This window comes from Lycium ferocissimum, chromosome 12 (assembly GCF_029784015.1).
Source record: "Lycium ferocissimum isolate CSIRO_LF1 chromosome 12, AGI_CSIRO_Lferr_CH_V1, whole genome shotgun sequence".
In the NCBI taxonomy this organism is placed as follows: domain Eukaryota; kingdom Viridiplantae; phylum Streptophyta; class Magnoliopsida; order Solanales; family Solanaceae; genus Lycium; species Lycium ferocissimum.
The window spans coordinates 64,043,808-64,110,616 of NC_081353.1; the positions used below are offsets into that span (position 1 = coordinate 64,043,808).

Genomic DNA, 66,809 nt, shown 5'->3' on the forward strand with positions numbered 1-66,809 from the left:
TGGGTACGATATCTGGACTTTAAATCCTATATTACTTGTACGACCGCGTATACTTGCGTGTGCGTTTGGGAGCAACATGACGTAAGTATATTATCTTTTGGGCTTGTGTCCCATACAGTTTATGATATTTATGAATTAGCATGATGGCCCACTCAGGTATGATTATGTGATATATGTATGTTTTGTGGTGCTTGATAGGTTAGCTCCGGGTGCCCGTCATGGCCCTCCGGTTGGGTCGTGACACACCTATAGAACCGAGTCTGGTTTTCAACTTAAACTCCCCCTTTTGGCTGTCGGGATCCCTAAGTCATAGACGCAGCTTAGTTTAAAGGTACGAGGTGTTACAACATTGCAGGAGTGCAAGGAGTTTAAATTCTAACAACTGTGTAAAGCATGTGTTTCATAAAACCTCTTATCTAATGGCAGTGACAGTTTCTAAAGACTTCAACAACACCCTTTTTATTTGTATAAGGATAAAAAACACAATCTATATTAGCTTGACTTAGTTTTCTATATGGGGTATCATTTAATATATATGAGTTGCATAGTCCTAGTTGTTCTGTTAGAGTGAAGAGGTAAGTGTTAGTTTTGTTGTGGCCTGTGCTCTCAAAGTAAAGGTGGCAGGTGCGCCGGTCTAGTTTTGTTGTGGCCTGTGCTCTCAAAGTAAAGGTGGCAGGTGCGCCGGTCCCGACCAGTTTTGTCCCAGTCTAGTCTCGAATAGTCTCGGTCCGAGGGTAAGGGGAGGGGATAGGATTTCGAGGGTTGAGAGCAGTGGGATGAGGAGGGCTCCGCGTAAAATCCTAATTGGTCCCGGACCGATCCCCACACGATTCCATTTCAGCGAATTTATTGTATTTTTTAAAATAATTCCAACCATTTGGACAGTTGCTAGTTGGACCCCAACGGTAAAAAAACGACTAACGACTATATTCAACCCCCCCAACCCCCCAAAAAAAAGCTCTTATTTTAACTAAATTAATAATTACATTTTGACCCTATTTTTAAATTATAAATATCCCTTCATCCGTGTTCATTTTTCAGACAAATCTCCCTACAATTCTCTAATTCTCTCTCGATATATATTTGCTAATCACCCAAGTTCTAGTAATTTTTATTTTTGTGCATTGGGCAATATTTGGAGCAACTTTCAAGCTTCAAGTGATCAAGTCTCAATTTCAACAGTTACTTACAGTTACGTCTGGGTGTACGCAGACGTTTGGTACACCGAATTTATTTAATTCTCACATTTATTATGCGTCTTTTATTTTAACTTTCTTCATGATTTATTTTATTATATTTTGAAAACTATATTTCCTAAAAAAAAAATATGGGTTGACTATCCCTTTTAGTGATAAAGGCGGTACTAGTAGTAGCAAAACAAAACTTGGCAGTTCTAGCAAAAGTAAAATTAGAGTTACAAAAAATACGGAAGATTTTACTCAATGTTGATGAAACTAAATTTAATTCCCCCCCCCACCCCCCACACCCCACCCCTCCTCGGCTTTCATGATATTAATTTTGAGGTTCAATTAGATAACGAAACCTTTAAAAAAAAGCTTATGTGATCTTGAGGATTTTGATGATGGAGATGAAGAAGGAGAGGAATTAGATGAAACACTTACTAGTCCCCTTCTTGAAGCTCGGTCGGACTTAATCTCTCGGTGCAGGTTAGTATTCCCCCTAAACCTCCTACTCGGGGTAAGACTAAGGTGGAACGTTTGAGAACTAGTATTCTATGAAACTTCATGACTAAAGATAAAACTATTGTCATTTGTAACAAATGTAAAAACTGGTTAAAACACGGATGCAGTAGAGGGGCAGGCGGGACAAGTGCTTTAAATAGACACTTGAAAAAAAGTGTTGGAGTGCCACATTTACAAGCTCGAATAGAGGTCGGTCTTGACTCGGACCATAGCGGCGATGTTACTAGTTTCTTTCTTCTTTTGGATTTGCTGGGGGTTGTAATATGGTCCAATAAATGTTCAATCCTTCTAACCCCGCTATCACAACATGCCCGAATAACAAAGATAGAGATCGTGAAGAACTAGCTAAATGGTTGTGGTCTGTGGCTTACCTTTTTTCCTTCTAACCCCGATTTTGTGCATTATATTCAAAACTTTTTAGCAACCACGTTCTTCCCCTTCTTCTTCTTAAGTTGGATGGTACACATTTTATCAAGGAATAATGATGGTGTCGTACTCTCTTTTGTGTTTCCAAAAATGATATTATGTCTGTATGTGACACTTAATTAAATTTTGAATCCGTCTTTCATAATTATTTATAACTAAAGAGAGTAATGGATCACATTCTAAAACTTAGAGGATTAAGGGATAAATTCCTAACCCTTTGCGCGCCATTTGATTCGTGGACTAAATTTAACCCTTCGCGGGATAAATTTACCTGGGAGATGGAATAAAATAATCCCAAGTTTGATTGAATAAGATGGGATATCCAAGATTAAGTCTGTGATTAAATTTATATTGTGTATGGTTGTCAGTATAAATTTAATCTCAAACTTGACCAAATATTTTGATACTTTAACACCCTATTTATGACAAAAAATATTATATGTATATTCATCATTAAAAGATTTTCCTTCGTTAAAGTGTGATTAAGCTTAGGATTTGACAATTAAAAATGAAAAATTAGATTTTATGTATCTTTTTTGCCTATAATTGCGAATATTATTTAAAATGTGAATGTTGTTATAGATGTATAACAGCTATTCGCTATAACAACTAAAAATTATCGGACCCATCGATGCAATTATAGAGAGGTTTGATTGTAGTGATCTCAAATTTAGTGGTTAATGAAACTGTTACAATTTTACATAAGGTAGAGTTTAAAATGGTCCATTATGTTTGAAGGTTGGTTTAACGTAGTCCTTTAAATGTACTTTAAGCAGTTTTGGTCCTTCAGGTGTACAAAAACAACCTCGATTTTGGTCAGTGGGCTGCAACTTTCTCAACATGGCTCTACAATTTTTCATGATCCTGCTCTTTACATGAGCATTGCAAGTGCCTTGTAATACATTGAAATAACACGTCCTGACGTTATCTTTGGTGTAAGTAAGTTATGTCAATTCATGCATCAATCCAGCGAGGCTCACTTTGATGTAATGAAAAGGTTGTTAACATATTTAAATTAAGGCATAATGAACCACAGTTTGCTTCTAAACTAGCATAATCTTTGTTCATTCTTGACTACTCAAATGCAGATTAACATGTTGTCCCGATGATAGGAGATCAACTGGATATTGCATTTTCTTAGGATCTAATTGTTTACCCCAGATTTTGGTAACAATTAAATTTGTAAGTGAGGTATAAGATATGTGGGTAAATTTTAATCTATTTGGTTGGTGTGAAATGCCTATGGAGTTATATATATATATATATATATATATATATATATATATATATATATGTGTGTGTGTGTGTGTGTGTGTGTGTGTGTGTGTGTGTGTGTGGGAATGTGTATTGTGATTGGTGATTTATGCCAAATATATATATTAAGTAATATATTATATTGAATGAATAAGTAAAGCTAAGGAAGAACACCACAAAATCCGGACCAAAGAGAGAGAGAGAGAGAGAGAGAGCTTCAATATATTTGACTATTACAATGTTGAGATCTGAAAAAAGCTAACCCCAAAAAGGGGAAGAATATCCTCTATTTATAGGTATGTCTTATGGGCCATGAATATAACACAAAATCCCTTATGAATAAAGAAACCCTAAAAAAGATAAGGTAGGACCGTACGGTACGACACCGTACGGTCGTCGGTGCAAATGGCGAACGGTTTCCGACGCGTGGCAACATCATGACACGGTTAATCGGACCTAACGGACACGTTGATCTTGGATCGGCGTGCCGGATCAATGGACACGCTTTTCTTGTCTCGGGTTAATTGTATCCCGGTACGATACCCGGTGTGAAAAAAAAGACCGAACATGCTCGTGCTCATTTGGACTTACCCTCGACTCGGATTCACCGGTCACACATTGACCCGAATTTTTTGCCGTATACGGATAGTCCCCACACTTTTTGAATCGTAGTTCTACCGGAGTAATGGGAAGTGGATAAGTCCCAAAATCGGTGGTTCCATAAGCTCGTTCTTATCTTCAAATTTTGGCGGGAACAGTTATGTCACGTCCTTCTGACTTCGGCCATGTGTCTCGTCCCGAGTGGTCGACCTCGGGAACCGCCTTAACCCACGTTGCTTCAAATCACGTCTCATTAATTATGGGACACGCGTCGCCTCCCGATTGGTCGTTCTCTGTAACCGCTACAGTGGAACGTCTATATAAAGCCCAAAAGCGACTTTTTTTTTCACACTTTCACTTTCACTTCTCATTCTCTTTTTACCTTTGCTTATCTTGATCGTAAAGCCTCTTTGTTATCTTCTTCATTTGCTCTTGAATCTTCAAAAGTTTTTTGCATCATCAAGTGAGCCTCTCAATCCTTCTAATATTTCTCTTTCATTGTTTTGTTCTTGTCTTGAATCTTTCGTTGCCTCTTCAAATCCTCAAATTTTCATACCCACTCTTTTATCTTTAAAATGTCGACTGACACCGATTCTACTTCCCGGGACATTGCCCTCGGTTTCTTCTCGGGAGCGAGCTTTGTTTCGAAAACCAAAAGGTAAGACCTTTGTGGAACCGGCCCACCTCGGACATAATACCGTCCGGACGATTACAACCATGAATTTGACGTTGAGAAGCCATTTCTTATCGCGGATAGGAGGTTTCGACGTAAGGCGATACCATCGTCATTACGGAGGGATCTCTCCCTCGGGTCTGGGCCGATTGTGGATGGGATAAGCATCCGGTGCAAGTGTTCGTCCGCGAGCCCGACGAGTCTATTACCGACTACAGAGAAGGTTTCCTGTACGTTTACATGTATCCGTCACCCTCAAATTCGATCCTCCAATTGACCCGGTTATTCTCGAGATGTGCAGACGTATAACGTGACCTTAGCCCAAATTGGGCCGATTATCTGGAGGATCGTGGCACCTCGCCTGCGGCCAATAACGCAAAAGGAATTCACGTTGGCGCACTTCATCCGGTTGTATTCTCAGAGAATCTTAAGGGGCGTGATAAAGGTCGCAAACGAGGCCGGAACCGATTCTTTCCAAACTCGACGAGGATAGAGATCGAGGATGGTTGGAACGTTATGTCCGGGTAAGGACCGCAGACATTATTCCGGCTGATCACATGCCCTTTCCGAAAAAGTGGAACAATAGACGTAAGTTTCTCAGTTGTCTTCCCTCTATAATTGTCTTTCCTCTATACTTTGTCCAAATTTGCCCCTTACACGCATATGTGAATTTTTTTTCCTTTTTTTTTTAGCCAAGGCATGGATACCTTCAGCTGTCCGGAACCTCCCCGAGTGGGTCGAGGCAATCATTAGCCAACACCCTCATGGTGAACGGACATGGGGGGACCTGTCCCGTGGCCGGTGGGTTGCCCAAAATCATGGTAATCTTCCCCTTGATTCGGTACTTATTGCATCCTCCCGTTTTGCTTTTTCTTTCTATAACTCCTTTGGTATTCAGGCTTGCCCAAGGGCTCGGTGGAGCCAAGACCAGAACCAACGGCGAGCTGCCGCGTCGGCTCCGAATTTGATACGGCGGGGGCATCCGGCTCGTTGCTTTGCGGCGGAAAGAGACATAGAGAAAGCCCTCGGCCAAAGGGCAGAAACAAAAGAAGAGGCCGAGGAGCGATGTTCGGACCCTGAGGGATGAATCAGAGTTCGATATTATTATTCAAAGGGTTGGTGCGGGCCCCTTTATCGCCTCTGTTTCGGAGGAAGAAACTACCATTTCGCCCTCACCTACAGCTGAGGAAGGAACTTCCATCCCGACCCCCCACACAGGTGGGTAAGAAGATGTTCTTTTTTCGATTCCTCCAAGGTCCATTGAATTTATCGACATTTCAGGTGATGCTTCGGCCGAAGAGGCACCCTTAGTGAAGAGGCCTAGAAGATCTGGACCATCTTCGGACATCGAGGCTGAACAAGGGCAGAGTCGGCCTCGGATAACGAGGCTACAATGGTTACCGGCCTTTGCCGGTGGCGACCAAGCCTACTACCGAGGCACCCGCGTCTACGAGGGCTGGAGCGTTCCGGCTTCTCCTACTCTACATCGAGGTCGATAACTTTTGGACGACATGTTCTCGGATATCCCTCACCGCAGCTTGGGGGAAGCAGCTGGGTTCGGACACCTTCCTATTCCTCGAGCCACGAGGGCGGCTAGCCGGTCCATCGAAATGGGTGCGAGGGATTCCCTTGTAGGTATTTTCCCGGCCCCCAGTGTAGAACCGAGAAGGACGAGGTCGGCCGTGATCACCGTCCTCGAGGATTGTAGCTTTTTATCCCGGCCTGTGGGAGTAGCAAGTTATCTAAGGCCTCTTATTTCGGATTCGGATAAGAGAAAAATGGTCGGGGTTCCTTGGCAGTGCCTTATAAACGAAGGCATGCATGCAGGCAACTGGGTAAACTTTACGCTCGTCTTTCCATAATATTGATGTGCGATTTTCAACTCTTGTTTATTCAATTTCTTAACTCGATTTACTTCTTTTTCTGCAGAGTGTTATGCTCGTTAATGAGGGCTTTGTCCGTGCCTAACACGAGGTTGACAACTTAAAGGGCTAGCTGGATGCCCAAGGCCGAGAAACGGAGAAGTTCCAACTCCTCCTGCAGGAGAAAGAAGATCAGCTGAGCCGGGCCGCTGCTCTTCCCAACCTTCAATCCGAGCTCGAAGCGGCAAAGGCCGAAAACCTTCGCTTGAAGGCCGAGTTGGCCGATATGGTTGAAAAGAACCGGCTCCTTAAGGCGGATAATGCCGGTCTTAACCAAGACAATGCCCATTTTATTACGAGGCTGGGTGAATTCGAGGCCACTATTTCCCAACTTCGGAGTGAACTTGACTCGGTCAAGGCCGATGCCGTGAGGATGGAAGAAAAGCATCACCAGCCTGAATCCAAAAGTGCTAATGACAAGGAGAAGTTGAGGGTGACCGAACAAAAAGCCGAGACTCGAGCTCAGATTAGTGACGAGCTTAAGAGCAAGTTCGAGGAGGCTACAGAGGCCAATGATGTGCTTCAGGCTGAGTTTGAGTCGGCTAATCAAATTCAAATAGCTCTTCTTGAAGAGAGATCCGAACTAGAGGCTAAATTGAAAAAAGCCGAGGCCGACTTAGAAGAGTCTCTTAAAGACATGGAGACTGCCGAGGCTCGTTCTACGATTCTGATCGAGTATGAGCGGTGGAAATCCTGGAGGGTTACCCTCGAACAGGTTGAAAAAGGGTTAGGGGACCTCCAGGCTTGGATACTCGAAGCCAAAGAAATCGAGGAGAGGGCCAAGAAGGCTCTCGATGCTGATTCTGAAGATTTCGAGCAAACGATTTTCGAGAACTCCGGTTCCAACCATACCCGGTAGATTAGGGCCTGTACGAGCCTTTATTTTGTTTTTGTTTTTGACTTGTGTGAAAAGTCCAAATGTAAAGACTTAGTTTATATATGAAATGCGTATTTCCCTTTTGGCTATTGTTTTCTTCCTTCTTTTATCCGAATGTACTTTATGACATTTGCCTTAATCGTTTGTCCCGTAAGGAATAATCAAAGGTTCGGAGCCACTTCTTTTGTCCGAATTGCTACTGTCTTAACTCATTGAGTATTGGTTTTTATTTCGTTCGGTAGGTTTTTGACCGAGGATTTTATCGAATGATTTGCCCGCGGGGCTTATTTATGCTTCGTGAATTCAGACGTCTCCGAATCACGTTGGGCATTTCGGGTCGAGGTTTTTAAATCGTTTTTAACCTTTTTCGACCGTTTACGTATAATAGATTAGGTTCGGATACTTGAATCCTTGCCTTTGTCAAGTTTTGAGATGGAAGTCCTCACTCGAGGGTGTTAAAAGATTTTGGGCTCGGTTTATCTCGACCTTGCTGCCTTTGCCAAATTTTGATAATAATTCCCGGCATAGGGTATTTAATACAAAGACGTGTCCGAGATGTATGTTTTCATAATGCTTTCTTATATAGCCAGTGTCTGTATGTACATAAAATGGGAATTTCATCCGTTTCCTTCTGTTTTTGCCGTAGCAAATACTAAGTGGACACGATTCATTTTTGATCGTTTGGTCCTTACATCGAAACCTAACACAGAAGGTCCGGGTTTACACAAAAATAAGACATAAAATTTCGAGGGCCTTTCAGGGGGAGCACTTAATAGTGTTTCTTCATTGCTTTGGTGAGTTGAACTCATTCTACCTTTCCGGGATAGGCCTCGATGTGGGTATGATAGTCCCCTAGTGTTTATCGGCGACATGATCGGGTAAGCACTATTAAGTCCCCACTCGATGGGCAGACCCTCCGTTTTCGGGTACTTTGCCTTGTTTTCATAAAGTAACACGTTGTACTTGTTGCCTCGTTAAAAACCTTGTCGGAAAACCCACTTCGGGACAAAACCGTACTAAGGAAAAGAGTGCAACACGTGTTTTCAGACCTAACTTCATTCGGTACTACTTCTGCAAAAAAAAAAAAGAATAGGTTAATAAAAGATGATCACAAGGGTAGGCATCCATACCTTAGCAATAGTATTTCTTCAAATGAGCCACATTCCAGTTATTGCGCAACCGTTGTCCATCCATGGATTCCAGTTGGTACGATCCTTTGCCCGTTACTCTGGTTATCTTGTACGGCCCTTCCCAGTTCGGACCCAACTTCCCGTCATTGGGATTCTTGGTGTTCAAAGTAACTTTTCGAAGTACCAAGTCCCCAACTCGAAAATGTCGAAGATTGGCCCTCCGGTTGTAGTACCTCTCCATTCTTTGTTTTTGAGCCGCTAAACGGACCAGCGCATTTTCGCGTAGTTCGTCTGCCAGGTCGAGTTTTACGGCCATAGCCTCCTCGTTTGACCCGCTGGTGACGTATTTGAATTGGAGGCTCGGTTCGCCAACTTCTACGGGAATCAGAGCTTCGGCCCCGTAGACCAACGAGAAAGGTGTTTCTCCCGTGCTCGATTTTGACGTAGTTCTGTAAGCCCATAATACCTCCGGCAGCACTTCCCTCCATTTATGTTTTGATGTTTCAAGTCTTTTCCTTAGATTTTGAATTATTGTTTTGTTCGTGGATTCCGCTTGTCCGTTTGCACTCGGGTGATACGGAGTCGATACTATCTTCTTGATCTTCAACCCTTCGAGGAAATTATTGACCTTCTTTGCCCAACGGGCGAAGGCCGTTATCACAAGTTATTTCGGCCGGGATGCCGAAACGACGGATAATATGGTCCCATATGAAGTCAATAACCTCCTTTTCTCTAATCTTTTGAAGGCACTGCGCTTGACCCATTTTGAGAAGTAGTCGGTCATAAATAGAATGAAACGAGCCTTACGGTGCCCGTAGGAAGGGATCGACGATGTCCATTCCCCACTTCATGAACGGCCACGGTGATATCACCGGGTGTAGCAACTCCCCGGGTTGATGAATCATCGGGGCATGCCTTTGACACCCGTCGCATTTCCGGACAAAATTCTTCGCATCATCCTCCATTCGGTTCCAGTAATAACCGGCTCTGATAATTTTTCGAACCAAGGCTTCCGCACCAGAGTGATTACCGCAGGTACCCTCGTGGACTTCTCTCATCACATAGTATGTTTCTCCGGGACCCAAACACTTGGCAAGAGGTCCGAAGAAAGACCATCGATACAATTGACCATCTATTAAGCAAAATCGAGCTGCTTTGGTCCTGAGTGATCGTGATTCTTTTGGGTCGCTTGGGAGCTTCCCATCTTGCAAGTAGTCGATGTATCTGTTGCGCCAATCCCAAGTTAGACCCATTGTGTTTATCTCGGCCTGCCCGTTTTCTACCGCCGAATTCATCAATTGCACTACGGTACCGGGGTTGATTTCCTCCGCTTTGACTGAAGAGCCCAAATTGGCCAATGCATCGGCTTCGTTATTCTGCTCCCTGGGTATATGTTGCATGGTCCATTCTTTAAACCGGTGTAGTATCACCTGAGTTTTCTCCAAGTATCTTTGCATACGCTCATCCTTGACCTCGAAGACGCCATTCACCTGGTTAACGACCAAGAGAGAGTTACACTTTGCTTCGACTATTTCGGCTCCCATACTCCGAGCCAATTCCAAACCTGCAATCATAGCCTCATACTCGGCTTCATTGTTAATCAATTTTATAGTTCTAATCGACTATCTAATGGCATCACCGGCGGGGGTCTTAAGAACGATGCCTAACCCGGAACCTTTTAGTTTTGAAGCCCCGTCTGTGTGTAGAGACCAGATACCCGAAGCCTTTTCTGAGGTTAGCAAAAGTTCTTTCTCGACCTCGGGAATCATGGCGGGGGTAAAGTCTGCCACAAAATCGGCTAAGATTTGAGACTTAATGGCTGTTCTAGGCTTATACTCGATATCATATCCGCTAATCTCTACGGCCCATTTAGTCAGTCTACCTGATAACTCCGGTTTATGCATGACATTTTTTAGCGGGTAAGTAGTTACTACACATATCCGATGGCATTGAAAGTAAGGTTTCAGCTTTCTTGATGCACTTACCAATGCCAAGGCCAACTTTTCGAGGTGTGGATAACGAGTCTCCGCATCCCCTAAAGTCCTACTCACATAATATATTGGGAATTGCGTACCTGCTTCTTCTCGGACCAAAACACCGCTTACCGCTACCTCGGACACGGCAAGGTATAGAAACAACTGTTCGTCCACCTTTAATGTGTGCAGCAGAGACGGGCTCGATAAGTACCTTTTTAATTCCTGCAAAGCCTTTTGACATTCCGGTGTCCAGACGAAGTCATTCTTCTTTCTCAGTAGTGAGAAGAAATGGTGACTTTTATCCGAAGATCTCGAAATGAAACGGCTCAGTGCTGCTATCCTTCCGGTGAGCCTCTGCACGGCCTTGACGTTGTTCACCACCTCAATATCCTCGATGGCTTTGATCTTGTCCGGGTTAATTTCAATTCCCCGGTTCGACACCATGAAGCCCAAAAATTTGCCTGATCGGACACCGAAGGCACATTTCTCCGGGTTAAGCTTCATGTTGTATTTGCGAAGTACATCAAAGGTATCCTGCAAATGTTTTAAATGGTCCTCTGTTTCCAGGGACTTGACTAGCATGTCATCAATATAAACTTCCATTGTTTTCCCTATTTGTTCTTCGAACATTCCATTAACTAGGTGTTGGTAAGTTACTCTGCCATTTTTTAACCCGAACGGCATGACATTATAACAGTAAGTCCCTTATCGGGTAATAAAGGATGTTTTCTCTTGATCCTCCGGGTGCATCCGGATTTGGTTGTACCCGGAGTAAGCATCGAGAAAACTTAACATCTCATGCCCGGCCGTTGAATCGATTATTCGATCGATGTGAGGCATCGGAAATGAATCCTTCGAACATGCTTTGTTCAGATCCTTATAGTCAACACACATTCTAAATTTATTACCTTTCTTTGGCACCACCACTACATTAGCTAGCCAATCCGGGTAGTCCCGGATAGAGCCTTTTTTTAAAAGCTTTGTTACCTCCTCTTTTACGAAGGCATGTTTTGGCTCGGCCATTGGTCTCCTTTTCTGCTTCACTGGGGGGAATTTCCTATCGAGGCTGAGCTTGTGATTCGTGACTTTTGGTGGCACGCCTGTCATGTCTATATGGGACCATGCAAAACAATCGACATTAGATTGAAGAAATTTAATTAACTTGTTCCTGAGCTCTGAGGTTAACCCCATGCCCAGGTATACCTTTCTATCCGGTAGGTGTTTGAACAAGATGACTTGCTCAGGTTCCTCCACGGTAGATTTGGTTGCATCCGAGTCATCCGGTAATACAAATGATCTAGGCACGTCGAAATCGTCCTTTTCACCAGTCGGGTCCGATCTATTCTACTCCGCTTTCGAACCCATATTCTTTAATTGCTATTTAGTGTCCTTGCCATTTCCCCCTCGGTTCGGGTTTTTAACTTCGGGAAGAACAGCGGTGTAGTGTTGATGGTATCGCCCTCATGCTATGAATCCACGGTCTGCTGAGCAAAGAATTATACTTCATATCTCCCTCGATGATGTAGAATACCGTCTGCTGTATGGTGCCGTCAATGTTGACCGGCAAAGAAATTTCACCCTTCGTGGTTTCGCTTGCCATATTGAACCCGCTGAGTACTCGGGCTACCGGTACAATCTGGTCGAGTAGCCTCAGCTGTTCTACCACTCTCCACCGGATGATGTTGGCCGAACTACCTGGGTCAATCAAAATACGTTTAACTTGTGATTTGAAAATAAGGATAGAAATTACCAATGCATCATTGTGCGGTTGAATGATGCCTTCTGCATCCTCGTTACTGAAGGAGATGGAACCCTCGGGTACATAGTCCCGGTTGCGCTTCTCTCGTACAATTGAAACCTTTGTTCGTTTCATCACCGGCCCTCGTGGAGCATCCGTTCCCCCAATTATCATATTGATTACATGTTGAGGTTCCACCGGCTCTGCACGTTTGTGACTCTCCCTTTCTTTGTAGTGGTTTTTGGCTCGTTCACTCAGGAATTCTCGAAGGTGGCCATTCTTCAATAAACAAGCTACCTCCTCCCTTAATTGACGACAGTCTTCAGTTCTGTGTCTATGGGTCTCATGATATTCACACACCACGCTCGGGTCCCGTTGACCCGGGTCTGACCTCAATGGCCTTGGCCATCTAGCCTCCGTGATACGGTCGATAGCTGAGACGAGGTCCGAGGTGTTGATGTTAAAGTTGTACTCCGATATCCTCGGTACATCTTTGTTGCTAACCGAACTCCCAACATCACTTCTAAATGATAGGCCTCGATTGTTTGACGGGCGTTCGGCCCGTTTATCACCCCTACCAGAGAAGTGACTGGGGCCAACCCTCGATTTTTTTGACCAGAAGCTCAATTTTTTCGAATGAGAGTATGGTCGATACCTTTCCCTCGATGGTCGCGTCTCTGGCTCGTAATTCTTCCTCGACCTCTCAAAGCTTTTGCTCATATCTGTTATGAACATCTGCCCAGGTTACAGCCTCATACTCCAACAAGTTTTCTTTCAGTTTGAATGAAGCAGTTGAGCTCCGAGGGTTAAGCCCTTTGGTGAAAGCTTGTGTAGCCTATTCTTCCGGAACTGGAGGGAGCTCTATCCGTTCCCTTGGGAAGCGGTTCATAAATTCTCGTAACAACTCATCGTCCCTCTGGGCTATTCGGAAGATGTCCGCCTTCCGGGCCTGCACCTTCTTAGCTCCGACATGGGCTTTGATGAATGCATCTGCGAGTATTTCGAAGGAAGTGATGGAATGCTCAGGCAGATGGTTATACCAAGTCAACGCTCCTTTCGATAGTGTTTCCCCAATTTTTTTCAACAATACGGACTCAATTTCATCCTCTTCGACATTATTGCCTTTTATGGCACAGGTGTACGAAGTCACGTGCTCTTGTGGGTCTGTTGTACCATCGTATTTTGGGATATCCGGCATCTTAAACCTTTTTGGGATTAACTTCGGAGCCGCACTAGGAGGGAAAGGCCTTTGAATGTACCTCTTTGAATCCGGCCCTTTCAGAATCGGCGGAGCTCCCGGAATCTGATCCACCCGAGAGTTATACGTTTCCACCCTCTTCTCCGTTGAATCTACCCGCTTTGCCAAGGTCTCGAGCATCTTCAGAACTTCGGTGGACGATCCTGCTCCGGATCCATTACTCTCGACTATTCGTGTTTCATCCCTCCTTGGTTCGGTGACCCCTTTTGACCTTACCGGAGCTGCCTTGTCGTTTTTGCTCTGCAGCTGAGCTATTGCAATCCCCTGTTCGGCTATGGCGGTCCCCTGTTCCTGCAACATTTCAAATATTAAACGTAAGTTAATCTCATCCGGAATATCCGGTGTCTTTCGGCCTTTAGCCCGGGACAAAGTAATTGTGTTATGAATATTCAAGGGATCGGTGGCCGGAAAGGCGGCATTCTCCTAATTCACGGTATTCTGCCGGTTGAGGCCTTCTCTCGAATCAACAGAGTTTGGGTCGATTGGATCTGCAGGTAGGTTTCGTAACCCACTGTTGTTCTCGTTTTCAGCCACAATTTCGTTGTTGTTCACATGACCGGACTGTCCGCTGCTTGCCATTTTATCCGTTTTTTGCGAAAATTAGCAGGTTCCTCGATCAACGGGTAAAAGAAAGTAGAAGCAAAGATTAAAAAACCACTATTATCCTAGCCCCACGGTGGGCGCCAAACTGTTTTCCCCGGATTCGGTAACAATTAAATTTGTAAGTGAGGTATAGGATATGTGGATGAATTTTAATCTATTTGGTTGGTATGAAATGTCTATGGATTATATATATTATATATATATATATATATATATATATGTGTGTGTGTGTGTGTGTGTGTGTGTGTGTGTGTGTGTGTGTGTGTGTGTGTGTGTATTATGTGTGATTGGTGATTTATGCCAAATATATATATTAAGTAATATATTATATTGAATGAATAAGTAAAGCTAAGGAAGAACCACAAAAACCAAAAGAGAGAGAGAGAGAGAGAGAGAGAGAGAGAGAGAGAGAGAGAGAGAGAGAGAGAGAGAGAGTTTCACTATATTTGACTATTACAATGTTGAGATCTGAAAAAAGCTAACCCCAAAAAGGGGAAGAATGTCCTCTATTTATAGGTATGCCTTATGGGCCATGAATACAACACAAAAGCCCTTATGAATAAAGAAACCCTAAAAAAGATAAGGTAGGACCGTACGGTCTGACACCCGTACGGTCGTCAGTGCAAATGGCAGAACGGTTTCCTGACGCGTGGCAACATCGCAACCGGTTAACCGGACCAACGGACACGTTGATCTTGGATCGGCGTACCCGGACCAACGGACACGCTTTTCTTGTCTCGGGTCAATTGCATCCGGTACGATACCCCGGTGTGAAGAAAAGACCGAACATGCTCGTGCTCATTTGGACTTACCCTCGGCTCCGGATTCACCGGTCACACATTGACCCGGTTTTTACCGTATACACTAATCTTGTTTCGTGGTGCTCCAACAAGCAACATGTTGTAGCAAGGTAGAGCATATAAATTGAATATCGTGGCCTTGCTGCTGTTGCGGCTGAAAATACATGGATTTAAAATCCTCTCAAGGAATCGCATGTTGTGTTACCTACAGCTCGCATATTGTGGTGTGACACTTTTCAGCCACCAACCAGATGGCTATTCCTATTTTCCATGCACGTACCAAACATATTAAGTTAGATTTTTATTCTGTAAGAGAAGGTTGCTGCAAAAAACTCAGTTGTGGGCCACATCAACCCTCTTGGTCAGCTAATAAACATTCTAACCAAGAGTTTATCCTACGAAGGTTCCATTTTCTGCTTGACAAGCTTGATGTGGTTTCACCACAACTGCACTTGCGGGAGGCTGTTAGGGATAAGCATGATTCGTGTATAAAGCCAAGTTAGTTATTAACATTTTGAATTTCAAACTACGGGTGTATATGAACCGGGTTGGTTCGGGTTTTTTAAAGACCAAATCAAACTAATTGCATCGGGTTTTTAAATCTATAAACCAAACCAAACCAACAAAAAGTCGGGTTTTTCAACATCGGGTTTTTTCGGGTTGCTTGGGTTTTTCTGGTTTTTTCCAGTAAAGTTTTCATACAAAACATATAACTTGTACTTCAAATATTTCTTTAGTCCTAGTAAGATACGACTATCTAATTAAGATATTTATTAAGAAAAAAATAACACAAAACGTGAGATGAGAGATGACATCGTACTAAAATATTCAACAAAAAAAAAAATAATGAAATTGCATAAAATAAAATTATCATAATTTAAAAGTACTACATGCTACAATAAATATGGCTAATTTATAAGGCATGTAGATAATGATCATAATCTAAAATTACTAAGTCAATTTAAAATAAGTACGGCTAATAAGTATTAATTACATGACTAGCTATTAAAGAAAAAAAAAAATTAAGTTATGTATTTTTACTTTCTAAACTAATATAAAACTAAAGAATAGATATCAACATTATTGTCATTCCAGTGTTAGATATGAATTACTTTTGTTAGCATTAGTATTGATTTGATTTTTGTTGAGTTTTATTTGAGTTATTAATATCATTTGACTATAAAACTTATTGGACCATTCAAAATTCTAATTCCAAGCTTGAAATAATATGTTAAAAGACAAAAACTATGAAAAAGTTAAAGAAACATTTATAAATTAAATTATAAATAAATATTGCTATGTATAAAATATGTTTGAAATTTTATAAATCTAATGTCGGGTTGGTTTAATTCGGTTTGACTTTTTTTTAGTTAAAACCAAACCAAACCAATAATATTCGGGTTTTTCTTTTTAAAACCAAATCAAGTCAAACCAAACCACTAGTCGGGTTTTTTTCTCGGTTTGGTTCTAATTATCATTTTTGGTGCAGTTTGTCGGTTTGTTTTGTACACCCCTATTTCAAACTATACGTAAAATAGAATAGGAGCCCTAGATAATCTTTTTTTCAAACTCTGTATACTTTATCCTACATGTTGTGTATCACTTGTATATATAGAAGACTAACCGTCCTACTTCATGAATATACAAAAAAGCTTTCCCTTCAATTCACAAACTCTTATATATTGTTTACACTAAACAAATATATTTAAAAGTTAAATTACATAGACTTAACAATGTTTGGGTGACAAAAATTTATTTCATTGATTTATTAGTTTGATAGTTGCATAGAGTTAAATATGAGGTGCGAAGGATGGTAGAAAGTAGGAGTGTTCATGGGTCGGTTTGGGTCGGCTTTTGGGTTAAAATTAAAATCAAACCAATCTAGTTGGTTTTTTAAATTATTAAAACCAAATCAAATCAAACCAAACCAAATATAATATATATTCATCGGTTTGGTTATAGTCTGTTTAGTTCAGTTTGAGTCGGTTTTTCCATTTTTAAGAAAACTAATGGTATTTCTCTCTTTCATGTTTTTTTCCCCTATAATTAGGAGAGAATTTTCTATCATTTTCCAACTTATAATTCGTTATTACCCTTTATTGTAGTAGCTATAGTTTTCTCGGATTATAGAGAAAATGTCTTAGGATTTATTTTAATTAAGTGAATAAAGTTTATAATAAATACAAAAAATAAATCTATGTAAATCTCATAGTTGTTTTTTTTTTTTGGAATAAATGAGTTTGAATTCATGAATTTCTTTTTAAAAATGAGCTTAAGGTATAAAGTTCATTAACCCATTAGAGATAAATAAAATTTTACTTAAAAAGTGTAGAAATTATATAAAGGTATTTATAAAAATTAATATATTGTATATATATATATATATAATTATTAAAAATTATGTATAAAATTGTCGATTTGAATCGATTTTTAATCAAATGGTGAACACGCCTAGCTAGAAAGAAAGATTAGGAGGGCTCACAAAAAGGGTAAAGCTTGTCTAATTTTGTGACTTGAACCCCACAAGGCCACAAGTTGACAAATAGAGAAGCAGAAGAGAGAAGCAAAGTAGCGCCTTTCTTGCTAAAACCCCATACCTGACTACCAAGTCTCAACCATTTCTTTGTTCACTCCTCTCCATAATTCCTCTACTGGGTACCTGAAATCAAGAATAAAGAATGACAGTTGCGAAAACTGGTTGTTCGTTTTCCTGTGTTTTGACCTCTCTTTCTTCACCCTTTCAATCCAACAACACGAGCACGGTACCCTACTCTTTTCTGCTTATTTGAAGTGTTTTTGTATGTTTTACTTGCAATAATCTTGCTGCTTTTCCCTGAATGCCTACGTTATTAGATTGCCATTCAATTTAAGGATGTTCAGAGAGCTTGTTGTTAAATGAGTACAAAATATTTACTTTCCCAATTGTTGTTAACTGCAGAGGGATTTCAAAAAGAATAATGGTCCACTCTGAAATGCTTAAAATTAACTTATATTTTCTGCTCCTTATATCCTTTTTCTTCTCATTTTTATTTTTTACTTTTTGGTTTTCTGATTTTTTGTGCGATATATGGTGTTTCTATTCGGTAGAATTTGTGCCCTCTTGTCTGAATGGAACATCAAAATTTGTTTTCAGGTGATTCAATCCCTTAAAACTTCTAGTTTGTCCTACAGGACATGAATACCAGAATTATGGGTTAGATACTTGTAAATTCTATTTGGAGTCATTTATATCTTTGAACTACCCAACGACTCTTCATTGTCCTTTCTGCGCCAAGCTTTAAAAGATGAGGCCTAAGCATAACATCAGGTTTCTTAGAGCAAAAAAGAATTATTAAAGAAATGATTGTGCTGAGATATTGCAATATGCTATACAATTAGATTGGTGAAAAGATTGAGGAAGAGTCAATGGGTTTGGGTAATATGAAAGAATGAACAAGCAAAGGAAGATGACCTTACACTAGCAGTCTGAGAGCGGGTGAGGTCTATGGAAGTGATGAAGACTCAGTAAATGCTGGTGACATCATTGCACATTGGTTTAATGGAGAACTCGAGCATGCAAGTGTTGTGGATATACTTATGCTTCCCTGATATGAAAGTAATGAATTAAGCTACCAAGAGAGGATGAATCAAGAGGAGGTGTCAAGGTGGGTACAACAACAACATACACAGTGAAATCCCATAAAGTGGGGTCTGGGGAGGGTAGAGTGTACGCAAACCTTACCCCTACCTTGGGAGGTAGAGAGGTTGTTTCCGGTAGACCCTCAGCACAAAGGACAAGCAATTCAAGGTGGTGGTAAAAAGAAATATATTTAGTTTTCTCTTACGAATTGAAAGGAACAGATTTGAAAGAATTACGCAGGTAACAAAATGCCCATCTCCGAGGAAGAAGAGTAATAGAGAGGTGAAGCTGGTGTAGATCAATATGAATTTTGGGGTTGACACTAAGAGTAAAGGAAGAGGTTGCTATGAATTACAGAAGATGAAGATGAAAATATTTTGTTGGAATATTTTTTATTAGAAAAGAAAGATGGTTAGGATGGTGTTGCGGAAGTGAAAAATCGTCTTGTTTGCTTTATTGAAACAAAGATGAAAATATATAATTCATCAATCATAAAACAAATCTGGTGGAGTCACAGGGCAACAGTGGGATCACTGTTATTTTATGGGATAAAAGAAGATGGAACTGTTTCAACAAGTTGATGGTTGTTCTTACAATTTCTGGCTGGAAGAAATTAACACAGGGCTTTAAATGCATTTTCACCGACTTTAATGTCACAAGGTTCAATGATGAAAACTAGGAAGATAAACAAAAAAAAATTCCAGGTCTATGAGAATTTTCAAAATGCATCGAATACTTGGCTCTCATAGACCTTCCATTACATGGGGGTCGTTTTACTTGGTTTAAAGGTAGCAATGAAGGTGTCACATCTAGAATATATGTAGATTTCTGATGTTTTAAGATTGGGATGAATCATTTAAGGACATTAAACAGAAGGTAATACCAAGAATTTTATCAGATCATTTCCCTATTATACTTGTTTGTGGAAACTTGAAAAAGAGAAAGGATATTTTAAATTTGAAAATATGTGGTTAGAGCATGATTATTTCCTGAAGTTAGTGGAACAATGGTGGGAGCAATATGAATTTCATGGGAGACCAGATCTGGTGCTAGCAAAAAAGCTGCAAAGACTGAAGGAAGACATAAAAATGGGACAAGAGGTATTTGGCAACCTTGGGAAAAGAAAGACGCAGTCTTAACTAGATTGGAAGAGATTGATCACAGATCTCGTCAAATACAGATTTGAACGTAGAAAAAAACCACTCTCATGAAAGAATTTGAAGAGATTGTCAATGCAGAGAGGTGTCTTAGAGGAAAAAGTCAAGGAGATTGTGGCTTAAGCAAGGAGATAGGAATACAAAATATTTTCATAAGCTGACCAACTCCCACAAAAGATTTAACAATATTGATCTTATGGAGATTGACAGCAGAATTACAGAAAATAATAAGGAAATCAGGGATCATATTGTGACTTCTACCAGAATTTATTCCCTGATACTGAAATGTACAGATCACAATGAATAGGTGATAAGTTGGCGAAATGAACGGATGAAAAGAACATTTGGCTACCGAGGCAGTTTACTGTGGCGGAAATTAGTGAAGTTATTAACAAGTTTGAAGGTGATAAAGCACTGGGGCTGGATGGATTTGATACGACATTCTTCCATAAATGTTGAAAGATTGTAAAGACGACATCTTGAAGACGGGAGTTCTTTTATCAGAAAGGAACTTATGAGAAGAGCTTCAGTGGAACACTCTAGATCTCCAAAAAAAAAAAAAAAAAGGAGCAATGAATATAAAAGACTACTGGTCTACCAGTCTTTTGGGGAGTATATATAAAATTATTGTCAAAGCTTTGACTGAAAGGTTAAAAAGGTTTATGGATAAATTGGTATCTGTCACTCAGAATGCTTCATTTAAGGAAGGCAAATTGCAGATGCATCATTGGAGGCCAATGAGGTTTCTGATTACTATTTGAAGATGGCGAAAGAAGCAAGCTGGATTCGGTGAAGGCATATGACCATATTAGTTGGCAATTCCTTTCACAATACCAAATGGCGGAGACAAATAGATTAAAACTTGCATTTCCATAGTCAAATTTTCAGTCTTGATCAATGGGAGTCCGAAAGAATTTTTTAAAATCTCAAAGGGACCTTAGGCGGCAAGAAGATCCGCTGCCTCCTTACTTGCTTGTTCTAGCCATGGAAGTGTTTAGTAAGATGTTGCATAGCCCTTCTTGCAAAGGTTTTGAGATTGAAGGTGCTCATGGAAATATTTTGGAAATTAATCATATTCTATATGCTTATGACACTGGTGTAATGTAAAGCTGATAGAATGCAACTTTTGCATTCGAAAATTTTACTTTTAGCATTTGAAGCAGTTTCTCGGGTTTAAGATGAACCTTATCAAAAGTAGTCTTTTCTCTGTAAATGTGGACAATCTTATCGATGACTTTGCTGAAATTTTGGGTTGTAACACCAAGAAGTTCCCCACTACATACCTTGGATTTGCCAAGGTGTTATGGACAAGTGTGAGAAAAAATTGGTTTTATGGAAAAGCAGTATATCTCTTCTCGTGGAAGATTGAACCAGTGAATTGTGTTTTGGATGGAATCCCCAATTATTTAATGTCTCTAGTACCAATCCTAACAAAAGTGGAGAATGCATCAGTAAGCTGAGAAGGAACTTTATTTGGGAAGCTAATGCAGATAGTAGAAATATCCATATGATAAGATGTCAAAGATCATAAGGAACAAAAAGAAGGGAGGCTTTGTGTGAGGGACTTAAATCTGCCTCCTCTATAAGTGGTTATGGAGATGAATGGTAACAATGATGCTATATGGAAGATAGTGATTAATCGCAAGTATGAAAGGGAGGGATTCTGGTAGCCTGAGCATGTGAACAACTCTTTTGGAGCGGCGATGTGAAAATAGATAGCTGGTTTTGGGGAGAGTTTAAAAATAACATTAAATTAAAGGTTGGGAAATAGAAGGAAAATTAAACTGTGGACTGATAGATGGTATGAAGAAGGATTGTTAAATGATCAATTTCCTTTCATTTATAGCCTGGTGAAGAATCAAGATTGTTAGATGGTTGACTGCCTTATGGAAAACGAGTGGGATTTTCAGGTTAGGAGAAACTTTAGTGACTGAGAACAGGATGAAGTTAGTGTGATTTTTTTTTTTTTTTTGAAGAAAATTCAGACAACAATTATTGATGAAAACAAGGAAGACACTCAGGTTTGGCTTGCGAACAATATGGGAAGATAATATGGTGAATTTTTTTTTTGAACGGTTACAAGATCATTATCTTGATTCAGAGACATTCTGGCCCTGGAATCTTTTTGGAAAATTAAGGCCGCAACCAAAGTTGCATGTTTTGGGCAGGTTGCTGCTTATGAAGCTTGCTCGACCTAATATAGTTTACAGAAAAGGGATTCAGTTTGTGTAATAGATACTTTAGTATGATCGCTCTGCAGAAAGAGGCAAGAATGATATAATAAGGGTTTTAATTCAGGTGCAGGCTTGCAACACCTAAACTCATACATTATTTTCCAAGATTGGTTTGACTAATAGCATGTTGTACTCTGGAAGAGTTTCTTTTTTCTATTTTTTTAATGACGCTGGTGCAGGTCAGCTTGCACGCACCTCTATTATTCGACCAGATTTTGCTAGCTCTCACCAGCACATGTCTCAGGTAACTCTACCCAATAGGGCTTACTCTGGAAGAGTTTGAATCATGAGAAATTTAAAGGGAGAAGGATTCACTAGATCTTTTTGAGTAGTTTGATAATTTGATAAAGATTTTGGAATTAAAAGGCTGGATGAAAATGTGCTACTTCTACATGGAATAACTGATCTCTCTCTCTCTCTCTATATATATATATATATGTTTGTATCTATGTATGTTATATGTATAAATTTATGTGTATATTATACGGAACAGTCTCTTCTTCCCTCTTGAATACGGAACGGAATTGTTCGTCCTAGGTTACCTATAATCTTACTAGCATGTTTCTTGACTTGCTGGGTGCATACTAAGTGGCTTCATAGTGACCTGAAATTCATTGGTTTGAGATGGTGGACAGGGTCTTTTGGCATGCAACTGTAGTTAATACCTTGAGTCTGATGCGTACCCATATTACTGGGAGTAATACGCTGAATTATTCTCAGCCAAATGATTAGATGTTTCTTCTTTTCTTTGTGGGTTATTCTTGAAGGACTCTTTAAGATTAGCATACTTAAGTTAAAATGTATTTTCTTTATTTTTTCCTCTAGTACCATTGTGTGGTGATGTATGCAATCTTTTCTAGAGTGCTTGTTTGATTCCATGCTTTACCATCCAGGTGAGTGCAAGATCAAGAGTGTTCTGCATGCAGAGCTTTGTGGCAGAACGTCTAAAAAATGATAAAGGTAGTTAGTCAAATTGGAAAGTTCTTTTCTAGATTAAAGTTCTTGTTATGATGCAATTGAACAATGGTTTCCTCTATTATCTGATATAAGTTTTTAAGTTGCATTTGCTTTATCCAAACGGAAAAAGTTTAAGTTTCATTTCCTCCCTTAAATCTCTTATTCTCTTTGTAAGATGGAGTAACAGTAGAACTAGCCAATGTAGCAATTGATAGTATTTGGTTCGCTTCTTGTGGGAATAAATTGTTATTTGAAACTTTAAGTCACTTCTTGTCGTCTTACTAATAGCAAGTCCTCAAAGTGAGTGCTAAACTTCTGTAGGATGACTTTCTGTAACTTTGTTCTCTTCTCTTTTTCTTTTCTCCCGTTGCTTTGGCTATCTTCTGCCATCGCAAGTTGTTAGGTCACGTCATTTCAAGCTTGAAAAGCTAAAGGTGCTGAGAAGTTCGAGTAGGAGACAATTCAGTTTCTTTGCCACTGCGGAGGACCAGTTTCCTGACAGTGAGCTTGAGGAAGATGGTTCTGAGCAAGAAAGTGTTGAATACATTGCATCTGCCAGTGGTTCAAATGTCCAAATTGAAGGTGGTCGTGGTAAGCCGGGGGTACTATCATTCTACAGTCGTCCTTACAGAAGGGAGGAGGAAATTCCTGTGTCCGCTGCTGCAAAGAACCAGAACATTCTACTGTGGTTTGTTGGTCCAGCTGTCCTTGTAGCCTCTTTCATCTTTCCCTCGCTTTACTTGCGCAGGATATTATCAACTATATTTGAGGACTCTTTGTTAACTGGTAGGCAAAACTTATGCCATAACATGTTTCTGACATAGTTATGTTTCTTTCATTTAGTTTATCTACCAACCTGCTTAAACCCCACAAAGAAGAACCCCCCTCCCCCAACCCCCAAGAAAAAGGAAAAAACAAAGATCAAGCTATGATGATCCTTCTGATTGCAGCATCAAATTTTTATTGCCAGTAGCGTAGCAAATTAAATAAGCATACATCCAAAATATGTTTGTTGGTATAATCTTATTATTTTATTATCCTTTCTATTGAAGCTTGCATATATTTTGGGAAACGGAAATCTTCTGAAACTTGTTCAAGCAATTTTTTGTAATTTTTTCTATCAAGGGTCAATTGTCTAGGTATCCCATCAGCTCATTCTCGTCTCTTTTTTATTATCATTCTTTCTTTCTCCAAACAAAATCACCACAAATAGGTGGCAATTTTCAATCATCAGGGCCTTAGAGCTTACTGCAATATATTGATTTATGGACTGTGGAGAGTACCTGCAACTTCAAGAAAATAGCCTTATCTGCACTAAATGGATCGTCTTAGGAAAATTGTGTTAGATGGAGATCTTGTGTCCACCAACCCAATGATTTGTACGCGAGACTATCTGTGTCTAAATCAGGTGTCTGTTATGTGGCTGAAATGTTGATCCTCATTTGCATTGTTGTTATTCAATGTTCAGGCTAAGGTTTTCCTTTCTTTAAGTAATAAAAAAGTAGTCATTTCATTGCACTTTTTCTAAATAAACTGTGCTCTCTACCTGCAGATTTCCTCATCTTGTTCTTCACAGAGGCTTTCTTTTACTGTGGAGTAGCAGTGTTTCTTCTCCTAATAGATCGTTTAAGGAGACCGCTTGAGCTAGTATCTTGTGACAGGAAAATTACCCCACCACTCGGATATAGAATATGTTCAATTTCTATACTAGCACTTAGTCTAATAATTCCAATGGTGACCATGGGGTTTGTCTGGCCATGGACCGGTCCTGCAGCTTCTGCTACTCTTGCCCCCTACCTTGTTGGTATTGTAGTGCAATTTGCTTTTGAGCAGTATGCAAGATATATTGACTCCCCTTCATGGTCTGTTATCCCTATTGTTTTTCAGGTATGGACTAAATCGACTTGGTAATTTCACCTGCAGAGAGGAAACATTGAACACTGGACACTGATTTTTGTTGTATTGTGGCCTCATTACGTTTAACTGGAAATGTCATCAGGAATAAGGCCACCCTCCCCCAAAACCCTCCATTGTTTTTCATAGAAAAAAATTGCAGCTCTTCAAACTTAATTTTTTATTGTCTGGACGTTTAAATCCTTCCAGATATTTCAAATTACCTATATAAACTATCTTTTTTTTAATTCCTTTAAACACTCCACCAGATCCGTGAATAACAGTTTTCATTTTTCAAACTTAACTAAGTTGACTCGTTAAACTTTTGTTACAATATACACTTTTGTTGTTCTAATGGAAAATCCAAGTAAAGATGAAGACTTTTATCTTTACTTGGACGTAACGCTTGTATTTTTTCTGTTTAGGCTGTTTCTGATAACCATTCTGTTTTATTTGCGAAATAACTTCATAATATGTCTCGCCAAAAGCATGGATAGATTATCCAATATTAAGATGACTTTACACTGCTTCCCACTTGTCTTGAAAGAATCTTATGCTCTCTCCCCCTCTCTGATTGAATATGTTAAACACTTGCCAAAGCAAGTTTTATGAGGCTATTTTACTCCTCTTTGGCAGGTTTACAGGCTGCATCAGCTGAATAGGGCAGCACAATTGGTAACAGCCCTTTCTTTGACAGTAAGAGGAGCAGAGATGACTGCCCAGAACTTGGCAATAAATGGCTCATTGAGCACACTTCTAAATGTCCTTCAATTTCTGGGGGTGATTTGTATTTGGTCCCTTTCTAGCTTCATCATGAGATTTTTCCCTTCTGCTACTATGGCTCAGGGCTAAGACATGCTATGTTCTGGTTGCTTGTTTGCTTTGCGAGTGCCACAGGTCTTATTTCTTCAGATGGTTCCTCCTGTTGGCTTGATCTTTGTTGAATCTGAAAGAACATGCATAAGCATGGAAGTCTCTCCAACCATTGCACAAAATTCTTGGCAAATGAAGGAATGCAAGGTATGGCGCTGCGATTATCTTGTCACCTCTTCTGTATTAGGCTCTGAATTTGGACCTCACTAGGAGGGAATACTCGACTCACTAAGATGGGATATTTCATGTACAGTTTAACTTTTGTAATAGATATCTTCTGCAATTTTAACTAGATTGGTAAAACTACCTTAGTAATCATTGTTTCTTGTGCAGTGTGGATAATTTTATCTCTTCCATACATATCTCTGATCTCGATAGGATAATCTGATGATCTCTCGTCAATAACTGTGACCAAAGCACAGTGGACGACGACAAGCTACTGTAACAAATGTTTAAAAAAGAAATGCTTTAAGCCTCTACCATTTGGGAAAAATGAAGTATCAAATATGCGATGATGCCTCTACCATCGGATAAAAATAAAGTTTCCAATATTACAGTTACCAGTTTCAAAAAAATAAAGTTTCCAATATGCCACAATGATGTTTGGTATACGTTTTTTTTTTTTTTTGGGAAAATGATTTATTTTCTGAAAAATATTTTTTTGGCGTTTGGTTGGTGATTGTATAATATTTGTTGAACAGGAAAACATATTTATTGAAGATTGATAAGGAAAACAAATTTATTGAAGATTGATAATAATATTAATAAATCAGACTGTTTTGATGATTTTTCGAGTGTTAAAGAGTAAAATCATGTGAAAATTATTGAACGGAAAACATATTTAACAATATTGAAGATTGATAATAATATTAATAAATCAGACAGTTTTGATGATTTTTTGAGCGTTGAAGAGTAAAATCATGTGAAATTTATTGAACAATATGAATAAAATTACAATAAGAAAAAAGTTAATGTACTTGAAAATGGTCAGTATACATCCTATTTATATAAGGGCAAAAAATGTATATGTACATTGTAAGAGGGTATATATACAGAACATGACGATTGTCACGACCCAAATTCGAGTCCGTGAGAGCACCTACTTATTCCCACCTAGTAGGCGAACCCTTTCCTTCCCAAAATCACACATTAAAGGAACAATATAAAAGAATTCATCGATAAATCATTTTCTATTTATAAATGTAAGAATGTATACAAGTCTTTACAAAAACATTTCCCAAAATTTGGTCTTGACTAGTACAGGAGCTTCTAAGTTGTAACTGGAACCAAACGAAATAAAGTAAAATAAGACAACTCTGTTGGAATGAAGTAATAGAGCCTTCTAGATAGCACCGGCAAGTCTTCGGAGCTAATAAACCACGAGCTCAACCTGAAACAAACCTACACCCCAAAAAGGGTGTAGCAAGAGTAGTATCAGTACAACACTTGTATTGGTAAGCATCATAGGCCGACAATGATTAGAAAATCATAATAACAATAATTAATAACGGATAAGCATGGTAGGCAGCAATTTGGTCAAATAAAGAAATTGTAAGAAAGGGGGGTCCTACCATTTACATGGCTACAATACAGCCCATTTAACCATCTCCAACATCATTCCACTCCACGAATACTCACCAACGAAGAATCTACCCGAAAAGACTACCATTGTAGGACAAGTTCCAACATGACCGAACCAAACCAAAATAAGGCTCTCTCACAATCTACCACACACCAACACTTATCTCAAACCTACTTATCATTAGCCCAACACTAGAGACAATCACTAACACTCCCAAATATGATGCACATCTTAAGGCTCCAGTACGACTACTTCTCCGCTTAAGTCCAACCTAGTTCCACCAACTCACCCAACTGATGAATTTCCCAACTAGAACATGCTTAAGGTCACACTTCCCACACAACCCGGAATGTCCTTTCTAGTGCCAATTACCAAGTCCGACTTACCTTCCCAAAACCACCATGAACCCGAAGTATAATCACAAGAACCCCTATCAAGTCCATGATGTCACCAACATATCAAAGTTAATGCCAAACCAACAATATGAGAATATGAAATGAACACAAAATGCGATGCAATGATACACACACGCTTCGAGCGGACGATGTCTAGCTCCGACTGTCATGACCCATGGGGGGCCGCTAAGTCCATGTACCTGCTATGACAGACAGCCCAATCCAATAGTCAGTGTTGCGGAACGTGCAACCCGATCCCAGTCAGTGTTGCGGCGCGCAACCCGATCCCAATATAAGTATGAATGAGTGAATGCATGATAACAATGTCAACAAGAGTACATGAATCAATGGTGCCACATATGGACATATGTCTCAATCATAATATCAATATCATAACCTTACTCTCTCTTATCTTACTCTCCCTTATCAACAGCCTTAAATATGAGAAATATGCTCTCCGAAACATAAGGTAATCACTAGACATCTATTCTAGAATCAATCACATGGCGACAAGCCAACAACTCAATAGAATAGCCAACAACAATACCAACCTAAGTATTCTATTCCAACTCCATACTCGAAGGTTCACATACTTTCTCCAACAATCGCTAACTCTACGTATAATTCGCGAACCAAAGTCTAACCAAAAGGGTAAACAAGCAACACTAATAGTACGCATTCAATGGAAAGAAATCAACAAAACAATACCAACCAACACCCACAACTAGCAAGGCAAACTCGACGAAATATTACACACAACAAACTTGAACAACAAATACCAAGCTAGAATAGCCAACCCAACTTCTTGTCTGAAGACCTAGGCATGCTTTCTCCATCACTCCCTATTGCATAATTATGAAATGCTAATCGGAGTCTACTCAAGTAAGCCGTAACCTACCTCGATGCTGAGCAGGTGCCACGAACATCCACTTGATCTTCATCTTTGCATTTTCGAACCGCGACTCACGACAGAGGGTCTAGGAATGTCAATGATTCCCAAAAGAACAAGGGTCAAGTTCTAGGAATTTTATACAAAGCTTCGGATTCGAAAGGGTAAAATTGGAATCTATTCTCAACTAACTTTTCTAAGTTCCTTTTGAATACTAAACTGGTTTTCATTGCTAATTCTACCCCAAAAAACATAAATAATATTCTTTTCCTTATAAAATCCTTATTTTAAGAACCCACTTTGTAACCCATTTGTAAAATAGAGGAAGGATTAGCAATAGAGGTTGGTTAGTTTACCTAGAGTATGGATCTCAAAGATTTCTTCAAGAAAGCCTAGATTCTAAACTTAGAAATTCCTTTTTATCATCCTAGGGTTTGAACAATCTGGATGCTTCTATTTTTATTAGTTCTAGTAGGTGAATATTAATAAATGAAAGGGTGATGAAATAAATGAGGTAGAGGGGTTACCTTCTCCAAGAAACCATGAGATTAGCTCTCCAATGCCCCAGGTGCCGGCTAGGATTTAGGGTTTTTAGAAAAATGATGTCACGACCCAGCCCCGTGGGCCGTGACTGGTGCCTTACTTAGGCACCCACACGGACTTACGAACCATATCGTCATATTAAGGCTTATTTAGATTTAGCATATGTTATTCAGATCAAAGACTGATAACAGACGTCGTACAATTACCGGAACGAACATTATCTTAAGCGGTCGCCCGTGCAGAACAGTCATATCAAAATCAGAAGAGTGGCGGAATACACATCGCCCAGATGTACACACATATACAAACATAGGGGCCGGATTGGCCATAATAACATACGGGGCCGCTTAAGAACGCAAATCAAAACCGCATACGAACAAACCGGACCCCATGACCCACAAATATGACTACGGGCCTACACAAACATAATAGAGCATACAAACATATGACGGGACGGGGGCCCCGCCGTGCCGAATAGTAGCAAATATAAAGAGTATGCATAACGAAGACATATACCAAATACGGGCTCGGATCGGGGAGCACTCCGAATAACGAGAATAGGGAGCCTAAGCACGAGGATCGCCCGGCCGAGCGTCGTACTGCGGGCGAAACGCGCCCCCGAAGAAAGGGGGTCAGTACGGAAGAAGTACTGAGTATGTAAAGCAGAAGGTACAGTAATCCAAACCATGACTGGAGTCAGAACATACAGAAACAAATACAGAAGTAGCAGATCAAACCTGTGCGGAAAACCAATGTAAAAAGGAATGCAAGTAAACAAATAAAAAAATCATGCATAGGGCTCAAGAACGTGGTCACCCCCGACGCTGGTGCCACAACACATCATACTCCAGAAGTTTTCAAATCTCTGTACATCTCCGAACACATCACAACATCATACATATCACATCATCAGAGCATATCAGATGCCATATCACATTATAACACCATAAACGGTAACCGGCCCTATGGCGAAGTCTCGGAAACCGTAACACATCATACTGCCGAATATGTCATAATGCGCACGATCACAAAACCGGCCCGGGTACCGGCGAACGAAATCGTAATCATTGGCACGAGCAGAGTAGTGCAGAAACCGTATGCATATTCAAAAGTAAATTCCAGGACTCGACACATAATTTTATATACATATACATTAGCATCAGAAAGCTCAAAATAAGTATCGAGTCAATCGGAATTAACATACAAAAGTCGCGAACTTTTAAGTTATCAATATTTCGAAAAATACATCGTGGGTCATTCTCGGAAAATTTAGTGTCATTCATAGTGAAGAACGTTCAAATAACATTATAGGGCATTTCAAACGGACCTTAGAGTCATAGACAATGTTTCCTTTTCATATCATACGAAAATGAGTCAAACAAACCAAATAAGAGAATTCTCGGGACTTGCGGGCCCACCTCGAGGTCAAGTCGAGGCGGCGGACACGAATTGCAACCATTAGGATCCATAAAGTCATCTATGAAAGTTTCGGAGCGATTCGGATACATTTGCGAAGTTATGGAGGTTTAAGCATTCTTTCAACCAAATGTGAAGATTATAGTTCAAATTTCGAATGAATAGTACTAAAAATCAAACTCGGATTTCCAAGAGCGGATTATCCCCGAGGTTCCGATCTTAGCCTAGTATGACTAGGACATGCCAAATGGAGAAAAGGTAGGCTTTACATACCTTATGGGCGCCTTATGCTCGCTTAAACTCAAATCCTGTTTGCTCCAAAATCTACAAATGGTCATGTTTACCAATTAGCAATTTCAAGCCTTTAGAACTTGAATCTTAACTTATACTTTTCTACAAAAATTTGGGCAGCATCTCCCCTATACATACAACATCCCCGAGATTTAACTCGGCTAAATTCATCAACACAATACCCAAAGCAACACCAACAACATCAAGAATCACAACAAAATACATTCTAACATAAAGGTTCTTCTTTTCTACATTATGCAATAACTCCCATTCCAACTTCACACTTCCAACTTCATGTCAACGTTCTCATATTTATTTACTAATCCAAAACCATTCAAATACAATTCGGAGACATTTCATATCATTTCTACAAAATATTCACAAAATATACAAAATATACAAACTTTCCACCAAAGCCATAATGCATCCAAAACTTTTAGTCTTTAACATACATATTCATAGCATGTTTCCATCTTCCAATTTCATCAACAATCATCATAATTTGCATCTTGACAATTTCATTTCCATGTTTACATAAAACTAGAACAAAATCATATAATTTCCTACAACAACTTAACAATGGATTTTCATGCCAACTTGAACCATTCTCCTCTCATTTACTCCACAAGAACACAACAACACAATTAACAAGCTAAATAAAATTAATCCATCTCCTTCACTACCACATCATACGGCCTCATACACACACCACACGGCCATGCACACACTCACACAAATTTCATGCACTTCCCACATGCTACAATATATACATATCTTCCATAGGATAAAATGATAAAATTCTTACCTTTTCTCAATTCTTCCACTTGCCACAAAAGGTAGTTTCTTGCCAAAATAATTATATCATCTTGAAGAGGACCTTGAACTTAATAGGAATTCAAGTAAAGACAAGTTCTTGAATCAAAGTTGAAGGCTCCAAGATTTTTTTCTTCTTTTTCCTTTCTTTTTCTTTCACTTGGCCGTATGGCCTTACTATTGTTCTTGCTCTCTCTTTTTTTTTTTTTTTGTTTTCTTGAATTCTCTAGAAATGATGAATTGGTCCCTTTATTTATTTACCACATGGAATTAATTTTCCATGGGCTTGGGCTAGCCATGGCCGGCCACCCCTATAAAATTGGGCTTCCATTTTTTTTTTTTTTTTTTGAGCCCAATCTCCTTTAGGTTCATATTTTATAATTCCTGAAACTAATCTTGTTCCGAAATTCCAATTCTACCCTTGGCCTTCTTCCATATTTCCACATCAATATTTCATGAGCATCACACTTGCACTAAATAAAATAGAGACATAGCCTTATTTCTTACAAGTCGAAATTATTTCAAATTTCTCGAATATGCGAAATTGCGGGATATAACATCCTCCCCCCCTTTTAGAACATTCGTCCTCGAATGTTAAATTAACCTCGGAGTATATCATAGTAATTCGGGGAGGTCCTTTTGCCAACTACATACCCGTATTTACTCGGATCACTTATGAGGGCATTCACTTCCCGATTCCTGCTTTTTCTATCCCAGCATATCTCTTGTTTCTATATTTAACAATGTTATTGTCCTTTCTTTTTCAGTCTAGCCGTCAACATCTCTCACCTCCTGTCACACTTCTCGGTTCCTTACAACGTTATCGTAACCCCGCATTATATCAAACAGATTCATAATTAGAGCCAGACGCACAGAAGCATATCGGACGGGTTCATGATCAGAGTCAAATGTATTGAATTATGCCGGACAGACCTGTAATCAGAGCCAGACGTATAGAAGTATGCCAGATAGATCCGTGATCAAGTTAGACGTACAAAGATATATCGGACGTATTTGTAATCGAGTCGGACGTACGGAGGTATATCGGACGTAAACGTGATCGTATTCAGAAGTACAGAGGCATAATAGATAGAGCCTTATCAAAATCAGGGGCGCAGAAGTATAACATACAGAATTATGGTCAGAGTCAGACCACTTTCATTAATGCTTTAGTGACATTACGAAAATTCCCTTGTCAACGTTTCATTACTCACTCTAATCTTTGTACCTTGAATCATTTCATCAAAGCATCCAACCGGCTATAGCAAATAAGTCTGTATCCTTATGGAACTCTGTTTACCCTGTACAATAGCCTTTAGGCTTCTTTCTTACTTTCTTATAACTATGCACATAACCTTTTCTTCTTATTGTCGTCTTATCATAAAAGTGCAGTTGCAGCATATCGATTCGCGAGGTTTCCGAATTCTCATTTAAATCCTTCTCCCAATTCCTCCCTACACAATTTACTTGTCATCACAAAATAATTTATAGGTTGGGGACATCGAATAAAATCTTACTTAACCATATCCTTTTCTTAAGATAAGAGCGTTTCCCTCTCTCAACCTTTCACCTTCTTTCGCGTTTAATTTGCCACGCTCCGTTTAGCCTACCTCAACCTTATTTTCGTAGCTAATCCTACCTCAACATATCATCTCAAATTACCTTACATCTTACCCCAATTCATTTATAATACCATAGATATACGTCTTTCATTTATCACCTTAGTACCCTTCCTGGGGGTCACCCATCCTGCACTGCTCTGCCCCAAAGACGCTTAACCTCGAAACTTTCGGGCATTTTAGTGTCTTAATGCTGGGATAGTCACGCCCACTCGCCCGCACGACCTTTGTCACGTAATTCTAGGGCAAATCGGGGTCTTAACAAATTTTTCGAAAGATTTTCATAACGGGTCCCACTCCGATCTAAAGGGATCGTTTGCCCCCCTGTCTATATGGTCTACCGTCTTAGCTATCCAAATTCCCTATATTCACCTTCCGCCTGTATATATGGTTATCTCAAATGGTTCTATTGATTCGGGTTTTTACCATACTTTTACCCACACGCAGAAGAAGAAGATCACGTAATATAATGGAATATAAGTCTATCAATACACATATTCATTAAGAAAAGATTAATAATATACCTGGGTTCGCGTTCGGTGGTGCCTCTGGGTGCTGCCGACTAGTCAGAGCGTATATGCGATTCGAAGGACTGCTAAAATTAGAACCCCCGCCCGTCCCGCCGCGGCCCCCGGTGCCGGCATACTTGCCCCGCGCGGGGCGCCCGGTCGAAGGAGTAGATGACGAACCGAATACGATCCCGTCGGCCGTGCCGCACCACCGTAACCGCCCACCCACGGACAATCTCGCATAATATGGCCACGCGGCCGCAAGAAAAACAGGCCCCTGTAGCCCGGTAGCACTCCCCTGGGTGCGACCTCCCACAGTATGAACACCGGGGCATAGGTGGTCTAGTTTGACTGGGACCTCCGCTTGCCTGAGGACCTGAGGCTCTGGAACTCTGGTCCGTCCCGGACGATCCTACGCCATCAAATCGCCTACTGACAGACGGTGTATCCCGGCCTGGCGGAGGGAAATATCCACCGGACTGATGCTGAGGCTGCCCGCCTCGGGAATCTCCTAAATACCCCGCTGATCTGGCCCTCTTGGGCGGCCTCCTGTCACGATCTCTACCGGATCGATTCGCTCGATGCCGTCCTCCATCCCCGGGCGTGAGCTCCCGTAACCGGCGATGTCCATATCGATCGCGACGCCATCGCCATGCAGCTATCAATCAAGTAGCGGTCCAACCCTATCACATATCGATGCATCCGGTCGGCCATATCCGCCACTATATGTAACACCTCGTGCATTCGGGCTAAGATTTGTCTCATAAGACGGGGGTATAATGAACCCAATTTGAGTAGTGTATAAATGGTGTTTGAAACCCAATAAAGACATGAGAAGAGCCTTTGGGCAAAGCAAAGTTGAAAGCCACTCTACGGGGCATGTTTGCAAGTGAGTTTGTAGAAGGTCTTACTTCCAACGACCATAACCCCTTTATTAATTTGGAATTTAGGAAAATTTCCTCCTTGAAAGTTGTAGATATTTGAAATACCTTTCCAACGGTATATTATAGAGGTCAAACGGACATCTGTACAAAAAGTTATGCCCATTTTACCGAACACTGTGCAATATCGACACCCGTCGCTTCTCGGGGCGCGTGAGGGCGCGTGAGAGAGCGCGCAATGGCCCCGCTTCGCGGAGAGATCGCGCAACTCTGAGTTTTTAGCTTCAGAATGTTGCGCGATGCACCCGCATAGCGGAACCATCGCGAAACAGGTCAGTTTCGGGTCAAAAGGTCGGGTTTACGCGTTTTAAGTTATATTTAAGGTTTGGGGTTTATTTCCCCAGCACCCCATTCACGAAAGATTACCCTAAAGTCAAGAAGAACAAGTCCCAAGCCTCAAGAACCCTACAAGGTAAGTTTTATCTTGATTTTAGGTTGAATTCAAGTCCCTAATCTTTTCTAACTTGAGTAAACCCATCTCAAGGTTCAAGAATTCAAGATTTTTAGAAATCCTCTTCAAAGCTCAAGTCTTTAATTCAAGTTTTGGAGCGATTAAGGTATGTAGAACTTCCATCCACATGTGGGAATCTCTACGTTCTTCCCCATGCTCCGTTTCTTGATATCCATGAAGTTCAAACCCTAGGGCATTAAACCCAACATATTGGTAGCCTATATTTATGTATTTATGTATATGAATTTTGTATCTATATTCGTTATTGTATTCCTAATCTTCCATTACGGTTATTAGGAACCCTAGCTTAATCCATGAATCATGAATTCTTCCTCATGCATTCTCATTATGTTTATATGAAATTTTATGATTTTATGTATCAAGTTACAAGCATGTTTTCAAGTCAATTATTTATATAATTATGAACTATTGTCATTACTCATGAATCAAGAACATGTTTGCAAGACTATGATAAGTTATTTCATGAAACCATATTACAAGATATTTCATGAAACCATGTTACAAGTTATTTCGTGAAATCATGATTACAAGTTATTTACAAGTTACTTCACGAAACTCATGGGCTTCTTAGCCAACTATATCATGTTCATGTTTTTGGGATTGCTTAGTTAACCGAGAAGGCTCGTATGCCCGAAACTACGTTGCCACCGTAGGATAAGGGTTGTCCAGGAGGCAACACCTTCATTATGCGCTTTGATCCTTACATGCTATTATTACTTAAATCTCATATCCCCTGGCAAGGTGTGAGTGTTCTCCTGGTAGGGCGCAAGTACCAGATCATGTTTTCGGTTATACTATAGCATTCCCCACGTACAAGAAGTTTTATATACATGTATTTTCATTGAATTACTGTTTTCAGGCGTTACTCACGATTCATGCTCATGTTACGTTTCATGCTCATGTTCAAGTTACATTCGGTTTCGCAGCTTCATGTTCTATACCTATGTTGTGCCATGTTCTTCATTTCGAAGGTTTTACATACTAGTACTATTCACCATGTACTAACGTCCCTTTTGCCCGGGCCCGCCTCACGGCGGATACCGATTTTCGGTGAGCATACACTCGCGCGCAAAGAGGATCTCTCTTGATCCATCGCCTTATTGGTGAGCCCCACTCCTCGGGGTTCAACATGGAGTCTATATTTAGTATGCGCATTATGGTAGTCCGTGGCCATGTCCCGGTAGTCGATGAGTCGACATGTTTTAGAGGTTTCATAGACAGTATATTAGTTCACAGAGTCGGGCTATGCTTTCATGTTTGCGACTATTATGTTTCATGAATTTTCATGCTATGAGATAATTTCAAGACTTTATTCCGCAAATTATATTTTCATGAATTATTTAAATAGCATCATATAGATATATTGTTTTGATGCCCATGTTGACAAGCAAGCCATGAGGTTCGCTCGGACACATGCAAGCAAGGCCCGAGTGCCGTGTTACGCCCAGGCCATGGTTCGGGGCGTGACACTATAGCAGGTGCATATCGGGCCAGAGAATCAAACTCCAAATTATACTCACGAACACTCCGACCCCTCTGTCGTATCTGCAAAAATCTATCAACTCTCGCCCTCCGCAACTCCTGGGGCAAAAAGTGACGGAGAAAGGCAGCCGTAAACTCGTCCCACGTGGCTAGGGGAGCACCCTCACCCCTGGATAGTTCCCAGGACTCATACCAATTAAGAGCGACATCCCGTAATCTGTGTGAAGCTAGCTCGACAGACTCGGTCGCTGAAGCCCTGGCCAGTCTCAACGAACGCTGCATCTGCCGGATAAAGTCCTGGGGTCCTCCGGGCTCGGGACCCGAAAACTCGGGGAATGCACATGTCGAAATCGCGGGACCTCGTACCATCACGTCTGTCATCATCACCCTCGGCCCGCGTCCACGAGCTCGTCCCGCTACCCGTCGTGAATCGTACCGCCTCCTCAACATCCTATCCTCCGCCCCCCGGCCGGGGGGGACGGGAGGTCCGGCGGGACCCCCCCCCCCCCCCCCCCCCCCCCCCCCCTCCCCCCCCCCCCCCCCCCCCCCCCCCTCGAAAAGTACACACGGCGTAGTCCGAGCACGAGCTCCGTGTAACTCTCGCGCGCCCGACTAGTCCCTCCCCGCCACCGCCTTGCCCTTTTGGGCGACCGTTGCCTTCTTCGGAGGCATCACTGAAAAATATAGCAATCGGTCAGAAAAGAGTCATCCTAATAGCACAGCTCTATCGCACGATCTAAGATCCAAAGAAAAGTAACACCCTAGATGTCCTGTAGCCTCCTGTTTATAGATGTGGTGCACAACACACCGATAAACAAGACTCTACGAGACACGGCCTGTAGACATTCCGAGGACAAACCGCTCTGATACCACTTCTGTCACGACCCAGCCCCGTGGGCCGTGACTGGTGCCCTACTTAGGCACCCACACGGACTTACGAACCATATCGTCATATTAAGGCTTATTTAGATTTAGCATACGTTATTCAGATCGAAAGGCGATAACGCAATACGTCGTACAATTACCGGAACGAACATTATCTTAAGCCGTCGCCGTGCGAACGGTCATATCAAAATAGAAGAGTGGCGGAATACACATCGCCTATGTACACACATATACAAACATAGGGGCCGGATTGGCCATAATAACATACGGGGCCGCTTAAGAACGCAAATCAAAACTGCATACGAACAAACCGGACCCATGACCCACAAATATGACTACAGGCCTCTACAAACATAACAGAGCATACAAACATATGACGGGATAGGGCCCCGCCGTGCCCGAATAGTAGAAATATACGAGTATGCATAACGAGAAGACATATACCAAATACGGCTCCGAATCGGGGAGCACTCCGAATAGCGAGAATAGGGAGCCTAAGCTCGAGGATCGCCCAACCGAGCGTCCGTACCAGCGGGCATGAAACGCGACCCCCCGAAGAAGCGGGGTCGGTACGGAAGAAGTACCGAGTATGTAAAGCGAAGGTACGGTAATCCAAACTATGGTGAGTCGAACATACAGAAACAAATACAGAAGTAGCAGATCAAACCTGTGCGGAAAACCAATGTAAAAAGGAATGCAAGTAAACAAATAAAAAAATCATGCATAGGGCTCAGGAACGTGGTCACCCCCGACGCTGGTGCCACAACACATCATACTCCAGAAGTTTTCAAATCTCCGTACATCTCCGAACACATCACAACATCATACATATCACATCATCGAGAGCATATCGTATGCCATATCACACCATAACACCATAAACGGTAACCGGCCCTATGGCGAAGTCTCGGAAACCGTAACACATCATTGCGCCGAATATGTCATAATGCGCACGATCACAAACCGGCCCGGTACCGCGAACGAAATCGTAATCATTGGCACGAGCGAGTATTGCGAGAAACCGTATGCATATTCAAAAGTAAATTCCGGGACTCGACACATAATTTTATATACATATACATTAGCATCAGAAAGCTCAAAATAAGTATCGAGTCAATCGGAATTAACATACGAAAGTCGCGGACTTTTAGGTTGCCAATTTCTCGAAAAATAGATCATAGGACATTCTTGGAAAATTTAGTGTCATACCTAGCGAAGAACGTCCAGATAACATTATAGGGCGTTTCAACGGACCTTAATATCATAGGCAATGTTTCCTTTTCATATCATACGAAAATGAGTCAAACAAACAAATAAGAGAATTCTCGGGACTTGCGGGCCCACCTCAGGTCAAGTCGAGGCGGCGGACACGAATTGCAACCATTAGGATCCATAAAGTCATCTATGAAAGTTTCGGAGCGATTCGGATACATTTGCAGAAGTTATGGAGGTTTAACCATTCTTTCAACCAAATGTGAAGATTATAGTTCAAACGCGCTGAATGAATAGTACTAAAAATCAAACTCAGATTTCCAAGAGCAGGATTATCCCCGAGGTTCCGATCTTAGCCTAGTATGACTAGGACATGCCAAATGGAGAAAATGTAGGCTTTACATACCTTATGGGCGCCTTATGCTCGCTTAAACTCAAATCCTGTTTGCTCCAAAATCTACAAATGGTCATGTTTACCAATTAGCAATTTCAAGCCTTTAGAACTTGAATCTTAACTTATACTTTTCTACAAAAATTTGGGCAGCATCTCTCCCTATACATACAACATCCCCGAAGATTTAACTCGGCTAAATTCATCAACACAATACCCAAAGCAACACCAACAACATCAAGAATCACAACAAAATACATTCTAACATAAAGGTTCTTCTTTTCTACATTATGCAATAATTCCCATTCCAACTTCACACTTGACTTCATGTCAACGTTCTCATATTATTTACTAATCCAAAACCATTCAAATACAATTCGGAGACATTTCATATCATTTCTACAAAATATTCACAAAATATACAAAATATACAAACTTTCCACCAAAGCCATAATGCATCCAAAACTTTTAGTCTTTAACATACATATTCATAGCATGTTTCCATCTTCCAATTTCATCAACAATCATCATAATTTGCATCTTGACAATTTCATTTCCATGTTTACATAAAACTAGAACAAAATCATATAATTTCCTACAACAACTTAACAATGGATTTTCATGCCAACTTGAACCATTCTCCTCTCATTTACTCCACAAGAACACAACAACACAATTAACAAGCTAAATAAAATTAATCCATCTCCCCTTCACTACCACACCACACGGCCTCATACACACACCACACGGCCATGCACACACTCACACAAATTTCATGCACTTCCCACATGCTACAATATATACATATCTTCCATAGGATAAAATGATAAAATTCTTACCTTTTCTCAATTCTTCCACTTGCCACAAAAGGTAGTTTCTTGCCAAAATAATTATATCATCTTGAAGAGGACCTTGAACTTAATAGGAATTCAAGTAAAGACAAGTTCTTGAATCAAAGTTGAAGGCTCCAAGATTTTTTTTTCTTCTTTTCCTTTCTTTTTCTTTCACTTGGCCGTATGGCCTTACTATTGTTCTTGCTCTCTCTTTTTTTTTTTTTTTCTTGAATTCTCTAGAAATGATGAATTGGTCCCTTTATTTATTTACCACATGGAATTAATTTTCCATGGGCTTGGGCTAGCCATGGCCGGCCACCCCTATAAAATTGGGCTTCCATTTTTTTTTTTGAGCCCAATCTCCTTTAGGTTCATATTTTATAATTCCCAAAACTAATCTTGTTCCGAAATTCCAATTCTACCCTCGGCCTTCTTCCATATTTCCACATCAATATTTCATGAGCATCACACTTGCACTAAATAAAATAGAGACATAGCCTTATTTCTTACAAGTCGAAATTATTTCAAATTTCTCGAATATGCGAAATTGCGGGATATAACATCCTCCCCCCCTTTTAGAACATTCGTCCTCGAATGTTAAATTAACCTCGAAGTATATCATAGTAATTCGGGAGGTCCTTTTGCCAACTACATACCCGTATTTACTCGGATCACTTCGAGGGCATTCACTTCCCGATTCTCGCTTTTTCTATCCCAAAGATATCTCTTGTTTCTATATTTAACAATGTTATTGTCATTTCTTTTTTTCAGTCTAGCCGTCAACATCTCTCACCTCCGTCACACTTCTCGGTTCCTTACAACGTTATCGTAACCCCGCATTATATCAAACGATTCATAATTAGAGCCGACGTACGGAAGCATATCGGACGGGTTCATGATCGAGTCAAATGTATTGAATTATGCGGACGGACCTATAATCGAGCGTACGTATAGAAGTATGCCAGATAGATCCGTGATCAGAGTTAGACGTACAGAGATATATCAGACAGATTTGTAATCAGAGTCGGACGTACAGAGGTATATCAGACAGAAACGTGATCAGATTCAGAAGTACAGAGGCATAATAGATAGAGCCTCGTCAAAATCAGGGGCGCAGAAGTATAACATACAGAATTATGGCGCAGTCAGACCACTTTCATTAATGCTTTAGTGACATTACGAAAATTCCCTTGTCAACGTTTCATTACTCACTCTAATCTTTGTACCTTGAATCATTTCATCAAAGCATCCAATCGGCTATAGCAAATAAGTCTGTATCCTTATGGAACTCTGTTTACCCTGTACAATAGCCTTTAGGCTTCTTTCTTACTTTCTTATACCTATGCACATAACCTTTTCTTCTTATTGTCATCTTATCATAAAAGTGCAGTTGCAGCATATCGATTCGCGAGGTTTCCGAATTCTCATTTAAATCCTTCTCCCAATTCCTCCCTACACAATTTACTTGTCATCACAAAATAATTTATAGGCTGGGGACATCGAATAAAATCTTACTTAACCATATCCTTTTCTTAAGATAAGGGCGTTTCCCTCTCTCAACCTTTCACCTTCTTTCGCGTTTAATTTGCCACGCTCCGTTTAGCCTACCTCAACCTTATTTTCGTAGCTAATCCTACCTCAACATATCATCTCAAATTACCTTACATCTTACCCCAATTCATTTATAATACCATAGATATACGTCTTTCATTTATCACCTTAGTACCCTTCCCAGGGGGGTCACCCATCCTGCACTGTTCGGCCAAAGCACGCTTAACCTCGAAACTTTCAGGCATTTTAGTGTCTTAATGCTGGGATAGTCACGCCCACTCCCCCGCACGACCTTTGTCACGTAATTCTAAGGCAAATCGGGGTCTTAACAAATTTTTCGGAAGATTTTCATAGCGGGTCCCACTCCGATCTAAAGGGGTCGTTTGCCCCCCTGTTTATATGGTCTACCGTCTTAGCTATCCAAATTCCCTATATTCACCTTCCGCCTGTATATATGGTTATCTCAAATGGTTCTATTGATTCGGGTTTTTACCATACTTTTACCCAAACGCATGAGAAGAAGAAGATCACGTAATATAATGGAATATAAGTCTATCAATACACATATTCATTAAGAAAAGATTAATAATATACTCGGGTTCGCGTTCGGTGGTGCCTCCGGGTCCCGCGACTAGTCGGAAGCGTATATGCGATTCGAAGGACTGCTAAAATTAGAACCCCCGCCACGTCTCCTTCCGCGGCCCGGCCGGGTGCGGCATACTTCGCCCGCGGGCGCGGTCGGAAGGAGTAGATGACGAACCAAAGAACAGCGATCCCGTCGGCCGTGCTTTGCACCACCGAACCGCCCACCCACGGACAATCTCGCATAATATGGCCCCGGCGGCCGCAAGAAAACAAAGCCCCCGTAGCCCGCAGCACCCCCCGGGTGCGACCTCCCACGTACGAACACCGGGCATAGGTGGTCTAGTCCGACCGGGACCTCCGCTTGCTCGAGGACCGAGGCTCGGAACTCGGTCCGTCCCGGACGATCCTACGCCATCAAATCGCCATGCGGCCAGACGGTGTATCCCGCCGGCGGAGGGAAATATCCACCGGATCGACGCCGAGGTCGCCGCCTCGGGAATCTCCTAAATACCCCGCCGATCCGGCCCTCTCGGGCGGCCTCTCCGTCACGATCTCACCGGACCGGACTCGCTCGATGCCGGTCCTCCATCCCCGGGCGTAAGCACGTAACCCGGCGATGTCCATATCACCGCGACGCCATCGCCATGCAGCTATCAATCAAGTAGCGGTCCAACCCTATCACATATCGATGCATCCGGTCGGCCATATCCGCCACTATAGCAGGTGCATATCGGGCCAGAGAATCGAACTCCAAATTATACTCACGAACACTCCGACCCCTCTGTCGTATCTGCAAAAATCTATCAACCCTCGCCCTCCGCAACTCCGGGGGCAGAAAGTGACGGAGAAAGGGGCCCGTAAACTCGTCCCACGTGGCCGGGGGAGCACCCTCACCCCGGATAGTTTCCGTGACTCATACCAATTAAGTGCGACATCCCGCAACGTGTGAAGCTAGCTCGACAGACTCGGTCGCTGAAGCCCTGGCCAGTCTCAACGAACGCTGCATCTGCCGGATAAAGTCCTGGGGGTCCTCCTCGGGCTTGGACCCGAAAAACTCTGGGGGACTGCATGTCAGGAAATCGCGGACCCTCAGACTATCACGTCTGTCATTATCATCACCCCTCGGCCCGCGTCCACGAGCCTGTCCCGCTACCAAAGTCGTCAGTAACTGTACCGCCTCCCTCAACATCCTATCCTCCGCCCTGCCGGGGGCCGGAGGCGCCGAGGGACCCGCTCCGCCTCCTCTGGTGGTGGAGTGGCTGAACCCTCTGACTGAAGTACAATACCGGGCGTAGTCCGAGCACGAGCCCGTGTAACTCTCGGCGCCCGACTAGTCTCTCCTGCCACCGCCTTGCCCTTCTGGGCGACCGTTGCCTTCTTCGGAGGCATCACTGAAAAATATAGCAATCGGTCAGAAAAGAGTCATCCTAATAGCACAGCTCTATCGCACGATCTAAGATCCAAAGAAAAGTAACACCCTAGATGTCCGTAGCCTCCGTTTATAGATGTGGTGCACAACACACCGATAAACAAGACTCTACGAGACACGGCACGTAGACATTCCGAGGACAAACCGCTCGATACCACTTCGTCACGACCCGGCCCGTGAGCCGTGATCGGTGCCCTACTTTGGCACCCACACAGACTTACGAACCAGAACGTCATATTAAGGCTTATTTAGATTTAGCATACGTTATTCAGATCAAAGACTGATAACAGACGTCGTACAATTACCGGAACGAACATTATCTTAAGCCGTCACCCGTGCAGAACAGTCATATCAAAATCAGAAGAGTGGCGGAATACACATCGCCCAGATGTACACACATATACAAACATAGGGGCCGGATTGGACATAATAACATACGGGGCCGCTTAGGAACGCAAATCAAAACCGCATACGAACAAACCGGACCCATGACCCACAAATATGACTACAGGCCTCTACAAACATAACAGAGCATACAAACATATGACGGGATAGGGCCCCGCCGTACCCGAATAGTAGCAAATATACAGAGTATGCATAACAGAAGACATATACCAAATACGGGCTCCGGATCAAGGGGAGCACTCCAGAATAGGGAGCCTAAGCCGAGGATCGCCCAACCGAGCGTACGTACTCGGGCGGGCGAAACGCGCCCCGAAGAAAGGGGGTCAATACGGAAGAAGTACCGAGTATGTAAAGCAGAAGGTACGGTAATCCAAACCATGACTGGAGTCAGAACATACAGAAACAAATACAGAAGTAGCAGATCAAACCTGTGCGGAAAACCAATGTAAAAAGGAATGCAAGTAAACAAACAAAAAAAATCATGCATAGGGCTCAGGAACGTGGTCACCCCCGACGCTGGTGCCACAACACATCATACTCCAGAAGTTTTCAAATCTCCGTACATCTCCGAACACATCACAACATCATACATATCACATCATCAGAGCATATCAGATGCCATATCACACCATAACACCATAAACGGTAACCGGCCCTATGGCGAAGTCTCGGAAACCGTAACACATCATACTGCCGAATATGTCATAATGCGCACGATCACAAAACCGGCCCGGGTACCGGCGAACGAAATCGTAATCATTGGCACGGCGAGTATTGCGAAAACCGTATGCATATTCAAAAGTAAATTCCAGGACTCGACACATAATTTTATATACATATACATTAGCATCAGAAAGCTCAAATAAGTATCGAGTCAATCGGAATTAATATACAAAAGTCGCGGACTTTTAAGTTATCAATTTTTCGAAAAATACATCGTGGGTCATTCTCGGAAAATTTAGTGTCATTCATAGTGAAGAACGTTCAAATAACATTATAGGGCATTTCAAACGGACCTTAGAGTCATAGACAATGTTTCCTTTTCATATCATACGAAAATGAGTCAAACAAACCAAATAAGAGAATTCTCGGGACTTGCGGGCCCACCTCAGGTCAAGTCGAGGCGGCGGACACGAATTGCAACCATTAGGATCCATAAAGTCATCTATGAAAGTTTCGGAGCGATTCGGATACATTTGCAGAAGTTATGGAGGTTTAAGCATTCTTTCAACCAAATGTGAAGATTATAGTTCAAACGCGCTGAATGAATAGTACTAAAAATCAAACTCAGATTTCCAAGAGCAGGATTATCCCCGAGGTTCCGATCTTAGCCTAGTATGACTAGGACATGCCAAATGGAGAAAAGGTAGGCTTTACATACCTTATGGGCGCCTTATGCTCGCTTAAACTCAAATCCCGTTTGCTCCAAAATCTACAAATGGTCATGTTTACCAATTAGCAATTTCAAGCCTTTAGAACTTGAATCTTAACTTATACTTTTCTACAAAAATTTGGGCAGCATCTCCCCTATACATACAACATCCCCGAGATTTAACTCGGCTAAATTCATCAACACAATACCCAAAGCAACACCAACAACATCAAGAATCACAACAAAATACATTCTAACATAAAGGTTCTTCTTTTCTACATTATGCAATAACTCCCATTCCAACTTCACACTTCCAACTTCATGTCAACGTTCTCATATTTATTTACTAATCCAAAACCATTCAAATACAATTCGAAGACATTTCATAGCATTTCTACAAAATATTCACAAAATATACAAAATATACAAACTTTCCACCAAAGCCATAATGCATCCAAAAATTTTAGTCTTTAACATACATATTCATAGCATGTTTCCATCTTCCAATTTCATCAACAATCATCATAATTTGCATCTTGACAATTTCATTTCCATGTTTACATAAAACTAGAACAAAATCATATAATTTCCTACAACAACTTAACAATGGATTTTCATGCCAACTTGAACCATTCTCCTCTCATTTACTCCACAAGAACACAACAACACAATTAACAAGCTAAATAAAATTAATCCATCTCCCCTTCACTACCACACCACACGGCCTCATACACACACCACACGGCCATGCACACACTCACACAAATTTCATGCACTTCCCACATGCTACAATATATACATATCTTCCATAGGATAAAATGATAAAACTCTTACCTTTTCTCAATTCTTCCACTTGCCACAAAAGGTAGTTTCTTGCCAAAATAATTATATCATCTTGAAGAGGACCTTGAACTTAATAGGAATTCAAGTAAAGACAAGTTCTTGAATCAAAGTTGAAGGCTCCAAGATTTTTTTCTTCTTTTTCCTTTCTTTTTCTTTCACTTGGCCGTATGGCCTTACTATTGTTCTTGCTCTCTCTTCTTTTTTTTTTTGTTTTCTTGAATTCTCTAGAAATGATGAATTGGTCCCTTTATTTATTTACCACATGGAATTAATTTTCCATGGGCTTGGGCTAGCCATGGCCGGCCACCCCTATAAAATTGGGCTTCCATTTTTTTTTTTGAGCCCAATCTCCTTTAGGTTCATATTTTATAATTCCCGAAACTAATCTTGTTCCGAAATTCCAATTCTACCCTCGGCCTTCTTCCATATTTCCACATCAATATTTCATGAGCATCACACTTGCACTAAATAAAATAGAGACATAGCCTTATTTCTTACAAGTCGAAATTATTTCAAATTTCTCGAATATGCGAAATTGCGGGATATAACAAATGAGCTCAAATCCCGAAATGGGACTTAAATACTAGGGCAGTTCTGCGTTGACCACTGCGGCGGACTGTAGGTCCGCTGTGGCGGACACGCTATGGCGGAAGGGAATCCCGCTGTGGCGAACTCTAGAGAATCTGGATCACCCGCGATAGCGGGTGCGAAGACAGCTGGAGCGGACGCGCTGTGGCCATCCATCCTCCCGCTGCGGCGCATCACTGGGCCCTGTTGACCCAAGACGATTTAATTTTTTCTAACTCGATGTCGGATTAATTTTAATAGGACAATTCTCCCACGGGACTAACTTCGCACTGATCAAAGATGTTTTGGGACACGAATCTCGAGAAACTGTTGGTAACGGCCCGATGAGTCGTTACGACGATACTTTTCAGTTTATAAAATATATCAACAAATTTGTTACAAAATCTATAAGAATTAGGTATATTAAAAAAGAAATAAATAAAACACAGTAAATAACTTAAGGAAACTTCTTCCCTTATTTTATCCACTTTTCTCTCCTCATTCAAAATTAAGAGATATTGTTCTATGATTTTCTCCAACTTTTGCTCCCTTATTTCATCCACTTTTCTCTCCCCATTCAAAATTAAGATATTTTGTTCCCTAATTTTCTCCAATTTTTGCTTAAAAAGTCCATTTTAATTGGTAGCTCTCTCATTAATTTACAAATTAAAGGATCGTGTTGAGAGTCCATCTATTAAAATGATTAGCAAATATAGTTAGAATTTCTTGCAACTCAAAGAAGACAGTTCAAGCATGGTAGATGGTTGGAAATTGTATGTGATTTTATCTCATTGTTTTGTCATACACCAGAAAACAAATATGTATAAATTTTGTATGCAATATGTATAATTGTATAAATTCGTTATATTTTTTATGTATGAAATATGTATAAAAGTGGTATGTATATTTTGATTATGATAAAGTACATATAAGTTAATAATCTAATCAAAGTATGTATAAATTATGAGAAAATATGTATAATAAATCTGTAATTGATACAAATCAGATTCCATACAAAGTTCATACACTAGAAAATAAATATGTATAAATATTTATATGCAGTATGTATAACTGTATAAATGTTTTATAAGTTTTATGTATGAAATATGTATAAAAGTTGTATGTATATTTTGATTATGATAAAGTACATATAAATTGTATAAAATCTGATCAAAGTATGTATAGATTATGAGAAAGTATATATGTATAATAAATTCTTTAATTGATACAAATCAGATTTCGTACACATTTCATACACGTATCAGTTTTAACATTTCTAACCTGTTTGGCCTAGCGGTTGAAAACTATTTATTTTGAGAAGTGCTTTTTTTAAAAGTGCTTTTTAAGAAATATACTTTTGGTGAGAAGCAGTTTGTATTTGGTTAATTCATTTGAAAAGTGCTTTTAACTACTTTTAATAAGCAGATTGTGATTGGTTATTCCCTTCAAAAAAGTGCTTTTGAGTGTCAAATTACAAAAATGGACATGTATCAATGAACTTTACTATCAAAATTATTTTACAGAGAGAAATTATTTTAAACATCTATTATGAAAGAGTTTAATTTAGTTATTATTTTTATTTAATTAAAATTTAAAAATACATATTAAAATTTTCAATAACACATAGATAAATAAAAATATTAAATATTGATATAATATCAACACGATGATTTAAATATACTAAAAAATTACAACCAAAATAATATTCAAAATTATTCCATAAATTAAAATTCAACACAAAAATAAGTAGAATCATTCATACATCACAAAGATTCTCAATGATTTCATCCCTAATTTTATCACGCAATGTCTCCATAATAGTAGAAGATCCGCCTTGTATTTCTGAAGGAATACCAGAAGGCCCATCTCCTTGCTCGATCTCTGAGATAATGTCTTCATTAGCATAATAGTTGAAATATTTATCGGTGGAAGAGTGTCGTCGTATGAAATTATGTATAGCCATAGTAGTTGTAACAAGATTAGCCCTGAGTATCAAACTTAAATGATGGCATGGAGCGTAAGAGAGCAAACCTATTTTTCTAAACTCCAAATGTTCTCTCAATTGTACATCTCAAACTGGAGGGAAAAAAATTGAAAGTCTCATTTGGATTTCTGAAACTAGAGTTACGTTTGAAATCGGGGAGATGATAACGTTCACCCTTGTATGGCCCTAAATAACCCGTCATTGTTGGATAACCTGAATCAACTAAATAATATTTACCTACACCAATTATAAAAAAAAAAAAGAATTAAATAAATCATAGAAAAATAATGCTTATGTATTAAAATAATACAAGACATAATATTAATATACATACCTGATGGACGATGAGGGAAATTAAGGTTCTGCCTTCTAAGCGCTTGGTCAAATATTCTAGCATCATGTGCAGTACCTTCCCATCCAGGCCATACAAATGTGAAGCACATGTCCCAATCACATACAACCATTAAATTTTGGGAAGTGAAGCCTTTTCTACCAATGTATTTAATTTGATCTTTAGAAGGGACAATACAAGATACATGTGTGCCATCTATAGCTCTAATGCAATTTTTAAAATGTGGTCAATACCTGGTATCTTCTTTTAACTTAGGATGAATATCGGAAAAGGCTGGATCTTTTGATTTAATAATGTCCATAGCTAATTTCAAACACGCTAATAAAACATGATGAAAGTGTCTACTAACAGTCTCTCCTGAGTGTTGGAATCGTTCTTGGATCATTCGATTGCCTACACCATGACCTACTACCATTAAAAACATAGCAACCATCTCCTCTATTGTCATTTTTCTTGTTGCTTTCAAATCATATTCTTCACTTAAGGTTTTGCTCAAGTCAAGAAAAATATGTTTTTCCATTCTAAACATCTCGTAACATCGTTTATCATGCCCTTCAAGTACTTCTTTTATGAAATAAAAACCTGTATGAGGAGAAGTTCTGCATGGAATCTTTAGACAATACTTTAAGTAATAATCTGCTGTTAAAGTGATTTTGAAAATTGCTATATCAACTAAAACTTCGTCCTCATCAACATCATCCATAACAACTTCCTCATCAAATACATCATTGTTATTTTTAGTTAATGACATATATGTAAGAAAAAATACAAATAAAAAATTCTTAAGCATCTAGTAAAAATTTAATAACTTGATTCAAAAACAAATATAAGTTCTGCTAGCAAATATAAAAATAACTAGAACAATGTTCTGTAATAAAAATAAGACTTTCAATTAATTGAAAAAACATAAGAGTTTCAATGAAGAGAAAGAACATAAGAGTTTCAACTAATAAAAAAAAATATTAAATTTCCTAAAAGAAAATTATAATAAATAGCATCGTAAATCTAATCCTAATGAAACTCCGGCATCTTTTCAAACCATTGCAGTTGCAACTCTGCATCTCCTTGTGCTAAAAACATTTCTCTCATTGATTGTCTCACCAGTATGCCAATCGCTTTCCACCATAAATCACTACCAACAAACATACCAGGCAAATTACAAACAACAACCATCACATTCTGAATACTAACCACGTTCATGGGAGTGCGTAATTCCATGGCTTCAACAATTCTCTCCATTGATGCGCTAATTTTCACACTAGTATTGATTTTTTTTCCTTTTCTGCTACAGATGTCGATGCCTTTCTTTTCCTTCTATTGCCACTCTCGCTGATACTTTTTTTTCCTACTACATTTGATTCTTCTAGATTAATTTGTTTAATGTCTTTTCCTACATTATTTCCTAAACCATCAAGAGTGTTCACAAACTCAAATGGTTGCTCAGATTGAAACCATCTACTTCCTTGTATACCATCTGGTAGCACTCCAGATGATGGTGCCCACGCATGTTCACCGGTAGCAACAACATCCTTAAAACATATCTCCATTTGATCTTGATATCGTAAACTCCTCTCTCTAAATTTCTCTACATTTGGATTCTCCTACAATCATGTAAGAAGATTAAGAAATTATAGTCACCAAAATAAAATAGTAACTTATTAAGTTTAAGTGAAAAATAACTCTCGATAATTTTCCATAATCCTTCCATCCTATCCCCATGCAAACCCTAACCTTATTCTAAACCTTCATGGTGGCGCCGACCACTGGTCAGCCACCTTTGGTGGCTGGCCAGCCTTCAAGCTCCTCTACACTATAATTCCCTTCTTTGACCACCCCTTCTTCATCCATGAACCCTCACATGGCAGCATCTTCCTCCATAAACCCTACAAACCCTAACCCTAACAGCCATGAAAACCATGCAGAAACGATGACAATTACTAAGAAATTTGCAACAATAGTGAATAAAGATGGTAATGACACCATGCAGACGATGGAAAATGTCATTGAGCCTATTCCAATCAAATCAATCGACATAGTTGAAGGAGAGCTGTTACACCTCGGAAAATTCTCCGTTGATGCACAGTGAATAGACTAACGGAGGGCACGAAGTATACGATATTTCAATAAGTAAGAAATAGCATTTGATGACCCTAATTGAGATTTCAAAGACATTCGAGGTAAGAGAAGGAAGTTGGCCAAGAGAAGACAAAGTATACGTTAAGTATCGGAAGAGAATTTCGAGTAACAAGTTAATGATGACTTAATGATGTTTCGGAGAAGGATTATAACATCCCTTAGATTGTTAATGAGGTGCTAAACAAGTGTCAAGAAGGTTCCATAAGGATTGGAGATCAAACGAGTCGACGAGAACGAGTTTGGAAGAACTGGCATTATACGGCCCAACATACTGGCCGTATAAAATATATTGGCCGTATGTTAGGCCGTATATTCAGCCCAGATGGCCAGCCTCACTGGACCAAATCTACGGCCAGACATACGGTCAGTGAACTTTATATGGACCGTATGTTGGTCCATAGAAATTGGTTGGGACAGATGGAGTATTATTAATAGGGGATCAAGTTCATTTCATTTAATTTTCTCTTCACTCCCCTTCTCTCTAGAACTCTCTAGAATATTTCTCCACACCTATCCTACAAGAATTCAAGAGATATTAATGATCAACTTCATCAAACCAAGAGAATCAAGTGTAAGAAACTCATTAAAGTTCATCCAAGACAAGAAATCTAAGTGGAAGTGGAATTAGGGTTTTGCTCAAGTGAAGTGTTTCCACCCAAAGTCCATTCCTACACCATCTAAGGTAAGTTTTATAGTCTTTCTATGTTGTTTAAGGTATTGAGAGGTTGAAAGACTTAGATTGTAGAAGGAGATAGAAAATGGGTCATGAATGTGAGAATAGTGATATTTTTGAGTAGTAGCTTGGATTGAGTCATGATTCTTGATATGTTGTGATTAGGATTATGTTATAAATGGCGTTAAAAACATGGGATAGACATTTTATATGAGTGAATGTAATAGTATGTCATGACCATGATTATGGATGATTTGAAGTGGATTGAGAAATATGGATAATGTAGGTGAATGAAGACTATCGTTATGATGTTGTGAATGTTATTATAGATGTTTGGGAGTTGATATGTGATATAGGGGAAGTTGTATAAATAAAGGAGATGCTGTCCAATTTTCTCTAGCTTTAGTCAAGCATGCTAAGCTATCAATTTTCTAATGTTAGTATAACTCTAATGAAGGTAGAAACGTGAGCACTGAAGGAGAACGCTCAAGCGATAGAATAGTTGAACGAAAAAGTATGTAAGGCTAACCCTTCTTTCAATAAGGCATGGTTCTTTGGCCATATATCTATTCTTTCATGGGCCTATGATGTCCTCCAAATGATTTTATCTCTAAAGCTACTAAAGCGTATGATTCTCGTTGTGTTACGATTCTATGAAATTCCTTATATGATGAGTGATCCTCTAAGGATAAATGTAATAAAACGAGGATAGTAATGATGTCAAAGATGCTTATGAGCTCTTATGTATATATGTTATGACTATTATGTAACCCCAAGCTTATATGGCCGGGTATGATATGTATTGCGCACACACCACTGCAGTTGGGTATGAATAACCCTGAGCCTTGGTAGGGCCAGGTATGTATAATCACCGAGCTTTGCCATGGACGGGTATGTGAAACACCGATCCTTCATGGTCGGGTATGCGATGAATATGAATATGTAAATGAATACGAATATGAATATGGATATGGAATGTAAAGGAGTACGGATACGAATACGGATACGGATACGGATATGGATGTATGTACACAATTACGCATTAGAAATGGAAGGTCCCTATGAAAAGCAAGTAAGTGTTTATGACGATGGCTCTTCTACCTCCCATCATTATGCTATTGCTTATGTTGATTATTATGCTTCTAGAATGATGTTGATCATGCTTTACATACTCAGTACATTCTTCGTACTGACGTTCTTTTGTTTGTGGACGCTGCGTCATGCCCGCAGGTGGCCAAGGAGACAGGATTGATCCATAGCTTTATTACTCAGGGACTACGTAGCGGAGCTCCATTTCATTCGGAGCTACAGCTTTTTGTATCTATTCTTTTGTGTACATACTTATGGGCATGGCGAGGTCCTATCCCGCCTATATGATATGACATACTCTCCTTAGAGGCTCGTAGGCATGTGTATGTGGTTAGATGTATTTGGCCTTGTCGGCTTATATTTTGGATATCATTTTGTTAGCCTCGTCGGCTTATGTACATTGTTGTGGGCATAGTTGTTAATGGTAATATAAATGTATCGTTGCCCAATGGAAATAGTATGAATGATGGATAGAAAGTATGATTTAGCTATGTGGCTCGCCTAGATGTAATGTGAATGTATGATGAGAGGTGCCCGGGTGGGTTACCACCGGGTACCCGTCATGGCCCTCCGGTTGGGTCGTGACAAGAACACGTGGTGGAATGGACAGAAGCAGAAGTTGAACATATGAACATAATTGAGAAGCTCTAATATGCTGTAATTGGTAAGTTCTCATATGGCTGGCCGGAACTTGAAGAATTGAGAACTTAGATCCCATTGCAGTGTGGGATCAAAGGAGACTGTCGTATTGGATTGTTTAGAAATAGACATATTCTTATGAGGTTTGAAAGGTTTGAAGACTAGCTACAGATGATGGCAAAGACGGCTCATTACATTAAGTCGAGAGATGGAGGAATGTACTAGATGAGGCCTTTGTTATATGATACTAGATTCAAAATTGATGAGGAAACTACAATGGCGATGGCTTGGATATCCTTTCCAAATTTACTGCCAACTTTTTTTGTGAAGAACTCCTTATTCTCTCTAGCATCAGCAGTTGGTAAACCATTGCATCTAGATATGGCCACTATTAATAAAACTCGACCAAACAGTGCTAGAGTTAAAGTTATAGTAGATCTTGCTGCTAATCTCCCAAAAGTAGTTAACATGAAGATCACAGATGAGAAATCTGGTGTTTCTAGGATTGTCAAGGTACAAATTCAGTATGATGTATTACCCAAATACTGCACAAGGTGTAAGTTGTAGGGTCATAATGAAGAAGGTTGCAAGATCTTACATCCAGAACTGAGAGTGGTACATGTAGAAAAAGAAGACAAGGGCAAGACTGTAGAACCTCAAGATGCTCAGCCAAATAAGGGGCATTATAGGAATTTTAGAAGACCAGGGGGAGATATGGTGGAGGCCCTGAAGATTGGAATACTGTCAAAGATAAAAGGGTGTTTACAAAAGAAAAGAATCCAGACAAGTTTATAGATGGGAGACCTATAAATGGGAATTTAGCAGAAGTTCAAACTCAAAATGCTTTTGAAGCTTTACAGAATGAAGGGGTTGTGGAACAAGGAGTAGAAACTATGGAGGATGAACTAACACTACAAGTGGAGGAGGTGGAAGTTAACACTGTGGGGTCGAATGCTAATATAGTGGAAGATAGTTCTCCTGCAACTGAAGTCAAGGAGAAGGAGGACAAGGTTGAAAAGTTTGATATAGTTCAACAACTTAATGCAGCAGACCAAGTTCAAGAAGTTGTACCACCTATAGGTACATCCAATATAGAAGAAGGAGTAGACAAAGAGAAGGAGATCATAGTACATAGAGAGGAAGCTGAGAACAAAAGGGAAACTGGAAAAGTTCACAGTAATCTAGAGGAGGTGGTAGTAGATCATGATGGTTTATTAGAAGTTAGTTCTCCTTCTAATAAATGAGGGGACAGGGTGGATGAGGAAAAGGCTATGGGAGGAGATGTGGTGAATGGAGATAGTGTTGGCATAGGTGATCCAGGTGGAGGTGGACTCTATTCACCTCAACCAACTGCTGAAAATGCTATTGTTCTCAGTAGTCCATTGGCTCAGCCTTTACAGTTATTGAAGACCGATTCCCCTATGCAGAGATTACACGATATTATTTCCCATAATGCTGAAAATGTTGAAGGTCATTTGGAGGATAAAGAGAATTGTCACATTAATGAGGATGACTTGGAGGAGTCTGTTGAGCAGAAGCTTGAGCAGGTATGCAAACAAGTAGATATTTCTCCAACATCAAAGGTCAAAGGTGGAAGGAAAGGCAAGAAACAAATAGAAGGAAAGAAACCATTAGGTGAAGAGCCACAACAACCTACCAGGGTTGTGCCAAAGAGATCTGCCAGTATTAAGTCAAAGTTTTAAATGATGATTAAAACATTCATTTGGAATATTAGATCAGTGCAGACACAATACGCTTTTCACAGACTTCAAATGTTACATAGACATCACAGGTTTATGTTAGTTGCCTTAATGGAGCCTTTTCAACATGTTAGACAGATACAAAAATTCAAAAGGAGGTTAGGGATGCATCAGGCTGGTGCAAATTGTAGTGGAAAGATTTGATTTTTTGTAGAGGAGAATATAGATGTGGAAATTTTATACGATCTTGCACTGGATCACCTTGAAAGCGTTTCTTCGGGAGCACAATAGATCTCTTATAAGAACTTTGGTCTATGCTAAATGTGATGAAGTCGAAAGAATGCCTCTTTGGGATAGTATTTATCAGTTAGCTGACTCTTACGACATTCCTTGGCTAGTAGGGGGAGATTTTAATGTAGTGATGAATGAAGAGAAGAAAATAGGTTGAGTCCCTGTAGTCCCTCAGGACTATGAGGATTTTTCCTTTTGTAATAACTAATGTGATTTATTTGAAACAGGTTTTAAAGGCAGTCCCTTTACATGGTGGAATGGCAGGGCTGGGGATGATTGTATATTTGAAAGATTAGACAGAATCTTCTTTAACTCACAGTTTCAACAATGGTTTGGTCACATTGAAGTGGAGCATTTATCCAGGACTGGATCTTATTATGCCCCACTTCTTATCACTTTGGGTGAGGAAGTTCAAACTTTCATAAAACCATTTAGGTTTTTGAAATTTTGGACTGAGCATAAAGATTTCTTGGACATAGTAAGGCTGAATTGGTCTGAGGAGAGTATTGGCAATCCTTTTTTGGTTTTTAAACAGAAGATCAAGATAGTAAAAGGGGCTCTATCTGCTTGAAGTAGACAAGCTTTTGGAATATCTTCAAACAACTTATCATCAGGGAAGATATAGTGAGGATTAAGGAACAACTGTTTGAAGATGATCCTTCTGCAGAAAATAGAATAGTCTTGTAGCTTGCTCAGGCTGAACTGAAGAAGTATTTACATTATGAGGAAGAGTTTTGGAGACAAAAAGAAGGATAAACTTGGTTCTCCGAAGGTGATAGAAACACCAGGTTTTTTCACAATTTAGTAAATGGAAGGAGAAAAAGGTTACAGGTGAATAGAATTCAAATATCTGATGGTGAGTGGATAGAAGATAAGGAGCAGCTTGCAGCAGAAGCAGTTAATTTCTTCCAACAACAATTCTCTCAAGAGGAGGGGGCTCTAGATTTTGGCATGCTAAAGCATATTCCACAGATGGTCTCTTCTGAAAGCAATGATTTGCTTTGTGCACTTCCATCCCTAGAAGAAGTAAAGAATCTTTGTTTTTGAACTTAAAGGAGAGAGTGCTTGTGGTCCTGATGGATTATCAGGAACTTTCTTTCATTCATGTTGGGACATTGTAGGAATGGATGTATTCAGAATGGTTCAGGCTTTCTATGAAGGTCATACTCTCCCAAAATCAGTAACTCATACTAATTTGGTGTTGATCCCTAAGAAATCAGAAGTTCACACTTTTGGGGATCTCAGACCAATAAGCTTGAGTAACTTCATAAACAAGGTCATTTCAAGAGTGGTTCATGGAAGACTGGATAAGATTCTACCAGGTTTGATCTCTAGCAACCAGTCTGGTTTTGTGAAGGGAAGAAGCATTATTGAGAATGTGTTTCTCACTCAAGAAATTGTCACAGATATTAGAAAGAGAGGTAAACCTGCAAATGTGGTGATTAAGTTAGAAAAAGGCTAAGACATGTGATAGAGTGTCCTGGCTATATTTAACTAGGGTCTTTGAGAAGAATGGGATTTGCAAAAATTTTTGTGGACCAGATATGGAGGCTGTTGGCAAATAACTGGTATTCAGTTTTGTTGAATGGCCAATCTTATGGTTTTTTCCACTCTACAAGGGGTGTGAAGCAAGGTGATCCATTGTCACCTGCTTTATTTATACTTTTCAAAATAGAAGTGCTATCTAGAGCACTTAACTCTTTATTTAAGCATGATCAGTATAAGTGCTTTGGTATGCCTAAATGAAGTGCAAACCTCAATCATCTTGCTTATACAGATGATACCATCATCTTTGCATCAGCTGATTAACTATCATTGGAACTGACTATGAATGTTTTGAGAGATTATGAAAAGTTGTCAGGTCAATTGATAAATAAAGAGAAAAGTTTTTTTTACATGCATCAGAAATCAGCAGTGCAGTTATGTCAAGAAGTTGAGCAGGTAACTGGTTTTACAAGAGGCATGTTTCCCTTCAAATATCTTGGCTGTCCTATCTTCCACTCTAGAAAAAGGAAAGTTTATTATAATGATCTAATTAAGAGGGTGAAAGATAGGCTGCAGAACTGGAAAGGAAGGTTGTTATCATTTGGAGGGAAGGCAGTTCTCATCAATAGTGTCTTACAAAGTATGCCAATGTACCTTCTATCTGCAATGGCACCTACTAAGTACACACTAAATGAACTGAATAAAATCTTGCAAGTAATAAGGAAGAAGGCAAGAGTAGACACTGGTCAGCTTGGCTGAAAGTGTGTGTTCCTAAACAGGAGGGAGGATTGGGATTTAGGTCCCTTTTTGATGTATCAAAAGCTTTATTCACTAAGCTATGGTGGAGATTCAGAACTTATGGTACCTTGTGGTCAACATTCATGTGGAATAAGTACTCTAAGAAACATATTCCAACCAGGGTTCAATGGAAATGAGGCTCACAATTATGGAAGAAGGTGCTAGAATCAAGAGATGCTATAGAAGGGGAGATCTGGTGGGAACTAAGAAATGGTTCTGCTAACTTTTGGTTTGACAACTGGACTAACTTGGTCCTCTTGCCCAGCTTATGCCAGCTAATTTCCCTATGGATGACAGTATTCAGGAGGTTGCAGATGTGATGGAGAATGGGACTTGGAATTATCAGACGTTGCAACAAACTGTGCCAGAAGATATTATTGATCATATAAGAAAGGAGATGCACATTTACACTCCCTTAGAAAATATGGATAAGGCCTGGTGGATGCTCACTAGTAGTGGTAAGTACACTGTTAGTAGTGCATGGGAAGTAATAAGACAAAGAGGTGCCTCAAACTGGTGTTATAAGCAATTCTGGACAAAAGGTTTGCCTTTCAAGATTGCTTTCTTCTTGTGGAGAGTGTGGAAACAGAAGTTACCTGTTGATGATGTACTTGCAAAGATGGGGATATTTATTGTGTCTATATGTAGGTGTTGTGCTCAGCCCCACCAAGAAACAATGAACCATATGTTTGTGACAGGTCAATGTGCTGCAGATATATGGAAGATGTTCTCAGCAGCAGTAGGTGTGCAATGCCCTTTCATTCAAGTTAATCAAACTATCAAGAAATGGTGGGACACAAAGTGTTCTTCAAAGCTGAAACCATTATATCAAGCAGCTCCTGCAATCATACTTTGGCAACTTTGGAAAAGAAGAAACACAATTTTGCATGGTGGTAACGTGACTAGGCATAGGGTCATATATGAGATTAATCTTAATCTCATTCAACTGGCCAAAACTAGATATCCATGGATGACAAATTTGCCAAATTCTTGGCCTCGGCTGGTACAACATTTGGAACAATATAGGCCTCAGATACAGTACATACTAGTTTAATGGATTAGCCCTCCTACAGGATGGTTCAAATGTAATAGTGATAGTGCCTCCAGGGGAAATCCTGGTCCTAGTGCATCTGCATTTTGTGTGAGAAATCATGAAGGATAGTTCATTCATGCTACTGCTAGTAGGATTGCAGATACAACTTGTCTGTGTGCAGAGGCAAAAGCAATGCATGATGGCATTATATTTTGTGTAACACAACAGCATCTACCACTGATATTGGAGACTGATTCACTTGGTTTAATGAAGATAGTAGAAGGGACCGGGAAGTTCCATGGAGTATTAGTATGGAGGTGCAGAAGATTAGAGAATGGAGGAAGAAGGGACTGATACAAGTTAGACATGTGCTGAGAGAGGGCAACCAACTTGCTGATTTTTTAACTAACTATGTTTTTGATTTTGTAGGTACTCTTAACTTTGAGCTATTTACTGATTTACCAACTGCAGCTAGGAGACTTTAAACATGGATAAAATGCATTTGCCAAGCTTCAGATTTAAAACAGTAATTCCTAGGGAGCCAGATTAAAGCATGCAATTCATAAGTTCAAATGCAGCAACACTGAAAGCTGCAGATCATTGTTGACAGGAATATCAAGGTGGAGGTATTTCAAGATTAAGTTTATCTGCTCTTGAGTCTGTTGCTAAGCAAATTCTATCCAATGTGTGGTATTAACTTCATGTTCAGCCTGTTGGAAGTATCTCCTTAGTGATAGAGGATAGGTACAGATAAACTGTTATATTCAAATACTTTCATATTCAAGTTCAGGAGACTCAGATTATAAACAGCTTTGGCTAGCATAAAAGGCCTGATTTTGCACAGTTGCAAGTTTGAAGGATACTTCTTTTGGCATTTGATTACATAGCTTTTTGGTGAGAGCTTGAGGTGACTGAAATGGAATCAAGCCAAGGCTTGGAATGGTCATGCATACATTAGGCTAGATATAGCTACTTAGGTACGTTTTACCTTTGATTTCTAGGCACTTTTGGCCTTGTAATATTTTTTGCTTTTTGCCCTTTTGCTTTCTTTACAATTTCTGTACAGAACTTTATTTTTATAAAATTCACAACTATGCCTATTGCTAGTTGTTTTATTAAAAAAAAAAAAAAGTAGTAAAATTAAAAATACCTTTATCTTTTTATCCCACCATTCGTCACTCGCTTGAATCGTCTTCTTCTCGTTGTCCCATCCTAAGCCAGTCTCCCTTCCAATTAGAGTGTGCCACTCTTTCCAAGTCTTTTTAAGACTATCCCATTTGTTCTTCAATTTGGCTTTGTCATATTTTCCGGTTTTATCATTGAACTTTTGGATCATGTTAGACCATCCTATTTTGTTGAAGTGAGTACCGGGACGATTTCTAGCCATAACTTCCATAACACATAAATCTAAAAATAACTCTACATGTTCTGTACTCCATTTAGCCTTCTCAATATTGCTATCTTGCATCAGTTTCTTACTCATTTTCTAATCAATATGCATTAAAACATGTCATTAATAGTAATAATAATAATAAACAAATAATGAAACAAAAATCTGCTCATGTCTAACACAACGTAAACTAACGCCATGCTCATTAAGCAAATAGTCTTATCTTCCTTCGGTACATATTACTTTCTTCTGCCTCCTACTTATCTATATTCCTATTGTTTTTATAGTTCAATCCTGATTAATGAGGTATAATATGAACCATCGCTGCCAGAGTACTTTCATCGCCCCCTTTAGTTTACTAATTTTACCATGAAGTTTAATTCACTGTAAACTTTCTCTGTCCAACAATCACAACATTTATTTAAGGAAAAAGAAAACAACTTTTTAGCATTATACTCCATCTCAAACCTTCATACTTACTGATTTAATATAAAACTATAGACTAATGAGTCGCAACACATGAACACAATTATGGTTACATTGCACGTCCAATTTATTGAAAATTAATATTCTTGAAACAGAGATATATTATAAAAAAAAATATATCATACATTGAGAAGATGAAGTTATCTTGATTCAAAGAGCTTGTTAATTTATGGAGATAACTTTATATTTCAATGAGGAGTAGAATAGATAAATGAGAGAACTATTATATAGGTGGAGAGTTGTAGTCGTAACATGCAGACTCCTTTGATGAGTACATTCAAACTCCTTTGACGAGTACAAGACTTGGAGAGTAATCTAGAAAAATATTCAAAAACAGATATTATTTGTAACCTTTTTTGTAGAATCTTTATCTATTACCTATATATATATATATATATATTTTTTTTTTTTTTTTTTTTTGGTATAGTCCTTATCTTTTGAAAAAGTACGTTGACAGTAAAAGAACTTGGGTACTCAAGTTCACTGTATAATCCATTTAAAATTATATACCAAATGTAGAAAACTTGGTTACTCACGTAAATTATATAATCCATTTAAAATTATTCAAAAGTAGATATTATTTGTTATCTTTTTGGGTAGAATCTTTATCAATTACCTTTTTTTTTTTTTTTTTTGGTATAGTACTTATCTTTGAAGAAGTACGTTAACAGTAAAAGAAATTGGTACTGAAGTTCAAACTTACGTGAAAGCTACGTTATCCTAGGTAAAATAGAATAAAGAATTATTAATTAGAAATAAATGGATTAGTGAGGGGTATACCTGGTAAATACGTATTAATGGTAGGGATATTTTTTTCTTGAAAAAAGTAATTTTTTATACCTTCGCCGCATTTTTCAAGAAAGCGAAATTTTCTTTCTCCCCCAATCGTTAAAAAGCTGCGCTTCTACTTAAAAGCAGTTTTTCTAATTGGCCAAACACCTCATAAATCCAAAAAAAGTGCTTTTTCACAAAAAATAAAAGCACTTTTGGCCTCAAAGCCGCTAGGCCAAACAGGCTCTTTAAGACTAGTGAAGTTTTTTTTTTTTTTTTTTTTTTTTAAGACTTAGTTCTTCTGTTTTCAACTTCTTGAAAATTACCTAAAATGAGAACGGAATGAAATCATAGGTGAAGATCATACACCAGGAAATTTGTGTGGTTGACGAAGATGAATTTGTGGTTGAAGTCAAGTGAGGGATGGAAATTTTAATGAAAATCACACCTTGAAACAGTGGTGTAGAGAGAGAAACTTTTGAAATAAAAAAAGAAATTTTGATGAAGAAGAAAACTGAAATCAGGTTCCAAAAATCGTGGAGCTCATAAATCATTTTTTCTCTTCCTTAAGTTAAGCCCAAAATTGTGGGTATGTTGAAAACTCAAATCCGTTATGTTTTGTAAATTTATTGGTATGTTTTGTAAATCAGAAAAAGTTCCCTTATAGTTTGTAATATAGAGTTTTAAGTAGTATTATTACGTCATTTTCCCTTTATATAACTCAATAAAGACTTTACGCACCAAAATACTTGAGATTTGCCCTTTGTGGACCTGGTTGTTAGTATACTCCCTCCATTCCTATATAATTGAACTTTTGGGGTTAAATTTGATTAATAGCATTAATGAAAAGATCATTTGACTAAATTGACCTATGTCTTTCCCCAAACTTTTTTTTAAAGATTGAAATAGTGAATGATGGGATATGGAAAAATAATTGAAAAGAAGGGTAATTTTGGGAAAATTTAATTAATAACCTCTTGGACTTTAAACAATTCACTTATTTTGGACCAAAAGAAAAAAATCTAAAAAATTCACTTATATTGGAATGGAGGGAGTATTCTTGCACCAAAACTAATGCAATGTCATTCCAGCCAATAATTTATTAAAAATTGTTTAACTTTTATACATGAAAGAATTTTTTTCACTATCTGATGCTTAAATCAACCTTTTATAATCGGTGAAATTTTACTAATAATTTAAAGATCTGAATATCCTAAAGAATATATTTTCTATGTGGTGTAACCAACAATATTTTCTATGTGGTGTAACCAACAATTGAACTTTATCAAGATAGGAGGGATATAATTGCAGGAGTGGATTTCTATTTGACATCTACATAATGACCAACTTTTGTCCTAAAAACTGCTCAAGGGTAAGTTCCACGTGAGATTGAATTCCGATGGTTGCTTTTGGACATATTGGATATTGAATCCCTATTGCTAGAGTAAGTTTTTTTTTTTTTTGGGCAACCTTTCTTTCTTATAGGATTCATAAAGTGAAGTTTATAGTTCTTTCTAATATTAATACAACAAAAGTCAAAGTTACAATGTCCAAACAGATAATCTCCATTAGGACCAAACTTTTCATATGCTAATCTAAAACATAAACAGTTTCTAGTTTAGACTCAAATGCTGGACAGTGCCAGACAAAGTGGTGATTTTCCTAATGTATATCTGTCCTGACAGACCTAAGAGCACATTAAAATACTACTTTCTCCGTCCCAAAATAAGTGTTACCTTAACAAAAGTAAGGCGTATTAAGAAATCAATAAATAGAATGTGAAGTTCACTAAACAACCCCTACTTATTAGATATTTTTTTAGAGTTGAGCAATAATAAAGAGGACAACTTCTTTGATGCTACAGGCATAGTTGAAAACATTTATCAATATGTGTCTTAAATTCCTAAGGTGACATATATTTTGGGACAAATCTTTTTTGCGAAGGTGACATTTATTTTGGGACGGAGGGAGTAACTAATTTTAGTGTAAAAATTCCTTCACGTTACTTATAACTTAAATTCTTTCAAAAAAGCACCAAGTTCTCCTCTATAGTTGTAGGTGAAATTGTATTTAGATAACACTTTATTTTATAAATATATAAAAGAGTGATGATAACATTTCAACATAGTGGGGAGAATAATTTTCATTAAATATTGAACATTAAAAAAGGATGAGCTTCTATTATTTTCGAAAAACAATAAGGGACTAATATATTTAAACTCAGACATTCACGGGTAAAATTTATTCAAACTCAATATTTATGGAATACAATTAAAATGAGAAGTATATCAAAAGACACATAAAATTATATGAAAAGACACAAAGGAGAAGATTTCACACCCCAAAGTTAGAGTGGGATTGACACCAATTTGTATTTTACCCATGAACCCTAAAGTAGCTAGCTGAAGGTTTGAGCAAAACGTGACATCCAAAGAGCTACTAATAAAGTCTTCAAATTTAATAGTCTGAAAGGTGAATAGTAAATCAATATTTAAATATTTGAAAGCTAAACCCACTAGTAAGTCATGAACCTCTAACTACCGTGTGTCTGATAGTTAGGGGTGTACAGAGAAAACTGACAAACTGCACCAAACCGACAATCCGAATCAAACCAAGAAAAAAACTCGACCATAATTGGTTTGGTTTGGTTTTAAATAAAAAAAGTCAAACCAAACCAAACCAACCGGACGTTAGATGTATACAATTTTGAAATATATTTTATACATAAAAATATTTATTTGTAATGTAATATAAATATTTCTTAAGTTTTTTTCATAATTATTGTCTTTTAACATATTATTTTAAGTGGTCCAATAAGTTTTATAGTCAATAGATGTTAGTAACTCAAATAAAGTCTAAATCAAAACCAAATCAATGCTAATGTTAACAAAAGAAATTCAATTCTAATGCTAGGAATGACAATATTAGTGTTCAATAGTTTTTTTTTTTTTTTTTTTTTTTTTTTTGGTTTAGAGAGTTAAAATGCATAACTTAGTATTATTTTTTCCTTTGTCACATGATTAATACTTATTAGCCGCATTTAGTTTAGCATGATTTTATAGTTTTAGATAATGGATCATTTTCATTAAGGCTTATTAATTAGCAATATTTATTTTGTGTGATTTCATTAATTTTTTGTTGAATATTTTTATTACAATGTCATAACTCATCTCACATTTTGTGTTATTTTCTTAAGAAACACCTTAATTATATAGTTGTATCTTACTAGGACTAAAGAAATATTTGAAATAAAGTTAGAGTATGTGTTTTGTATGAAGAGTTTTCCGCAAAAAAAATAAAATCAAAAAACCCGAGAAACCCCAAAAAAATCCGACATTATTTATAATTAACATAAGTTGGTAACCTTGAAACTAAAGTTAGTAATATTAATTACAACCAGTGAAACATTGATGGAGATGATACTTCACAACAAGTTGATTTATCAGTCATTTGTTAGTATTACAACAAGCAAATGTGAAGGATTTTATGGGAATTTATGCGTTTTCTAATCTTGTCCCCTGATTTTGGGTGTGGAAGTTCGGCTAGTTCTTGCAGACAAGTTGAGGAGATGGAGTTAATACGATGTTGTGAAATGTTTTTTAAAGTATCAATAGTGTTGAGTAGCTGTTGACTCAATAATAGATGTTGAGCTTATAATGATGTTTTGATGATTTGATTAAAATATGCCCAAAGAAAATTAAGGGAGACCTAAGGAAAGAATTGAAGACCATAAGTCCAATCAGATCTCCAAATGATTAGTGAAGCAGTCATAATATTAGAAGAACTGCTCAAAGGAACCGATCCTTATCACACAACACTGAAGACCGTCAAAGAAGAATTTCATGTCAACTGGGAGAATTGAAATATTGACTCATTACTATTTGATGAAAGGTTCGATTTCAAGCTATAAAAATAATACCATAAATGGATTAACATGGAATTAGCATTGAAGTGGGAAAAGAGAGCCGACACGCATACAAAGAAAGAGGGAAAATCCAAGTCAAATAAGGATTGATTTGCGGGTACAATTATGAAACCATATTTAATTGGTTGGATTCAACAATAAAAGGTGAAAACTACTTTTATTTAAACACAACAGGAACAAGCTTTGGAGCTCAACTACAATCACAACAATCCAACGCGAGGCAAGAGTGCGTGGATTCAACACCTAGTCTCAAGAAGAGCCAACTACCTATCAACAAAGAACCTGAGATTATAAAGATTTATCATCAAGTTATTTAGTTGTAATAGTTAGGTTCTTGTTTTGGTTCCATCTATTTACATTTTCTAAAATTATGTAATAGGTGTTAGTTGGTATCGAGTTGTAAGAGACCTCTTGATTGGGTAGAGTCATTTAGGTGTGACTAGCAGTCAAATACTATTGTAGCGTAAGTGGGACTGTTAGGATCATTTCTTTATGTATTGCAAGGAAGATTGTAATCCTTAAATAACTCGAGTTTATTGAAGTTGGGAAATTCCTATAAGAGATAGGCTATGGTTTTTTCCTCCCGTTAACAAGGAATTTTCCACACAAAAATTCTTGAATTGATTTACTTATTCCACAGTTTACCTTCTTGAATAGTTTCTCAAAGAACCTATGGATAGTAGCCAGATCCTAACAAGTTGTATCAGAGCTAGATCTTTCTACAAAGCTAGCACCTTGAAAGATGGATGCACTCTGTTATATCCCGTATTTTGTACATTGGGATAATCCGAGCTAACTATGATAAGTTAAGGACAAGACTATTCCGGGATACGAGGTAGAGACTTTTAACCTCCGATTTTGTTTTAAGGCACAAGTTGCTTATGATTTTATTGGTATGGAATACTAAGGAAAATTAGGGGTTAAAAGTGAATTATGGAAAGTTAATTATTTCATGAAAAAGGGCAAGTTGGCCGTGTGGTGTGAGTGGGGTACCACCCATGGCTTGGCTAATTTTAATTCATCCAAGCCATGTGTGGGGCATGTTCCACTTGGATGAATCTTATATGTATACAATAGATGACAAGCAAGACCAATTCATCATCTTTTCAACTCTAGAAACTTGGAGAAACATGGAGGAAAAGAGAAGACCATATTCGGCCATGGCTGGCCGAATTTGGTGCCTTCAAAGTGATCAAAAAAAATATTTTTTTCTAGCTTTTCAACCAATTGAAAAGTCCTAATTAACGTGGAGTAGTTGTTGGAGCAATCAAACCACTCGTTTGTGCTATTTACAACCCTAGCCAAGTTGAGCAGTTGAGTGAAAAAGGTAAGGATTAAT

The 66,809-nt window shown here is 39.1% G+C and overlaps 3 protein-coding genes across 4 annotated transcripts; 1 reads left to right on the forward strand and 2 right to left on the reverse strand.

The window, feature by feature from the left end:
• Positions 1–17,467: 17,467 nt before the first annotated feature.
• Positions 17,468–26,011, forward strand: LOC132040827 (uncharacterized). Of its 2 annotated transcripts, XM_059431507.1 has the most exons (6): positions 17,474–17,722; positions 18,094–22,214; positions 22,864–22,930; positions 23,324–23,713; positions 24,480–24,814; positions 25,457–26,011. In XM_059431507.1, the coding sequence occupies exons 2-6, from the start codon at positions 22,095–22,097 to the stop codon at positions 25,670–25,672; spliced, it is 1,128 nt and encodes a 375-aa protein (XP_059287490.1). In that variant the 5' UTR covers positions 17,474–17,722; positions 18,094–22,094; the 3' UTR covers positions 25,673–26,011. The 2 variants fall into 2 exon arrangements, with proteins under 2 accessions (XP_059287491.1, XP_059287490.1); XM_059431508.1 differs by lacking the exon at positions 18,094–22,214 and having other exon boundaries at positions 17,468–17,722.
• A 22,358-nt stretch (positions 26,012–48,369) lies between these two features.
• On the reverse strand, positions 48,370–49,313 carry LOC132040337 (uncharacterized). Its single transcript, XM_059430975.1, has 2 exons — positions 49,037–49,313; positions 48,370–48,939 (listed from the first exon to the last, which is right to left on the reverse strand). Exons 1-2 carry the CDS (start codon positions 49,164–49,166, stop codon positions 48,758–48,760), a joined length of 312 nt encoding a protein of 103 aa, XP_059286958.1. The 5' UTR covers positions 49,167–49,313; the 3' UTR covers positions 48,370–48,757.
• A 10,250-nt stretch (positions 49,314–59,563) lies between these two features.
• Positions 59,564–60,381, reverse strand: LOC132039515 (L10-interacting MYB domain-containing protein-like). The gene is made up of 2 exons (XM_059429984.1): positions 60,049–60,381; positions 59,564–59,653 (listed from the first exon to the last, which is right to left on the reverse strand). Exons 1-2 carry the CDS (start codon positions 60,379–60,381, stop codon positions 59,564–59,566), a joined length of 423 nt encoding a protein of 140 aa, XP_059285967.1.
• Between the last annotated feature and the right edge of the window lie 6,428 nt (positions 60,382–66,809).

Bases quoted from the DNA above. Each gene is read 5' to 3' on its own strand.
- LOC132040827 (XM_059431507.1), top strand. From the start codon at position 22,095: ATGTTGTACTCTGGAAGAGTTTCTTTTTTCTATTTTTTTAATGACGCT. The intron at 22,931-23,323 runs GTAGTTAGTCAA...TGCCATCGCAAG, and splicing joins ACGTCTAAAAAATGATAAAG to TTGTTAGGTCACGTCATTTC. The intron at 23,714-24,479 runs GTAGGCAAAACT...CTCTACCTGCAG, and splicing joins TGAGGACTCTTTGTTAACTG to ATTTCCTCATCTTGTTCTTC.
- LOC132040337 (XM_059430975.1), bottom strand. From the start codon at position 49,166: ATGGTTGTATGTGATTGGGACATGTGCTTCACATTTGTATGGCCTGGA. The intron at 48,940-49,036 runs GTATGTATATTA...TAATTGGTGTAG, and splicing joins TTTCCCTCATCGTCCATCAG to GTAAATATTATTTAGTTGAT.
- LOC132039515 (XM_059429984.1), bottom strand. From the start codon at position 60,381: ATGAGTAAGAAACTGATGCAAGATAGCAATATTGAGAAGGCTAAATGG. The intron at 59,654-60,048 runs GTATTTTTAATT...TGAATATAACAG, and splicing joins GGTGGGATAAAAAGATAAAG to TTTATCTGTACCTATCCTCT.